The following is a 52,009-nucleotide window of genomic DNA, read 5'->3' as shown; positions in this document are numbered from 1 at the left end:
ATGTATCACCTTGGATTCACCTCCGCACCTCCTACCTTGCAGAAAGTGGTCACTTTTCTATTTGTAGAATTACGGCAATTCTTTTCTTAGATCTCCGGTTGAGTTTGCAGGTGTTCAGAATGATTTGATAGCTATCTTGCTGAATTCCCGGGACCAGACTAAACTAAGGTCTCCTACTCCTCCGCCATCTTGCAAAGCCCTCTAAAAACAAAGAAGTAAGCCTGAACAAGAAATGACATCCTTTGTTCTTGGTTAGAACATCTCAACAGCAACTCAAGATGTCAGCTGTCTGTGATTTTAAAGTGTGATGCAAATCCAATATAAATCTTGATGAACTTTTTATGACACTGATCATAAATCAGAAGTTAGTCCTAAGTTTCATAAGTAAAGATAAGCACACAAGAATAGCTAGGAAAACATCAGGAAGGAAGAGCTCTTAGGGAAACTAGCCCTGACATTAGAATATATAACAAAGCCTCTCTGCAACAGATGAATAAACATGTCAATGGAATAGAACAGAAGTTCCAGAAATAGTCAAAGCACATATAAAAATCTAGCAAGTGATAAAGGTGGTCTCACCTTTAGCAGTGTTAACCTTTTTGGTAAAGGTTGTTGGGACAACTGGATACCCATTTGGAAAAAAGATAAAATTTGATCCGTTCCTCAAATCATAAACAAGAATAAACACTAAATGTATCAAGGATCTAAATGGAAAAAATAAAGCGTTACAAATAAGATGGGTGACCATAACCTAGGTGATGGGGAAAGCTCTTAAAATATGACCAAAATTCCAAATACGATACAATAAAAAATTGGTAAATTTTACTATAAAAAATTGGGGCACCTGGGTGGCTCAATTGGTTAAGCATCAGGTCATGATCTCAGGGTTCTGGGATTAAGCCTCCCTACTCAGCAGGGAGTCTGCTTCTCCCTCTCCCTCTGCACCCTCCCCACTCATGCTCTCTCTCTCTCAAATAAATGAATAAAATCTTAAAAAAAAAATTTACTACAAAAATAAAACCCATTTGCATGGGGGGAAAAGCCACCATAAGCAAACTCAGCAGACAAATGACAAACTGAAAGGAAAGAGCCATAACATATATCACAGACAAAAGATTAATATCCTTAATTTATAAGGATAAAAATTGAGGGGAAAGAGACCAAAAATTCCATGGAAAACAGTGCCCCGCACTCTACTCTCTTCCGGTACAAGTCAGGGTGGTAAGCTCCTCCCCAGGGAGAGGGGGTTCGAGGGCCGTGGGGTCTCCCCACAGCCCAGGGCTGCAGAGTCCCGCCCTGCCCTCCGCACCCCCACCCTTGGCACCCCTCACCATTCTTCTGAGGAAAGGCGCCGGCCAGCGGTGGGGGGCTGCCGGGCTGCGGCCGACCTCACGCTCTAGGCCTCGCGATCTCCTGGGCTCTGTACAGACAGCCGCAGAGCCGCAAGTTCGGGGGCAAGTTCTTCGGGCGCCGGGCATCTGAGCCCAGGGGAGCAGGGTGCAGCCCTTCCCAGGTCGCTTCTCCACTCACGAGGCTGCGGCCCCACCCAGCAGGCTCGTGCCTCTTCTTTCACTTTCTCTCCTCTGAAAATCACTGCTGCCTAGGTTGTGGTCCTGAGGTCTCAAACAGCTGCCTCAAGATACATCACCCATCTGGGACCGATGTTGCTGTCCCACAAATTTGGGGTCCAAATTCTGGGCTCTGCGATTCATCAGGTGTGTAACCCCAGAAATTAAATCTGTGCAGTGGGCATAGCCACCTCATATTATCATGGGGATTAAATGAGGCAAAGTTTGGAAAAGCTTCCAGTTTCTTTCCGTTAGTGAAAACAGGTACTAATGTAGGTCTGTCATAAAAGCAAAAGTGGTAGTAAAGGCAAATATTTGAAAAGGAGTCTGGGCAACCTCTATACTCAAAGTGGGTAATTGAAGAGAGTTTAATGAAGGAATTGCCTTCACAGGTGGAGGCAAAGGGCTAAGGGAAACCAGGGAGAAATGGTGAGGCAGCCCCACCCTCCTCTTCGCCCTCCTGTTACCGGCAGGCTGAACCGGCAAGGGAAGGGTGTGTACTGAACCTGTTATCTGAGGGCAAGGTCGGCTGCCCTTTGCTCCAAAGGCCAATAATCCAGAGAGGAGTTTTGGTTGGAAAGGAAAATGAGCTTTGTTCAGGAGTCCGGCCACCTGGGGAGAATGCTGACTCTCGTCCAAAAACCAACTTAGAGTTTTCTTTTAAAAAAAAATTTAGGGCTGTTAATCAGTAAAAAGGGGAGCACAGTGGTCTGGAGGAGGATTTGGTTCCAAGTCTTTCTAGGAAACAATGCATTATCTATAGACACACAAAGAAAGGTTTAATTAATCACATGGCTTAAAGGTGCTAAAGCTTACACTACTAAATTGGCTGGAGGGGCACAGGTGGAGGCTTCAAGCCTGGTGAGAGCCATTTACCTATAGGAGAGAACCAGCTGTTCCAGGGAAGCCATGGCTGCTTTCTGGAGGCAGCAAGGGAAATAAGTCCCCTGGATAAGTTCCCACTAGCCTATCTCTTGCTGGGACTTTCCATTGCTGAACTCAATCGGCAATCAGGGCACAGAATGGAGCTGGTGCAGTCCCAAGGCAGTGGATTTTAATATCATACCTGCATTAATCAAGATATGTATAAAGTATTAGGAACACGAGGAAAAAAGGGATTCAAAATTTGAAGACAAGATTGAAGGAAAGTTCCAGTAGTAGTGGCATTCGGGTGAGATCTGGAATGAAGAGCAGGACATTTCTAAGTGGTGAATGAGGCAGAAGGGCATTGCAGAAAAGACAGGTAGAGCAAAGGCCAGAAGAAGCGAAGTACAGACTGTGGCTTAGAAAAGCTGGTAGTCTGGTGTGAGTGGAGTTGGTGCAGAGGAAGGGACATGAGGTAAGCAAAATAGAATGAGAAATCCCTGATGGCCATGCTGTGACATTTGAACTTTATGTTCTAGGCCAGTGGTCCTCAAAATGTGGTGGCCAGACCAGCAGCATCAGCATCACCTGGAACTTATCAGAAATGCAAATTCTGGGGCCCAATCTCACATCGACAAGGTTAGACACTCTGGCAGGGGTAGCGGGTGGGGGGTGGGTCTTAGCATTCTGTGTTTTATTGAGCCCTCCAGTGATTCTGACCCAAGATCAAGTTTGCTGTAGGCATCAGGGAGTTACTGAAGGCATGTTTCAGATGAGTGATGAGATCAGAGCTATTGTTTTTTTTTTTTAAATATATTTTTTTAGATTTAGTTATTTATTTTAGAGAGAGAAAGAGAGCACGAGCAGGAGGGACAGAGGGAGAGGGAGAGAGAATCTGAAGCAGCACAGAGCCTAATTCAGGGCTCTATCTCACCACCCTGAGATCACGACCTGGGCTGAAACCAAAGATGGACGCTTAACCGACTGTGCCACCCAGGTGCCTCAGCACTATTGTTTTTCAAAAGGCAGTTTGAAGTGACATAAGGAAAAGGAGGGATGGGGACAGAGAAAGTCTTTAGAGGTGAGATTCTATTGAGAGAACTATGAAGATGCCAAGTGGGCAGTGAGATTTGAAGTGAAGTTGATACAGGGCTGGTGATGATGGATATGCAGGAAGCAGGATAGGGGGAAGTCAAAGGTGCCCCTAGGGCCACATTTTAATGTGCTATAAATGTAATAGGTTTTACATTGTCTGCTGTTTTCCCAGAAATAAAGTTTTCTCCTCTATGAAATAAGACGTGTAAACAAAATGCTTTCTACAGTCTCTTTCAACACATACGCCAAGCGAATGAAGCTGCTGAGTGAGGTGCTAGATCTTTTCAAGGCTTTCCGCGGCCAGGGTAGTCACCTGCATTGGACTGCACTGCTTCTTAGCTTGCGTGGCTTCCCTTTTTGTTCGTCCTTACCTTCCCTGACCTGGGCTTGTATCTCCTCCCCCCCCCCCCGAAATTGTTAACAATTAATCTTTGCCTTAAGGGTCTGTGCTTAGGAGGACTCAGGACCCCAGTCAGTAGTAAAGGAAATAGTGCCCAACTCCCATAGGGAAATCAAAGCAAAAACTGTACTAATCCATAAGATAAGTGTAAGGAAGCCCAGCAAAGGTTTGGTTTTTCTGCTGAGGACTGCTTTAGTCCTCCCTGTATTGTGATTTATAATAAGAAATGTATATTTGGTCTTCGTCCCTGTTTCTGGCACAGAGCTCCTAAAATCCTTGCAATTTCCTAATGGCTGAGAGTGATAAAGATGTCTTTTGTTAGTGAGATGACCTAAGGATGGTTGCCAGAGGAATCAACTACATGCTTGGAGGGCTGAAACTTTCAGTCCCAATGCCTGACCTCTGGGGAGGTGGGGAGGCTGGAGGTTGACTTCAATCACAAATGACCGGAGATTTGATCAATTGTGCCTCTGTTTTGAAGCCTCCATATAAACCCAAAAAGGATGGGGTTTGAAGAGCTTCCAGGTGACTGAACAGGTGGAGATTTGGGCATAGTGGTTTGCTGGGAGGCCATGGAAGCTCCATGCCCTTTACCCATACTTTGCCCTATGTTTCTCTTCCATCTGGAAATTGCTGAGTTATATGCTTTTATAATAAACCAGTGATGTAATGAGTAAACTGGTTTCCCAAGTTCTGTGAGCCACTCTAGCAAATTAAGCAAACCCAAAGAGGGGGTCACAGGGAACCAGAGATTTATAGCCCTTCGGCCAGAAGCACAGGTAACATCCTACGCTTGCTTTTGGCATCTGAATGGAGGAAAAACCCACATATGGGAATTGGGTGCAGAAGAATTCTACCTTTAGAAAAATGTCAAATCTCTTAATACTATTTTCAATTCTCTTTTTCCTTTGGAGAGAAGGCACCCTGATGCGCTGGTACCCAGTGAGCCATCTGGGTAATCCAGCACTGACGCTGGAAAGGTGAAAAAGAAACTCTAGGAGCAAGGATAGGGCAAGTGTAGTTTGTTAGGGTATGACATCCACTTTCTCTAGAAGGAGAGAAGGATGAAGCCTGTAGCCTACTTTTATCTTTGTAATAACCTATGTGTTAAGGAGAAAAAATACTATGGAATGTGATTTTCACAGCTGAAATTGGTGGTAGTGAAGTCGATCCTGTTACATTTTACTGCAATACTACTTAGCAAATAGCTACACACAAAATCAGCTGCAGACATCTGCCCACATGGTATGTTGCTGTATGTTGTTGGTGTTGCAGAGAACTCCCAGGATCTCATCCGAAGGGAAGAGAAAGAAGTAGGGGGAGGAACACAGACAATCTGTTCTTATATGGATATAACTTTCTTTCTTTCTTTAAGATTTTGTTTATTTATTTAAATTTAATTAATTTATTTAGAGAGAGCGAGAGCAAGCAGGGTGTTGGTGGGGAGAGCAGAGGGAGAGGGACAAGCAGACTCCATGCTCAGCTTGGAACCCTACGTGCGGCTCCATCCCATGACCTAGAGATCATGACCTGAGCCCAAATCAAGAGACAGACACTTAACCGACTGAGCCACCCAGGCACCGCCAGATATAACTTTATTTAAAGCAGATACAGATGACAATACCTTTCCCAGGACAAGAGCAGCAACCCAAAGCTCACCAACCACTCTCACTATGAAACTTGCCTTTGCACACACATTGCAATCGAGGATCCGGAACTTAGCAGGACCCGGACTATTGCTTTTTTGAAGTAAGTTCAGCTAAAAGATCAGTAGACACAAAACAACCAAAACAGTAAAGACTTCAATGAATCATCAAAAACTAAATGTATCATCTGATTTTTTAAAAAGACCTATCACTTAACTTTAGCTTCCTTAACTCTCTGGACAAAAGAAAAGATTCTGGGTTTTGAAGTTCTTCAAATCGGACCTCCGTGGAGAAAATCTACTTTGAGCACTGTGCAGGAATCTATTTCTGAGAGAAGCCCAGAATAATGGGGACTCCTCAGCCTGCTCCATGGAGAAGTCCCCTGTAGGAGGCAGGGTAGCTCTGGGTTGTGGAAGCCTTGGGGCCAGACTATCTTCTTCAAATCTCAGCACTTCTACTTATAAACTGTGTGACCTTAGTCAACGTACTTACCCTCTCCCTACATCAGTTTTCTCAGTTATAAGAGAGGATAGTATTAATAGTATTAATCACAGATATAAAGCTCTTATAAAGAGGATAAAATAAATCCATAATAAATACTAGCTATTATCATCTGATTAACAAATGTATATGTGTGTATGTTTATCTTTAGGAAAAGAAAAAGGCTTTTTGTTCATCTTCTTTGGAGAGAGGCTGGGACATGCATAACCAGAGAATTTGCTAGTATAATTTTCTTCAGACTTAGAGAACCATTTAAAAGCACATTTTGACATGCCCTATGTTGCTAATAGTAGGCTCATCTTGCCTTGTCTCTGTCCACAGAGAGTATCACGGAGAGAGATTTTAAGGAAGAAAGCAGGACTTGGTGGGACTTTAGTAAAAGAATGGAAAAACTACTATGGTGGGGGCTATACTACTGAGAAAGTGATGGTCTATGGAAACTAAAGTAAGCTTATTTATTTGTTAAACTGGAAGCAAGGTATACTTAAAAAATGCAGTAATATCCATAGGAAAAAAATGTTCAGAAACGGGTAGCATTAGTGTGACAGGGAAAATGCACCCCATACGGCAGATTTTAAGAATCAAGAGTGAGCAGGGACCAAATTAGAGGCCTGGTCAAAGTTCAGAGTTCAGAGGCTAAGTGTTCTGGAGTAAGAAACTCAGTTTTCCACATCGGTGGTGAGGTCTCCAGAAATGGCTGCCTAACTCTTGCCTCTGTCAAAGATCTAGGGAACATATATCCCTCTGCTGGGCTATTAGCAACCTGAGCCAGGCAGCAAAAAGTTATGAAGCACCAACTGTGTATCAGGCTCTGTATTGTGAAAAATAATTTATTACCATTTATTACCAAAGGGTGCCCAATCTCTGCTTCCGGCCACTTTTCTGGCCATGAGGGAGCGAGGGGAATGTGTGTCCTAGTCTTCCTTAGTCAAAGTCCCCCCTTCACACTAGGATTTTACTTTTAAGGTACTTACAGAGCAAACAAAAAAACCCCAAAAGGCTACCTCAGACGTGGCAATAAAAAGAGGATCAATTGACAGCCACTATTTCAAATGAAGAACACAGATGATGATTTCAGACCCACAGCACTCCACCCCTCCACCCTACCAAAGATGACCCAAGAATGAGGCACAACACCTACAAAATCACACAAATCTTTGGAGCTTTTATCTCCCATAAAAAGTAACACTCCCAAAATGACAGACTAGCAGATTCTTACTCTTATACAGACCACTTCTTGAGTTGAAAAAAAATTTTTTAAGATTTATTTATTGATTTATTGATTTATTTGACACACAGAGAGAGAGAGAGAGAGCACGAGCAGGGACAGTGGGAGAGGGAGAAGCAGGCTCCCCACTGGGCAGAGAGAGCCTGATTCAGGGCTCGATCCCAGGACCCTGGGATCATGACCTGAGCCGAAGGCAGATGCTTAACTGACTGAGCCACCCAGGTGCCCCATTGAGATGAAAAATTTTATTTTATTTTATTTTTAGACGATTTCATTTATTTATTTGACAGAGAGAGAGCGTCAGGCAGAGGGAGAGGGAGAAGCAGACTCCCCGCTGAGCAGGGAGCCGGACAGGGGACTCAATCCCTGGACCCTGAGATCATGACCTGAGCTGAAGGCAGACACTTAACCGACTGAGCCTCCCAAGTGTGCCAAGATGAAAAATTTTAAAAGGTGTTTCTTCAACTGTGTCTTTTGAAAGCTTGGCTCAAGACATTCCTCCAGCAGTCTTCTTACTCAATTCCTTTATTTTTCAGCTCCTCTTTGACACGTTTCAGATAACCAGGATCAGGGTAGCCATACCTGCAGAAGGAAAAAAAAACCTTAGCTTCTTCACAAATGGTCTTCAAGAATCTGTATAGTAGATCCCTGGCACTAACATTCAGCATCCTGAATTGGGGGTTTTGGTGCAAACATTCAAAAACAATCCTGAAAGCAGATGACTTACAATCACTTGTAAGTGTGCAGATGTGAGTCATCTAGCTGGTAAGTGAGCTGAGCTGTCTGCCTAGGATCTGCCTTCCAAGAAGGCTTTTTTAAAATTTTCAGCTCATGGTAAGCAGTGACTCTCCTAAAGTCATACTACACTATATATTATGGAGGGTAATCATATTCTATAGGAAAATTTTCTAATTTGGGAAATTTTCGAAAGTCTCAGGATGCATTCCCTTTTGAACACTAAGAGTCTGAGGCATTCTATTTGAATTTCATAAAAAGCAAGTAAAGAACAATTGGATTACCTGTAATACAACTTCCACCACCATTAGCTGAGACTTTTCCTAGAGTACTATTGGCCAAGTGAATTTAGGATCTCTATGGACCATTGGGAAGGGAGGATAAAAGAAAGGGTGCTTTTGAAAGAAGGCAAAGTAAATAACATTGCTAGGATCTATCTTCCAAATAGATGGGACACCCCAAATTAAATCACCTTAGATACCATTCATCCTAGATTCTGAAGTTCCTTCCCTTTAATGCAAAATTTAGTGACTGTGTGACACTTTGTGGTTTGGAGGGTAGAAGGTGATAGAACCAATATTTCTGCTTTATGATATTATCATTACAGACTGGCATCTCTCAAAATACTTTACTGCAATTAATAAATGAATGCAGTAAAGTAGCATGATAAAAATTAATATACACAAATATGCTGTATTTCTATATACTAATAACAAGGCAGAAAGAGAAATTAAGAAAACAATCCCATTTACAATTGCATCAAAAAGAATAAAATACCTAGAAATAAATTTAATCAAGAAGGTGAAAGACCTGTACTCCAGAAATTGTAAGACACTGATGAAAGAAACTGAAGATGACACAAACAAATGAAAAAATATACCATGCTCATGGATTGGAAGAATTACTAATGTTAAAATTTCCATACTACCCAAAGCAATCTACAGATTCAATGCAATCCTTCTCAAATTACTAATAATATTTTTCATAGAACTTCAACACTTAATCCTAAAATTTGTATGGAACCACAAAAGACCCCAAATAGCCAAAGCAATTTTAAGAAAGAAGAACAAAGCTGGTGGTATCACAATTCCAGATTTCAAGCTATATCACAAAGCTATAGCAATCAAAACAGCATGGTACCAGCACAAAAACAGACACATAGATCAATGGAGCAGAATAGAGAGCTCAGAAATAAACCCACACTTACATGGCCAATCCATCTACCACAAAGGAGGCAAGAATATATATGGGAAAGGCAATCTCTTCAATAAATGTCTTGGGGAAATTGGACAGCTACACAGAAAAGAATAAAACTGGACCACTTTCTTAAACCATACACAAAAATAAATTCAAAATGGATTAAAGACCTAAATGTAAGGCTTAAAACCAGAAAACTCCTCAAAGAAAACATAGGTAGTAATCTCTTGGACATCGGTCTTAGCAACTTTATTCTGGATATGCTCCTCAGGCAAGAGAAACAAAAGTAAAAATGAACTATTGGGACTACATCAAACTAAAAAGCTTTTGCAATAAAACAAAAAGGCAATCTACTGAATGGGAGAAGATACTTGCAAATGATAAATCTGATAAGAGGCTAATATCCAAAATATGTAAAGAACTCATTATAGCTCAACACCAAAAACCCCACAAAAAACCTGATTTAAAAATGAGCAGAGGATCTGAACATTTTCCAAAGAAGACATAACAGACGGCCAACAGACACATGAAAACGTGCCCAATATCACTAATCATCAGGGAAATGCAAATCAAAACCACAATGAGATATCGCTTCACACTTGTCAGAATGGCTAGTATCAAAAAGACAAGAAACGAGTGTTGGCAAGAATGTGCAAAAAAGGGAGCCCTCATGTATTGTTGATGGGAATGTGAATTGGTGCAGGCACTGTAGAAAACAGTATGGTGTTTCCTCCAAAAGTCACGAATAGAAATACTGTTTGATCCGGTAATTCCACTGGGTATTTACTCAAAGAAAACAAAAATACAGTTCGAAAAGATATATGCACCCCTATGTTTATTGCAGCATTATCTGCAATAGTCAAGCTATGGAAGCAACCTGAGTGGCTATCTATAGATAAATGGGTTAAGAAGATTACATATATATATATTATATGTAATATAATATATATATTCCCTTATATATAAAATGGAATAATACTCAGCCATTAGAAAGGATGAAATCTTGCCATTCGCAACAACACTGATAGACCTAGAGGTTATTACGCTGGGTGAAATAAGTTAGAGAAAGACCAACACCGTATGACTCACTTATATGTGGAATCTAAAATAAAACACACACACAGACAGAAACAGTCTCATGAACACAGAGAACAAACTGGTGGTTGCTAGGGGAAGGGGGCTAGAGGTTGGGGGATGGGCAAAAGAGGTGAAGGAGACTAAAAGATACAAACTTCCAGTTGCAAAATAAACGACAGATGGTAGCTACACTTACTGTGGTAAGCATGGGGTAATGTACAGAATTGTCAGATCAACTGTTGCACACCTGAAACTGATGTAACATTGTATGTCAACTTGACTTCATAAAAATACTGTAGCCAAGCCCACTGCTCTAAAGCCTCCTTAGAGCCACCACCTCCAGCTGCCATATTTAAGAAGCTCTAAATCCTGTTTAGCAATCCTTATGTTTCAGAAGATTCTCACGTTTGTGGCCCCCCAGTACGGGAGGTTTTGTGGTGGATGTCATTCCATGTAATGACATCACAGACTCCTAGTGATCGAGACTCCCCCACCGTGAAAATCAGCTTTTGGTCAAAGGCCTTACGAAGCAGTCTCAAAACCTCATTTCCTTCCTCATTATTAGGCAAATATGCTGTTCGTTGTACTCCAGAGTATTTCTTTCCTGGGTTTGGGTGCTCTTTCTGTATGAAGACAAGAAAATATCACATGAAAACACTCCCAAGTCTAAATTTTACTATACAGAGAGATGTGCTCATTTGCAGATAGAGCAAATCAAAAACAAACAAAAAGTTATTGAAGGTTTGCACATATTCTCAATAATTCATATTTCTCTTTCCCTAAATTCATATTGGAAACATTATCCATCTTCTGACTTGCCCCATTCTAACGCACAATCACCACCCACTCTTTCTCTGCCTTAACAGACACAAAAGTTACCTAAGTTATAAGCCAACATTGCTACCTTTATTACTGAGATTATTCTTATTTAAAGCCCTTGCCTATGGAAATACACATGGAAATAATTCCCTGGGATATCCAGTAATCGGCACCATAACAGTCTCTTGCTCTGATAATTCTAGCATACTGGAACGAAACCCACGTCCCTCAGAAACACTTACTGTTTGTGTGCCTCCTTTCATGTTATAATGAATCACAATGGAGCCACAGGATTCATAACCTGGAAGTGAGTCTTCTAGGACAGTGACAGTCATGGTTCCCTCTGGCTGATTGCCTTTCTGGATACCATAGGACGTCTGGCACACAGGACAGACCGGCTTATAGGACAAGGCTTTGTCGATACAAGGGGTGCAGAATGCGTGCTTGCACTTCGATAGCACCTGTTCGTTACTAATGGTGTCGAAACAGATGCTACATATGTCCTCTTCCTTGTCCACTCCTGACACCCCCGAAGTGGCAGAGTGCTGGAATGTTGGTGAAGCTATTTTTGAATCATCACTAGCAATGTCCATGGGTGTTTCGTGGTCCTCATTCCTTTTATCTCCAGCTAATGGGGACATTCCCACTTGTTTAAAGATATACTGCTTTGCCTTTGCAACGTGGTTTGGCAACCCAGTCAAAGTCACTGACTCTTGATTTAGTATAAAGTGTACATGCGGATGGTTTTTTCTAAAGTCATCAGCAAACCTGGTCTCATATAAGCGCTCTCTCGCTTTGTCCAGAGGTTTCAGTGAAAGAACTTCTCTCATCAGCTGACTTGACACATGTTGATAGGCATCAATGACACCTGCACGAGCATGGGCAGACAGATTGACTTTCTTGTCCTTAGGGTTAAATTGAATGTGGATTTTCTTACTGTCTTCCCAAACCTCACACCGAGTACTGTACTTTTTTCCTATCGCTATCATCTCCTGGAGAAATTCAGCTTTTACAAGCGTGTAGTGAGCTCTGTCAACTTCAATTCCATTCATCATGCATTTGGGAGTCGATATTTTCACAGGTTCCGTAACGAGACTTTCAGAGGCTTTTAGGGCAAAAAAATATCTGGCTGCTGAAATGTCATCTTGGGTCCCAAGGAGAGTTAATTCTCCTCCTTTCTGCTTTATAAGGAGCTTTGTAAACCGTTGATTCAATTCCTGTTTGATCTTATTTGCCTGCTTACTGTCTGCGAAAGCAACACATTTCTGCTCCAGGGATCCTATGGTTTTCTGAAATTCACTGACAAAAGACTCTCTAGCGGCTTTGAGGTCACCTGATTGATTGGAGGTGAAGTCTAAATGGACCGTATTCAGAGAACTCTCCTCAATTGTTTTTATTTTTACACCAAATCTTTTCTGTATTGAGTCTATTTTATCAGGATAGGCAACCTGGAAGTATTCAAAGAAAGGCAAGGGAATTTCAAGATGGTTGCTTTTGTCTTCTGCCCTGGTTTTTGGTTTGAAGGGAGAAACACAGCTCTTCTGGTCCTGCTGATAGAGTGGCTTCCTCTCCGTTGTCAAAGGGGAAGATTCATGTTTGCACCCCATTTCCTGGAGTTGCTTATTCAAGAAGTGATGTATTTTTTCAATATCTCCGAAGGTACCAGACACCTTCTCAATTCCATCGTCCCCTTCCATCTTTTTGACGTTGGGGCAGATAGTGGTTATGCGTTCCCTCTGCTCTTTAGAGAACAGGTTACAGTTCAGGTCCGCTGTGACACTAAGAAAGATCTGAAATTTTAAAAGGAACAAATAAAATCTTTCAGACGTCAGCCCTATGTGTCCTGTCAAGAGAAACAGCCAGAGGATGACTTCTTTCAAACCCTTTTTGTAGAGGATGCAGCCCGCTACAGCCTAGAGGTTCTCAGCTGTCTGTACATTAGAATCACCTGGGGGATTAAAACAAAACAGACGAAAAACAGACAAACAAAAAAGCCAAGGCCCAGGTGCGTCTCCAGAGATTCTGCCGTAAAGGTAGAGCGTGAGCACGAGCATATTTAAAAGTGATATGGACAAAAAGTCTGCGTTCTAGAGCCGTCCACTGTCTCCACTATTGGGGAATGAAGGCACATCTGCTTTCTGGGCAACTTGCTGTGGTTCTCTCAAGATTCTATGAGCTTCGAGGGGAGCCACACATCTGAAGAGGATGTTTTTTCCTATTTGCTGTTCTTTCTCGTCTTCAGTCACCCCACCCCTTTTTAAAAAACTAAATACTTAACTGCATGCAGTATTGCTGGGCCCTCTAAGTCCTGGCCTCTAGAAGGTCAAACACAGGACAAAAACACCAGATTAGGCTAAAAAGGACAGATGCAAACTGAATGTAATATAAAAGCAAGATTTCTACGTTTTGTTCTCCTCAAGTTTTTGCACATGCTATTTCCTCCACATGTAACATCCTTCATGCAGATCCTCCTTGAGACGTTTCCCAAGTCCAGCCGCTTGTCACACCTCCATCAGGACCACCCAGAGTCCAAGCCACTCTCTTCTTGCTCCTCGTCTGCCACAACCCCTCCTAACTGGGCTCTCACCTTGTTTCCACTCTGGCCCCTTTCTACACTCAGTCCCCCACACAGCAGCTGAAGTGAGCCTTTAGAAATATAAACCAGATCTCCCCACACCGCTGGCTCAAAACCCTCAGATGAATCCCCTAAGACTGAAGTTAAAATCCAAAGTCCCTCCCTTCATCCCCCAAAGACCTGACTTCTGGCTACCTCTCCAAGTTCCTCTCCTGTCCTTCGCTCCCTTCCACTGCCTTCTAGCCACAGTGGTCTCCCTCCTTGAAGCCCCTGGGGTTCAGGATAGAAGTTCCTGTCTCAGGGCCTTTGCACTTGTGCTCCCCTCTGCCTCGAACATTCTTACCTCACTTAGCTAGCTCCCTTACTTCATTACCTCATTTGAGAGGACTTTCCTGATATCTTATTTATAATAATGGTCTGAAAAAAAAATAATGATCTGTCACTGTTTATCATCTATCCTGTCTTATTCTTCTTCCTAGCACTTATCACTGGCAGACATTTTATTACGTTTTTTTTTTTTTTTAAACTATCATTATCTGTTTCCCTCACTAGAATCTAAGGTCCCTGAGAGCAGGGTCTGTGCTCCTGGCTATATCCCCAGCTCCTGTGACAGTGCCTGGCACACAAGGTAGTTGATACTGATTTGCCAAATGACTCCACGGCTGGCTCCTTCTCATCACTCAAGTCTCAGGCCAAATGTTACCTCCTCAGAGAAGTTGTCTCTGACTTCTGGTCAGAAGCAGCAGCATCTCCTTCCCCCTCCTCACTTTGGCCCTGTTACCCTCTAAGGCAAAACCCTATTCTATTTTCTTCTTGGCATATATCACTGCCTGAAATTGTTTCATTTATTTTGTTTACTTGCTTGTTGTCTTTCTATGTACCTCCCCACCCAGCAGGGACTTTATCTATTGCGGCCACTTCTGTGTCCCAATGCCCAAAAGAGGGCCTGTCTCTTAGTGGTGGTTGGATCAATAATGAAAAGTATGGTGAATGGAGAGGAAGGTGCAAGAACATAGCCCCCCTCCTTCTTTCAAACCTTACTTTTTGGAGACAGGAATCCATAACATCAGGAATATGTTCTTCATTTTGCTGCTTCTCACCAGACCTCACCCCTTCCTGTAAGTGTGGCAACGAAGATGTTCTTGGTCTTGCATTCTCCACTGGATTCTCAGCGTTCTCCAGAAAGACAGTCACAAGTTTGTTGTCAACCACAATCTGATGCTTTTCTTTCTTCAAGACTCCCTCTTTAGCTTCAGTGGAGACATTATAGATGGGAAAGACTTTAAATAAACCTCTTATTCATGCATCTGTACCCTGTCCCAAGAAGGCTGTTCCCTGTATCCTGGAATGGTGGGTTGGTGACAGGGCACTGTGCAGGAACTACTCAAACTCTAACAGGGGCAGCTTATGTTTTTGTTTGTTCGTTTTTAAAGATTTTATTTATTTATTTGAGAGAGAGAGTGCCAGCAGTGGGGAGGGGCAGAGGAAGAAGCAGACTCCCCACTGAGCAGGGAGCCTGAAGTGGGGCTCAATCCCAGGACCCTGGGATCATGACCTGAGCCACAGGTAGACATTTACCTGACTAAGCCAGCCAGGCGCCCCCAGTTTACATTTTACTGTAGACAGGAAAATCTCATGATAATGGAATACACTCTTTAAAAGTCACGTTTCTGAAACTGTCTCCAGTTTCCCATTTCAATGATATGGAATAATACTCATTATATAAAGTTAAGTGAAAAGAGCAGGAATCAAAGATACAGCCTCAGAATTTTGTAAATATATACTGATAGACTGACATTCATAGAAAAGACTGTAAAGAAAAATGCCATATTGTTTATCTCCAGGTGGTGGTCTTTATTCTTTTCCCACTTTGCTATAGTGAGCATATATTACTTCTGTAATTCTCAAAAACAAGTCAGTGGAATAATTAAAAAATAAAAGTGGAATACCTAAATGACACGAGTTTACATACAGGTGTCTGGGGGCAGGGAAAGGTGTCCCTCCCCGAGCTGAGAAATCTGAGTTAGGGTGAGGATACTGGAAAGCATCAACTTTAAAATGTGCTCAGACCAGATCACCGACTGGGCACTTCCCGGCTTCGTCCTCCCCGTCGGGCTGTCTTTAGGCAGCAGCAGCCCCCCGTTCCCGTCCCCAGCAGACGGTGCCTTACTTTCTCCTGCCGTCTCTCCTAGGTCAGCACGAGCTGGGTCGGCCTGGAATCCCGCGGGGCCAGGCTCCTTTGCACCCGCAGCCCCCGCCCGCTGCTCACCTGCCCTTTCCCTGAACTTCACCAGGAAGGTGACCCGGTCCCGGTGGTAGAGGGGCTGGACGGTGCACTCCCCGCCGCCGGACCTCCGGCTCTGGAAGTAGATTTCCAGCTTCCGGGGTGTTTGAGAGCTGGACTCCGACACCCGCACGAGCAGCGGGGACGGCGGGCGAAGGGTCGAGGCCATGGCTCCGGGCGTCGGGCTCCGGGGGCAGCGTGCGCCGAGCCGCGCCCCGCAGTCCCGGGCCGCAAAGTTTCAGTTTCGCTTTCCCCGAAATCCCTCCCGGTGCGAGGCAGAGCCGCTCCCCCTCCTCTCTTGGGCGCCCTTCCTGCCGCGGTCCGCCCGGTGAGTAGGTCCAGGCCCCCGGCCCCCGAGCCGCGTCTCGCGGCGGCGGTGGGCGCAGTAGCCGCCGCTTCTCTCCTGCGGGCTCAGGTGGGGTGGGGGCGGGGGAGAAGCGGCTTCCCAGGGCCAGGTGTCCCCTGGGAGGGTGGGGACGGCTAGGAGGAGGTTTAAGTCAAATTAAGCTTCTCCTGTGTTTGTGATTCCTTTACATTTTTCTTCTCGTTACTATTATTTGCAGCGAAAATGTAATTCACATTCTGAATTCAGGTGAAACGTACTCACATGCCTTTTAAAAACTTGAATTCGTTCAGCTGCATTGTGATAGGTCACCAGTGACCTCCTTCCAACTCTATCCTTTAGAATGGCTCTTGGGACTTTCCTACTCTCATGCCTCGATTTGGCGAACGGAACTGACCTGGGTAATGCCCCCGTGTCCTAGGGAAGAAAGATGAGAGCGGAGGCCCTGCCCTCAGGGGCTGGTAAAGGAAGGTGGACTTGTGAATAAGGAAGCAAAATCTCTTAAGGCCTCCAAGAGTAAGTTTGCAGCAGAATCTTAAAAAGGGTGAGAGGTAGGGAGCGTCTGAGGTGCTAGAATCCCTGTGAAGCAGAGGGAGCCCTTGGCCTTGGAGGAGATGAGAGGGGACAGAGGAAGGGTCTAGATCAGTGCTGACCAATAGAAATAGAATGGGAGGGGTATATGTCATTTCAAGTGTTTTAGTAGCCATTTTTTAGAAGTATATGCCCATTGATCAGTTAACACCTGTGTGAAGTGACCTACGTACAAAGATTTTCTTTACAGCCTTTATTACAATAGCAGAAGATTGGAAACTCCTTAAATGTCTATAAATAGGGGAACCTGGAAGTTTAACAGCTTACAGTGCATCTATACAAAGGAATGCAAAGAGCAGTAAAAAGAATGAAGAAGTTCTTTATGTGCTAACATGGAAAGAGCTCTAGGACACATGACATGAGAAAGGCAAGATACAGAAGAGTATGTGAAAGATGCTACTGAAATTGCTCTGGAAGGAGACAGGAAAAGCTAATGACAGTGATTGCATCTGGGAAGGAAAGGTAGTGAGGGGGGTAGGAGGGAGCCTTTCAAGTTTTTCTTGAACATTATACCCATTCAAACAATAAGATGTAAAATTGAATACATTTCAATCCTTAAGAAGAATGTATTGCCTCAAGGCAAGAGGCTCTGAGGCCCTGAAATAAAATGGTGTCAGTGGGAAAGGAGGGTAGGGGCACATTTGAAAGTCATTTAGGGCCTGCCTGGGTGGCTCAGTCAGTTAAGCTTTCGACTCTTGATCTCAGCTCAGGGAGAGTTGAAAATTGAGCATCAGCAGAAGCATAGCCTAGAGATAGGTATGGGAGTCATATTTGCAGCTGGCAAGTTGGAGCTTTGACCTGGATGGGGCTCTGAGCTGAGCATGGCTGTTACTTAAGAGTCTCTCTCTCCCTCTCCCTATCCCCCCCCACCCCGCCCCATAGGTGCTCTCTCTCTCTCTCTCTATCAAAAAAAAAAAAAAAAAGCAGAAGAGACTGAATGGGCGATATGTTCCTTCTTTTTACTTTTGGGAGGTTAAATGAATGCCATTACTTAAGAGTCTCTCTGTCCCTCTTCCTGTGCCCCCCCATACTTGCTCGCTCTCTCTCAAAAAAAAAAAAAAAAGCAGCAGAAGAGACTGGGGCAATATGCTCCTTCTTTTTATTTTTGGGAGGTTAAATGAATGCCATTACTTAAGAGTCTCTCTCTCTCCCTCTTCCTGTGCCCCCCCCCATACTGCTCTCTCTCCCTCTCGCTCTCTCAAAAAAAAAAAAAAAAGCGGAAGAGACTGAATGGGGCAATGTACTCCTTCTTTTTATTTTTGGGACCGTCAAGTCCCTCCCTAGGTCTTCAAGGAACATCCCCAGGTCTGAAGGAAAAAACAAGTGCAACAGCGTCTAAAACAAAAGCCGACTGGACGCCCACAGCCAAGCAGACACGGAAGTTACCCTTCTTTTGTGAAAGCAGCAGTGCCCTCTGGAGGCAAAAATGTATCTTGTCCTCCCATTTAGGATTCTGCCAGACTTCCTGCTTTTCCTGTCCTGAAAGAGTAATTGTGCTCTGCTGCTGTAGATAGTGGAACAAAAGTTTTCCGCAACAACGGCATTAGAAATCATTTCAGAGGCCTCGAGGCCACTACGTGGGTGACAAGGGTGGGCAGCTATAAATTTAAGCATTTTCATCAGCATTCTCCTAAAAATTCAGTCTTTAATTCCTTCCTGGTAGACGGATAATCTTAAAATATGTTTTTGCAGAGTTTCTGATTTTTCTCCAGATATTCTCCACTCTAATTTGATCAAGGATATTTATCACAAAGTCAGTGACACCGGCCCTCCACTGGCACAAGGACAGCGTCCTCTTTCTTCAACATCCTCCAGGGGCTTCACTCACTCCTAAGGCCAGTTTTTCCTCTTTTTTTTTTTAAGATTTTATTTATTTATTTGAGAGAGAGAGACAGAGATAGCGGCAGAGATAGCGAGGGAGAGCACGAGCAGGGAGGAGAGGGAGAAGCAGACTCCGCTGAGCAGGGAGCTTGGTGCGGGGCTGGATCCCAGGACCCTGAGATCATGACCTGAGCCGAAGGCAGCTGTTAACTGACTGAGCGACCCAGGCGCCGCCCCCCTTTTTTAATGCTGCGCTCAGTACCTCTTGGTATCCTCCTCTTCTAGATATGTAAAAGCTTGCTCTGACCTTCAAGGCCTGGCTCTGCCCTCACCTCCTCCATAAAGCTTTCCCTGCTGTACTCCATATAGCTCTTCTCCTCTGAACCACCCTTATGGCTTGAACCGGAAGCTCTCTGTAAAGGATGGAAGGTAAACAGCAACAACAGCTGCAAAAACAGTGTGTGTATCTTCACCAATGCCACTGAAAACTACTAAAGATCAGAAATCATGTTTACAGCGCGCCTGGGTGGCTCAGTCGGTTAATAAGCGTCTGCCTTCAGATCAGGTCATGATCCTGGGGTCCTGGGATCAAGTCCCATATCGGGCTTCCCGCTCAGTGGGGAGCCTGCTTCTCCCTCTCCCTCTGCTGCTCCCCCTGCTTGCTCGCGCTCTCTCTCTCAAATAAAATCTTAAAAAAAGGAAATCATGATGTTTACTCTTCCCGTGGTGTATTCTTACCAAATTCCCTAAGACACTAGTCCGTGCTTATCGCATCCTTTCTATCCATTCCTAGAAGCAGGCAACCACATTTGGGAATAACAGTTTACATTGGGAAACGCAAAACAGAGTATAAACGTTTAAAGACCCCGGGACCTGGAGGATGGACTTTTCCGAGGTAAAAAACGTAAGTGTGTATAATGATGAACCTTGGTCCGCACACGAAGAGTTCTTCCTATAACAGCTAGAAACCTGGGGTTACTCGGCATTCTTCTTTGGTTTTAATAGCTCATGAAAGTTTTTACCTCACACCATGTGAGACATGGGAAATCAAGAATATGGTGATGTAAGCAACAGAGTCAGCACGAGGATGGGAGATTTTTAAAAAATGTCACCTCAGTATCATTTTGATTCTGTCTAGTTATTCAACAGTTCTGCCTTTGCAGGATGAGGGGAGGAGGCTGGAGGAGGAATGAAAACAAGGAAATGGAGAAAAGGCACCTCACTTGTTTAAACGGAAAATTCCACATTCAGGCTTGTGTCATGAAATAAGCCATTGAAAGTGGGTCCTTACTGGTAGATGGGGAGGTGTAGCCGATGAGTTCGTGTTCCCGTGTCTCCTGTTCTGTCTAGAGAAACCGCACAAGCCATTGGAGATTGGAGGCCTCTCTGGGAGTTTGGGATCATTTTGGTCTGTGACCTTTGAGCCTTTTCAAATGTTAATCTCCCACTCTTCATCTGATTCTGAATTAGAAGTGCATTGGCCTCCGGGGAAGTAGGGCAGGGGCGGTGTTTGCTGGGACACTTAGTATTTCAAGTCTGTGATTAAACAAACACGTGTTCCCCGTCCCCCTCAAACCTAGTGTTTTTTGCTGGGTTGTTGTTGCTTTGTTTTTATTAGGCTGTATTTGTTATCAGTACTCTGTAGTCATTCAGTTGCAATTTTTTTAACCGCTTTTATTTATCGCAGGGTTCCTCTGGAGCAGCAGCTTACAATGAGAAATCAGGTAGGATCACCTCACTCCTGTTTCAGAGGATCTCTGCTCAGATCTTTCCTCCGTGGAGAAAGGGAAATATAGAAGCGAAATGTCTCCCCCTCCCCCAGGCGCTCAGGTGTATGACTACAGGGCATTGTGATGTCACAAAGGAGACTGCTTCAGGGGCAGTGGGACACCCGCACACGTGTTCTCTCAGCACTCCCACTGATCCTTGCCTTTGCCCACACGATGTGAAAATCTTCTGACCACAGCCTACAGCTGATAGTGGCCAGAAGAGGTGACCCACTGCTCTCCCTTTGCATAGCAAGGGTTGTATGATCCAAATGGAACCTACCTAATCATAGGAGTGGCCAACTTGAGATTTTCAGCCAAAGCGCGGGCCAGCTGGATTTGTCTCTCCAGGTGCTGCTGCTTTTGGGTCATTAAGGCCACCAGAGATCTTTCTAGGTGGCTCAGATTAGAAATGGAAGTTGAGGTAAAACGTCATTAATTACCCCATTTTATCTATTTTAGGACTCCCAGTTTTTTCACATCTCTGAAATAGGGCTACTCCCTATCAGTCCATAGGGTGCCATGGTTTAATTGGCATCATTTTTCTTTTAGCAGTGACATGTAATCATGGTGCCCCAAGCTCCATGAAATACAGTGTCACAGGTTGGGTTCTCTAGGAAGCAGAACTGACCTGGAGTTAGGGGTACACAAGGTTTATTGTGAAAGGAAACGAGAAGAAACCAGATTGGGTGGGTGGAGCCGTCAGACTGTAATGAAAACCTGACAAAGCTCTGCCAGCCTGAGAGTGCTCATTTCAGGAGCCCCACATTGAACATAAATGGCCTTGCTCAGCCACTGATGGGTGCCACCCTGGAGAATAGCAAGCGTGACCTTGGCTGGAAAGCTGAAATGGACCCTGAGTGACTAACAACTGGATGCTGTTGCCTAGCCATATTGCCCCTTCATAAATGCATTGAAGGGGGGGGCGGTCTGAGCAGCACATCTTCTTGTCTGCCACATACAATAATAACCTTTAATTCCACCAGAATTGTGCAATGAAATTAGAGAATGATGAAGAATTATTTACTGTCACACCATCAGTGCTCCACACACTCTCTGGCCCATGCCCTCACAGGAGTATCCTTAACCAGTGACTGATGGCAGTTGGATAAATATGCCCCAATTTTTTTACCCCACCGGTGGTGTAGCTATGAGACCCATGGTCTGCACTGCCCCCTAGTGGAGTTAAGTTTCATTTGCTTTGTAACACACCTTTTATTCGTTTCCTTTCTTGTCCTGTCTTACTTTCCCACTCTGCCCTCCTCATCTTCTTCGCCCACCCCTGGTGTTTTCTAGGATCACCTCCCAAATAAACTTACACTCAAATCCTCATCTCAGGGTCTGCTTCTAAAAGAACCCCAAGCGGAGACACCGACAAAAGCAAACAAGTTATGAATAAAGCCTCCATGTATATTTGACTCAGAATTACGTCCTTGCCAGTACATGGGCCTTCAGTGTGGATGTTCCCAGAGTCACCATTTTTACATAGATTTCGAAAATTTGTGAGTCCCCATACACATAGTTTTCTCACCACCATCGCTGTAGCATAGTAGCTACCATTTAGCAAGTACTGTGTGCCAGGCACAAAACGAAGCACTTTACAGGTGACCCACCATGACAAACTCTTGTATATCCTTGGTCTAATTACATGTCTGCTTGAAAAGGAGGATAGGGAGGGGGACGAGAGGAAATTCATCTCACTTTTGCACATGGGGACCTCGGTCTTCTGGTGTAAAGTGGAATTACATTCTTTTCAAAGGAACCCTTGCTCATTTCTTTATTTTTTCTCTTCTCTTCTTTTCCAGAGACTGCCACTCCTGAAGAAGACCACAGTTGGCAAATTCCCATTAATCACAATGACTTCACAGTTTTAAAAAATAATGAGAGTCAGCTGTGTGAAGTCCTTCAGAATAAGTTTGGCTGTATCTGTACCCTGGTGTCTCCATCCCTGGGAGGTAACAATGAGTCTCTGCGAGTCTTCAGAGAAATGCTTACTCCCGGGCTGGAGTTATCTGTTTGGAAGGACGACCTCACCAGACATGCTGTTGATGCTGTGGTGAATGCAGCCAATGAAAGGCTTATTCATGGGGGAGGCCTGGCCCAGGCCCTGGTGAAGGCTGGCGGCTCTGAAATCCAAGAGGAGAGCAGAAGAGTAGTTTCCAGACTTGGTAAAATACCAACTGGTAAAATAGCTATCACAAAAGCAGGGAGACTTCCCTGCAAATTAATTATCCATGCTGTTGGGCCTCAGTGGACAGCAAAAGATTGTCAGACATGCACCTGTAAGCTGCAAGAGGCCATTATAAGTATTCTGGATTATGTTACTTTTATCAATCCAGACATTGAGACAGTAGCAATTCCAGCCCTGAGCTCTGGGGTTTTCCAGTTCCCTCTGGACCTGTGTACACAGATCATTGTGGAAACTATCTGCTTTTATTACCGGGGGAAGCAACTGGCCACTAATTTGAAAGAAATTCACCTGGTAAGCAATGAGCACCCTACTGTTGTTGCCTTTAAAAATGCTTCAGAAGTAATCCTAAGGATGAACAAGATGGGATCCTGGATGAGTCAAGAAGCCACCCCTCCTTTCAAGGCAATTATTGTGAACAATATGACTCTCCAGATTGTCCAGGGCTACATTCAACTGCAGGAGGTAAGTTTTTGTTTCTATTCTCTTGTACTGCCAGAAGAGATCCCTGAACTGTGTATTACCTATCAAGTATTTTTTTTAAGTAAATACTATTTCAGATGCTATTTAGAAAGCATCTTGTTAAGGCTAAGAGTATAGACTTCAGAAACAGACCATCTGGATTTGAATGCTAGCTTTGCCATTTGCTAACTGGGTGATCTGAATTGAGTTATTTTATCTTTTAGACCTTGGTCACCTCATCTGTAAAATGAGAATAATAATAGCACTTATATCAAAGAGCTGGAATCAATACACATAAAATGCTTAGACTAGAGCTTGGCACGTGATAACTATTTATGATTATTATTGCCATTATTTCTTAGGCACCACAAGGAAATAGAACAAGCTTTGATTCCAAGGAACTTCAAATCGATTATACACTTTTTTTATGTAAGAAAAAATTCTCGATTTGAAAAATCCCATTGGGGAAACAAACCATCTGAACATTTCTGAAGCAACTTATCAAGAGTAAACAAGAGAAGTCTTAATACAAAACGAATTCATAATATTTAAGAGTATGTAAATTTGTGACAAGAGTGTAGGGCAGAAGATAGGAGTTTTGAATCTGATCTCAAGTTATGATGGGTATGAACTGGGTGGTTAGAATGACTTGATCAGAGAGACACAGAAGCGGTGAGAGCCTAAAGATCAAGGACTGGACCAGTCAGGAGATCTAAGTGCAGCTGTAAGCTGTATACTTAGTATACTGCTGTCTGTCAGGGGTTGGAGAGAATACAAAGGGTCACTTAGCATTTAGCCAGCGCTTGTGGGGCACCAAGGCCACGGCCCTGGCAAGGAGGGAAGGGAATGGGGGTAACAATGAACTTGGGTATTTCTGGGTTGGTGCAGCTCCCCTGCTAGAGCCCAGTCTGGGCATGCATCTGGGTGTTCAGCAAGTTATTGATTCCAAAGTGAAGGGGGCAGTAGGGAAGAGAAAGAATATAGGGCTATATTATTTTTATTCCTGGATCACGGATGTCACACTTAAGTTTCCTATGGCCACAATCAAATAGACTTAATCATAAGTGAAAAGATATCACTTCTTTTTTTTTTAAGATTTTATTTATTTATTTGAGAGAGTGAGCGAGAGTGAGAACATGAGTAGGGGCAGAGGAAGAGGGAGAAGCAGACTCCCCACTGAGCAGGGAGCCCCATGTGGGGCTCGATCCCAGGACCCTGGGATCATGACCTGAGCCAAAGGCAGACGCTTAACCAACTGAGCCACCCAGGCACCCAAAAACCACTTATTTTCTACCAGACAATTCAAAAAGAAGACTAGGGGACCCCACACAATGAAACATTTATTCAACAAGTCGTTAATATGCCACTTTAAAATTAAAGTGGAAACATCCTAGTTGAATAATTTACCCTTTAACTAGACTTTTATTTTATTTCTTTATTGCCAGCAACATTAAGAACCTTAAAATTTTTCAAGGAAGCCAGTGCTCCCAAATTGGAAATTCTGGTTGCACTTGCAAAGTGAAACATTCATTAACATCCGTTAGAAGTACCTGTGTTGCCCACAAAAAGAACCAAAGCCATCAGGATGATTTAGGGGTGTTTGAAGCACCGGGCGGGAGTGGAAGGATACTGTCCCCTGCAGCCCGGGTCTGAGGGCTGACTAGGAGGTGATATTACTGAAAACACAGCCCATGTGTGTGCAGTCCATTTCCAAAGGGACAGATGAAGAACTGGTAAAAGTGGTTGCCTGCAGGACAAGTGGATGCGTGGGGCATCCAATGAGCCCAGCAAGAGGGAGGCCTATTTCCACTGAAGACTTATTTGTCTCATTTGTATTTTCTTTTTTTTTTTTTTTTTTAAAGATTTTATTTATTTATTCGACAGAGATAGAGACAGTCAGCGAGAGAGGGAACACAAGCAGGGGGAGTGGAAGAGGAAGAAGCAGGCTCATAGCAGAGGAGCCTGATGTGGGGCTCGATCCCAGAACGCCGGGATCACGCCCTGAGCCGAAGGCAGACGCTTAACCGCTGTGCCACCCAGGCGCCCCTCATTTGTATTTTCTTAAACCATGTACTGCTTTCTTTAAAAAGAAAAGCATTAGGAGGTAGAAATTTCCCAAGAAATTTTATTTCTACTCTCTTTAAAACAAAACAGAAAATTCACACAGAAATAGCAGAAAGTGATGGCAGTGCGGTAGGGGATGAATGCTCCGAATCTCGGAATACAGGAAGGTATGAGGCAGCAAGGGGCAGGCAGACGTTTGCAGCCAGCATTGTATCCTCCACTCATTTTACCTAATTTCTGAATAGGACAAATGACTCACAGCAATCAAATGGAATTATGAGTTTCTGTCCACCGTTAAATGGTATCTTGTGCAAGACAAACACACAAACAAGAGAGGTCTTGTGAATTTAGGATCTTCAAAAGTATTTTCAAAGCTCCTCAGCAAACTAACGATTTAAGAAAAAGTAATTTAACAATGAATCCTGTCCATCTTTTATTTTTTTTTTTCCTTTTCAGACGGATGTAATTGTTAATTCTGTAAATCCATTCTATGGTCTTGGATTTGGACCTGTGTCGATATCAATTCTACAACAAGCAGGAAATGAAATAGAATTGGAATTTAATGAAAAAGTTACTGAGATACAAGAGTCTCAGTTGGTACTGGTCACAAAAGGATTTAAATTGTCCTGTCAATACGTATACCATGTGTTGTGGCATTCAGGATGTCGCAAACTGACCAAGGTAAGTTCAAAATAAGTTTATCTTTATGTAGTTCCATAGTCTACATAGTCTTCGTTGAATTTCCATCATGTCATTACGTTTATGAAATGTTGGTAAGTGGGATAGCCCTCATTCTCTACCACTCTCAAATACAGAAAAATTGTTGTTGTCACACAAGTTATCTGAAGAAATTTAATTTTAAATATTACCTAACCTATGTCTAAATTTTAAGCTGGCATACTGCAAACAGACCTGGAAAGAGTGGGCTCCCTCAGTCTGCACACTCTTTCACCTCACCCCTCTGTGACCCTGTTGGCCTTCCCCCAAGTGGGCCTGGAATTCGGCCTCCTGTATTTCCCTCCACCAGTTAAATGCCAGGAGGACCTGGGATTTCCTTTCCAGTATTATTCCAGGTAAATCTATTACCTCTGGTGTCTTCCCACCAATGCCTGTGGTAGAGATTGGCAGATTGCCTTTCTGGGCAACTCTTCACCTAAGACCCATAAAACATGCACATTGAAGAGTGGGAGGACCCACTTAAATGTGGAGAGAGGGAAAGAGTCCCCTTCTCTGTCTTTGTGTATCTTCATTTTGCCACCATTTCTGGTCCTTCTTTGACTAAGAGCCCTCTAATCCCAAACTGGTCCTCTAGTCACTCTCTACCCTCCAGTTTTCCAAGACCCTTCCACAGATAACCTTCCTGTACTTCAATTTGAATGTTGAAATGTTGATGGAAAGTTTAAATCTGCCAAATATATTAGTACTTCTCGAGAAGAAATTACATAGTACATTAGGACATATCTTAAAGATGTTGGGTAAAGCTGCTTATGTATTTTTCCCTCTGTCTCCTTCATTAAACTTATAAGAGCTCTTTGTTTCAACCTGGAAGTGGCAGGTAAATGGGGATAAACTGATGGTTGGCTCTCTGACCTGGGGAGATGGACAAGGCCGTATAAACTGGGAGAAATCATGGCATCCAAACAGACCCCTCAGTGACTTCTGTTTCTCATCATCTAACCTTATGGCTGTAATGGGTTCCCCATGGAGTGCAGCCTTTCCTGCTCTCTAAGGAGGCATGGCCATGACCCAAGGGAGAGTAGGGGTTGGCATTGTAAGATGTGAGCAGGATCAAGGGGTGAGTGAAGTTTTATTTTGACTCGAAGGCTGATCTTTTTTTTCCCACAGATACTGAGACTTGCAGTGAAGAAATGTTTGGAGAAATGCCTTGAACTAAATAAAACTTCTATTTCCTTTCCTGCCCTTGGGACTGGAAACATTGGTATACAGAACAGTACAGCAGCCGAGATTATGTTTGATGAAGTTTTAACTTTTGCCAAATGCCATTTGAAAAAACAATTAACTGTAAAGTTTGTGATCTTTCCAGAAGAACTGGAGACATATATGGTAAGTTAAGATTTTAGAAATGTCCTATAGTTCGTTCGTTCATTCATTCAAGCAGGCATTCAATAACGTCTGTGTAATATCTCCAACGTAAGACATGAGCTAAGCACTGTATAGCACAGTGATGTTCTAACTTGGTGAATTTAATTTTTTTTTAATTGCCCACCTCTGACCTAGTGAAGAATGTCATTAAAGCAGCCATGTTACCCTGCTGCCTAATTTCCCACTTTTCCTTTGTCAGCCTTTATTCTCCCCCTGTTCCTCAGAGGTAGGCAACCTTCTAGTTTCAGTGTGGGGGTCCTCTGCTCCTCTCTCTTCTCTCCTGCTCTGAGAACACAAGTACTCTTACAATTTCTGCAGTCCTGTCTTCAGAGCCACGTCAGCCCCATACACCTAACCCTCTCTCATTTCCACTTGGTTATCCCATTGTCATCTTAAATCCAACATATTTAAAACAAATTCTTTGTCTTCTCCTCTCCAAACGATCAACTTCTATGGGCAAGTTAATATACTTTTCTGTGCTTCAGTTTCCTCATCTTTAAAGTGGGATAATAGGGGCGACTGGCTGGCTCAGTCAGTAGAGCATGGGACTCTTGATCTTAGGGTTGTGAGTTTGAGCCCCGCTTTGGGTGTAGTGCTTATTTGAAAAAAAATAATAAAAGTAAAATAAAGTGAGGATTAATAACTACCATCCTGTGGAGCTGTTGTGAGCATTAACTGAGTTAATCCACGTAAAACACTTAGAATGGTACCTGGCACACAAGGAAGCCCTCCATGGAGGCTGGCTGTTGTATCAGCTGTAATGGACTGTAATTCAGAGTGCCGACCTGAAGATGAAACCAAGTGACCTGTTTATCTTTTCTCCCTATTAGATTATTAATTCTTTCACAGCTCAGGTGTCTGGCTACTTTTGCCATGTCCCCCGTATTGTCCCCAAATTCAGTCTATTGTTTAACTTCTCTGTGGGTGACCCCAGAGGGAAGTCAGTTGTTGTGTGTTACAAAAGGGAGGGATGAGGGGCGCCTGGGTGGCTCAATTGTTAAGCGTCTGCCTTCGGCTCAGGGCGTGATCCTGGAGTCCTGGGATCGAGCCCCACATCAGGCTCCTCCGCTGGGAGCCTGCTTCTTCCTCTCCCACTCCCCCTGCTTGTGTTCCTCTCTCGTTGGCTGTCTCTCTCTCTGTCAAATAAATAAATAAAATCTTTTAAAAAAAAAAAAAGGGGGAGGGACGAGTGTGTTAAGGAGTGTGTCCGCGTGTCTGAGGGCAGAGATCTGTGTGTCCAGCCTTTTTAGTTTTCACTTCATCTCAGCTGTTTGTTTTAGAGCAGGCAGGTTAAGCTGAGTTTCTAACATGTGCAAAGTCCCTGATATACCCAGCATAATTAGCATATAGTGCTGTGCTGTTCTGCCTTTAAAGTACCATCTCTGGGCTTTATTCTTGCTTAGCTGGCACTTCGAGAAGGGGTTGTCATGATGTTAAGGAAGAATAAAAAAAGGAAGTGAAATAAGATACAGCAACTTAAAACGGATTTTCAAGACAGGTTTCTGATTCTGGCAATGGCAACATCCAAGTGCTAGTACAACCTCCCAGGCGGGGTCTGGGTTTGGGGTATAAAGGGCCTTGCTCGGTGCCTGGCAGAGAGAGTGGCTCTGAACACTCGTCCTCTGACTGCTCACTCTTCCGCCTCGCAGCCTGTCTCCGGGGGGCAGTTGCCATTTCATCTCTCTCGATAAAAAAGTGAACTTATACTTGTTCTAGCTTGCTCTTTCCTGGAACAAGTGTGAAAGTTCTATTCCTTTGGCTGCTAGACGAGTTGCAGGGAGGTCTGTAGCGTTTGCTGATACTCACTGCTCACATCTCTGAAGGCGGAGTCGGGAAGAGGTGCCCGCAGTGAGCCCTCATTAGCCAGTGTCAGCCAGCTCCAGGACCCAGTGTGTGTCATCGCAGCTGGCCTGCGAGCCAGTTACCCAGTGAGGTAGCTCCCCTTCCAGACACAGTGAATCAGCCTGTCTTGCGAATGAAGTTCCCCCAAAGCAGAGCTCCGGCGATGGGCCCAGAGAGATGCCCCGAGCTCATCCCCGAATGGCTCAGGAAGTACCATTCCTACAAGGGGAATGAACTGCATCTAGAAAGGCAGGTCCATTCTCGTCAGCACACAGACAAAAATGTACGTGGCTGTTCAAAAAAGTAGAAAGATCAACCACAATCTGAGGGCTCCCCCAGGCGTTAATGATAAAAACAGCTGCCATGTACTGTGTCAACCAGGCACTGTGCTAAGGAGAAACCGTAGAACAATGTTTTTCAAATGGTTCGGTGCCTAATATGTGATAACCAGAGCATTAATATTTGTGGAATGAATAAATGATTACATTTTGCCTTGGGATATGAATATACATTCTTTTATTTTAATACCAGATTTTGGTTTTCTTACAGGTTTTTCTAAACTTGTTTCCCCTAGGGATGCTAATAGATCATGGTACTACACAATTTGGTGCTGTGATTGCTGTTTCCTAGGACTTTCCAAAAGGCTGCTGTAGATTTGTGGCCGTGGGGAAGGGGGTTGACAGAGTCGGTGAGGCCAAATGGTATATTCAGGTAGGAAGAGGATTTTGATGACAATGGCTAAAAGCCCCACTTACAACTCTGCTCTGTTTTGCTTCTTACAGGCTTTCAGCACTGAAATGGCAAAGAGTAAATCCAAGCTACATGGTTTCAATAATTACAGTGGTGAGTAAGAAATTCACGGGCCTATAAGTGGAGTCTACCCACCAGAGAGGCTCGTCCTGGTGTTCATCATCTGAACTAAGGGGCAAGAAGAAGAAATAAGCCAAATGTATTTTCTCCTGTTCGGATACTAACCAAGCAGATACTATCTGAACATGATTGCATTTTTTTGCCCAGTCTAGTTTCATGAGATGATTCGAGAGAGGCTAAGTGGGTAATACACGGTGTGGGTAGTTCCTTCATAGATAGCTCTCTATAATTTTTCTCTAAGAAAAAGATCTGCCCTTTAGAAGCTGCTGCTCTGAATGGGGTCACATCTAAATGGGGTTACTCATGAGCCATTATAGAAAACACATCTCAGTGAGACCAGATAATAATAAATGGATTAAGCTGACGCTACCCAAACCTGAGTCATCACTAGGATCAAAACAGAAACCTTAAACACACAGACAAAAATATGTATAGGCCCCAACTGCACAGATTCTGACTCAGCTCAAGAGCTCTGGATCTGGGCCAAGCACGTATATTTTTCAATAGCTCCTAGTCAGTTTTGCTGCTGAACTAGGTTTGGGGATCACTGGGCTTAACTAACCCTGGTTGATGTTGGAGGACGATTAACCGTGTCGTATAAGTCCTTCCCATTAGTGGAGTTTGAGTTGATGGAGTTGGAATTGCCTCACGATAACTGGGATCTGTACTTCTGAAATAGTCCTTTGATCTACAGTGTTCTATAAATGTTAAAAACACTACATTCAACCAGCAATAGAAACTGTTCAGATATTTCCCATTAGGGTCACAATGATTTGCTTATACCCTTTAACAGAAGAGTTCATTTATGGATGTGCAGTGGTTCAGCAGTGCTGGAAACAAAGGAGGGGACACTTGAAGAGCTGTGGTCTGTGACTGCGCCTCTTATGAACCTGTTTATCTGTAAAATGATGATAATGACGGGCTTTTGTGAGGATAATTGCAGATTATGTACGTAAAAATGTTTCGTAAATTGCAAAGCATTAAACGAAGGCCAAAGAATAATGAATGAGAGGGTGGACAAACTGCCCCGGGAACCCAGAGGAGGGGAGATTGCTTCTGACCTGAACTGACTTCCTGGATGAGTGGTTCTAAGTTGGGCTTTCAGGATGGCAGACTTTCAATGGCTAGAGCTGGTGAGGTGGGAAACCCAAGGTGAAGAAAATGCATAGGAGCAAACAGATACAGCGCATATGTGGGGAACCACACTGAATCTAGGGAAGGTAGATAGGAGTTTTGGGTGAGGATAATATGGAAAAGGGACACACAATGTCTCTATGTTATTAGTCTGAATGATAGGGCCAGGCGTTACCATTTACTTCATTTTTAAGGACATCTGTTAAGAAATTATAATTACAGCACAGGACAGTAATTGACATTAATAATGGTTAATGGTGATGATCTCAGTTTATCAAGGAAAAGTTAAACTATTTAGGAAGGCAGGGAAATGTGTTTTCATTAGAAATATTTAACTAATAAATATTTAATGAACTAAGAAATTTAACTAATAAATACTTATGTATTTCGTGCTAAAAGTATATTTTTTAGTGATCTGAACAATTAGTTACCCAGAAGAACAATTTCTTTTTCCTGGTAATGATGGATTAATGAAGTATCATTATGTTTTGCTTCTATTTTCTCCTAAAAATTAGTGTGAACTCCCAGGCAGAACAAGGATTAAAAAACAAATAAAACCCCTATGCTTCCAGTTTAAGAACCCTTGTCACTTCTAGTGTCCAAAACATTGGCTTTTTTTTTTTTTTTTTCAACTCAGAACCTCTCTTACTTCTGAGTCTTTCTTGGTACTGTTTCATAGTTCCTGGTACCACCCAACTAACCTTAGGGGGAGAGATGCTAATTACCACTACTAACCTCAGATCACTTACGCGGAGGCAGAATTATATGAGTACTAGAGTCAGACTGTCCACACCTCCTGGTCCTATAACCATGGGCAAGTTATTTGATAAATCTGAATAAGTTTCCTCATTTGTAAGATGGGGGTGTTGATAGTACTTATAAGGTTGTGAGGAATGAACAGAATAATTTATGTGAAGCACTTAGAACAATGCCATAGTAAGTGCTCAGTTTACTTCCCCCCTTCAAAATATGTTTCTGAGATTCATCCAAATAGCTAAAGTTCACTCCTTTTCATTGCTGTAATAATATTCCATTGCTCAAGGACGTTTGGGTCATTTCCAGGTTTTTGCTGTTACAAAGGAGAAGGTGAATTTTCTTGTACATATCTCCTGATACACACATGCAAAAATTTCTTTACAAAATATAATTATGGGAGTAGTTGTTCAGGTTTTACATCCATCATAACTATATACAGGAGTTCCAGTTGCTCTATATCCTTCCCAACACTTAATATTGTCAGACTTATTTTTTGCCAATCTGGTGGATAATTTTTCATATCCCTGATTACCGGTGAAGATGAGCATCTTTTCACACATATGTCGGCCGTTCGTGTTTCCTTTGCTGTGAAATCTTTTGCCCAGCTGAGTACTAGGTTCTTCCTTTTTCTTGATAATTTGAGAGAACTCTTCATATATTCTAGATACTGCCTCACCCATGAATTTCCTCTCTGCTAGTCCATTGCCCCCCAACTTTTTTTTTTTTTTTTGCAGTTTGGGTTGAGAGTTACCCTAATGCATCAGAAACTCTGCTTCTTTATATATGTCTTTGCTCCTTATGGAGGGGGGTTGTAGAGAGGAGTACACGTGGGTGGGCTGGAATCAAGTTCCATGAACTTTTCTGCTGGGGTATACGTGTCAAGCAGAAGCTGCTAAGCTCCAAACGCTGCAGATGGAAATCCTGTTACGTACAGATAAGGTATCAAAAGGAATCCCTGGTGTAGAGTTAGGAGTATTTCTTCCTTTCATTAAACTTGGATAATTTTCTTATTTTTCAAAAATAAGCGTGTTATTTTTTATAATCAGAAATACATATTTTTCGGGGCGCCTGGGTGGCACAGCGGTTAGGCGTCTGCCTTCGGCTCAGGGCATGATCCTGGCGTTATGGGATCGAGCCCCACATCAGGCTCTTCCGCTGTGAGCCTGCTCCTCCTCTCCCACTCCCCCTGCTGTGTTCCCTCTCTCGCTGGCTGTCTCTATCTCTGTCGAATAAATAAATAAAATCTTAAAAAAAAATACATATTTTTCAAAAGGAATTTTCTCTCTTTAAAGTCTATGGCTTTCAGAGATGTTTGATTTCAAACTCGGTAGTAGCAAAAGGTTAAGGAAGATCTCAGTCAGCGGGACATCAAGGCATACCTCGTTTTATCGTACTTTGTTTTATCATGCTTCACAGATACTGCTTTTTTTTTTTTTTACAAATTGAAGGTTTATGACTACCCTGCGTCAAGCAAGTCAATTGGTGCCGTTTTTCCAACAGCATTTGCTCACTTCATGTCTCTGTATACGTTTTGGTGATTCTCACAATATTTCAAACTTTTTCATTATTAGTGTATTTGTTATGGTGATCTGTGATCAGTGATTATGACTCGTGGAAAGCTCAGATTATAGCATTTTTTAGCAACAAATATTTTTAAATTAAGGTATGTACATTTTTTTGTAGGCAATGTTATTGCACACTTAATAGGCTGCAGTATAATGTAGACGTAACTTTTATATGCACTTGGAAACCAAAAAATTCATTTGACTTGCTTTATTGCAATATTCACTTTATTGTGGTGAGGTGGAACCCAACCTGCTTCTCTGAGGTATAATAGTTGGTTAACACCCAGGGTCATATCACAAGGTGAACTCATCTGTGCACTGACAAATGTAAGATAGCAGGGGCAAGGCCATGATAAGACCAACCCCTTACAGGCTAAACTCTTGTTCGCAAGGAGACTGTAAACCGTACAGTTAGATTTCCTTCTTATCTAGCATAGCAATCAGAGATAGGCACTTAATTGAAGTTGCTGTTGCTGGCAACGGTCCTAATATCCTTGGGGCAAATACTGGCCTTGGTGTTTTGTTCTGCTCTGGTTTAAAACCCACCTGCTTTCTGTGGATGTTTATGACAGTCTTTTCAGTCCCCCAGTTGACCAGAGAGGAAAAAAGAGAAAACGGGCTCAAAGCTAAATCTCCTGCCATCAGTCTGATGGGATCTGACCTGGAAAAGATGAAGGAGGCCCAAGTGTGGATCCAAAGAATACTGACCCCCCAGGACCACCATATCATTGAGAATAATCATATCCTCTACCTTGGGAGAAAGGAACATGACATTTTGACTCAGTTTCAGAATACCTTAAGAGTCTCTATCTCAGAGGTTATCACTCCAGAAAAGGCAACGTTAGAGATTAAAGGAGCCCAAGCCGGCGTCATTGAGGTCATTATGAACATTGAACATATGCTGTGTGAAGTTCAAAAGGAAATGACAAGAAAAAAGGAGTTAGTCCTCTGGAGCATGTCAGGTGAGTAACTTTAAGTTGGAAAGTCAGCTCTTGCAACTGTTCCTTATGGGTGTGAGTGCGTCTGTGTGTATGTGGGTCAGAGATAGTATGGAAGAGAGAGAGAGCAAACCATGCTGGTTCTGTGTTAAGCTATGACCTTTTATAACCGTTTTTGGGCTGTCTTTCTACGAGCAAGTTTAATTAGTAAATAAACACACACACACACACACACACACACGTGACTGGATTTACTTATGATGACGTGGATTATAAGAGGCAATTAAATGGAAAGCCTCCAGCAACACAAGCCCAGGTTCTGGGGGGGAAAGTACATCCCTAATTCTACAAATGGAGCATTCAAATATAGACACATTCTACTTAATTAATTCATTTCTTTGAGTTTTATTGCATTTACGTATTTGTTGCTGGCAGCATTAGGAATCTTAAAATTACTCTGAGCTCTCTCACCTAAGTAAATTATTCATTCATACTGTGAAGTACACTCAAGTATCTCCCATTCGGTGGGGCAAAAATCCTCACAATGACTGGGAATTTGGGTCTGGAGAGGTCCTTTCAACATGGCCCTAGAGCTAACTAGGAAAATTTCACTGTTGTAAATGCCACCTTGGGAAACAGAAGCTTATTTCATTTCTTTACTCAACTAATGTATATTGTATCCATGATATGTGCCAAGCAAGTGATGGGTGCTGGGGATACAGTGATAAGATGGACATTGTTTCCATTCAAAATCGAATTGAGGATACTGAGAAGCAAACAGGTTAGTTATGAAAGAGGAGGGTGAAAATACTCTGTGGGAGCACCTCAGAAGGGCACTATGATGTTGCGATTTAGAATATATATTTGGTCATTCAGACGATCAAAACACATTTGTGATACATATTTGGTCTTAATCCACATTCCTGGCTTACAGCTCTCAAAGCCCTTGGATTTCCTAAGTGTTGAGAGTGATAAAGGTGTCTTTTGTTACATTAGGGGGTGACTTTGAAAGCATTTAAGGATGGGGACTGGTCACTAGGAAACCTGACCTGTGTTTGGAGGATTGAAACTTCTGGTATCCCCCAGCCCAACCTCTGGGGAGGGGGCTGGAGGTTGAATCAGTTGCCAATGGTCAATGATTTAACCAGCTGTGACTAGGTAATGGACCTCCAGAAGGACAGGTTCAGAGAGCTTCCAGGTTGGTGAGCACGTGGAGAGCTAGGGAGTGTGGCTTGCTGGGAGAGAGCATGGAGCTCCACACCCTTTCCCCATTCCTTCCTTGCCTTATGCATCTTTTCAGTCTGGCTGTTCCTGAGTAATACACCTGTATAACAAACCAGTAATCTAGTAAGTAAAATGGTCCTCTGAGTTCTGTGAGCTGCTCTAGCAAATTAATTGAACCCGAGGAGGAGATCATGGGAACTTCTGATTTACAGTCAGCCAGTTAAAAGTACAGGTAACAACCTGAACTTGCAACTAGTGTCTGAAATCCAAGGAGAAGGTCATTGGAACCTTCAGTTTGTAGCTAGTCAGCCAGAAGCACAGGTAAAAACCTGGCTTTCAACTGGTGTATGAAGTGTGTGTATGTGTGCGTGTGTGTGTGTGTGTGTGTGTGTGTGTGTGTTGGGGAGCAGTCTTGTAGGACTAAACTCTTAGCCTGTGGACTCTGATGCTGTCTCTGGGTAGATAGTAGCAGAATTGCTTGGTTGTATATATGGGAAACCCTCCTACACACACAGACATTGGAATTGGGTCTCAGAATACCAATTTAGACACCTAACCCAGACTTGGGAGGTCAAGGGGAGCTTTCTCAGAGGAGGTGTCATAAATGGAGAATAAAGAATAGGTAGAAATTAGTAAGGTGAAGAAACTTTCAAGCAATCAGACCGTGGCAGGGACTAGATTATGAAAGACTTTATAAATCACATGAGAGTTCAGAGTTTTTCTTGAAACAAGGGAGAGACTTGAAGGATTTTAGCAAAGATAGGTCAGTTTCATTGTAATGTTGATGAGTTTGGTACAAAAATTCAGATGCAAATTTTCAAAGGACACCTCATTTTCACCTCGTGTTTGTAAAAATAATCCAGGCAGACATGGTCAAAGTGAGTGAGAGTTTACAGTAAGTGTTGTATCCACATTCCCTAGAAAACCCAGTGTCAAAAAACATGGACAAAAATAATACACAAGAGTGGCGCCTGGGTGGGTCAGTTGGTTAAGCGTCTGCCTTTGGTTCAGGTCATGATCCCAGGGTCTTGGGATCCAGTCCCACATCAGACACCCTGTTCAGCAGGGAGCCTGCTTCTCCTTCTGCCCCTTCCTCCTCCCCCCCCCCCCGCTCATGTTCTCTCTTTATCTCTCTCTCTCTCACATTCTCTCTCTCAAATAAGTAAATAAAAAATCTTTAAAAACTCTGAGCATAAAGAAATAACATTCAAAATTAATACACAAGAATGAGACCGAAGATTATGATTTCTACTTAGCTTTTGAAAGGTGATGACTGTGGATATTTAAACTAACACCAGTACACTTCCCAAGAGAACAAGAGACAAAGAAACACTGGTCTATAAAGCCTGTGGCATTACTTTAACTGCATTCATCAGGTTGACCCATTCTCCCAGCTATTGGCAATTAGTCCCCTGTAAGTCCCCTGTTCTGCTGCAAGGTGGCACTTTTGATAGTGGGTGACTAAGCATACTATTCCACAGCAGTCTTTCAGAGGCCCCTACACGCTTACCCTCTCTCAATCAGATTAAGACCTTAGTTAACACAGTGGACAAATTTTCAATGAATTATTACTACAAGGAATATCAACTATCCACCAGAGTGATAAAATTTAAATAAGGGAAGCTAGGTATTTCCTCTTTGGTGGTGCCATTGTCATCCTCCCTGGGGAGAACTTCTGACAGCAGGAGTTCCTGGATGTTTGAGTCTCCGGTGCCCAGCCCAGCGCCAGGCAGGTAATAGGAGCTCAGTAAATGTTTGCTGAACTCTAGTGAACTGAACTCTATTACTGTACTTTATAAATGTCAGCTGTTGCTCTCGAGATTTAAGTTCTAGTCTCTTCCTTTGAAATTTCCTGGCTTTGGAGTTTCTCTGCTATGGAATTTTGTCCCGCCTGCTTTCCAGATTTACAACTTGGCCCCTCTAGTGAATTTCTTTGGATTTATCATCTGCTTTTTGTGGTTAAATTGAGCACATTCAGTTAAATAATGTGCTGGGAATTATGTCATTTTTGTTTACTTGGGTTTAAGTCAAACTGAAAATAAACTGAGGGGTGCCTGTGTGGCTCAGTTGGTTATCGAGTCCTGCCATCAGGCTCCCTGCTTAGCAGGGAGTCTGCTTCTCTCTCTCTCTCTCTCTCTCTCTCTCTCTCCCTTTGCCCCTCCCCCTGCTCTTGCTTGCACTGCTCTCTCTGTCTCTCTCAAATAAATGAATAAAATCTTTAGAAAAGAAAATAAGTCCTTGGGGGGGGGGTCCTGTTTGTCCACCTGTATGTATATTTATTCCAACAAGGAGTTGCTAGGCAATTACAGGTTGTCCCTTGAATTTAAAACGGAAAGTAAGAAAGTTAAGGGAGAAGAAACAAAGGAAGGAAAAAAGGAAGGAAGGGAGGAAAGACAGGACACCATAAACTCTTAATCTCCAAAGTTTGCTCCTTGTGGTTGGGTGGCATACAAGTGACACATGTGGAGAGTACTCTGCCACTCGCAGAAAGTACTGGTGAAAGCCAGGTTTAAATTGGCTGTGTGATACCAGGCAAGTCACTTAACTTCTCCGAGTTTCAATATCCTCATTTGCAAAAGTGGGTTAGTTATTTCAGTGGTGGTGAGGTAATTCTCAAGTGAAACTGTTTTGAAAATCTTGAAGCTTTACGTAAACGTCATACTATTTTTCATCATTATTTAATGTTTTGTGATGCCTTTGTCTTTTGTTGGTGAGCATCCTGGCCAGAAATACAAACACTTCCTGTTAGCAACACAATTATTTATCATCGTTACAACATCGATGGGGAACATATATCTTAATGCTTTTTTTTCTCTCACCCCCGTCAGCCTCGTAATCCAAATCATGTGAGGACAAGTTTATTAACCCCCTCTTCTATCCTATGCCTTCTCATTATATTGTACTCTCCTTGCCTGTCCTAAATACATAAGGCGTACAATTTAAACTGGCTAATCCATTCCTTTAAATTTTTGTAATTTGTTTTATTAAATTTCTTTACAACCCTTTTTCTTCTCACAGAGCATTGAGACAAAGTTTTGTGTTACTCATTTTTAGGACAACAGACTGATTGGCAGCTCCCAAACCAGGATGAAATAAAAAGGAATACATTTCGGAAATGCCTAAAGCTTTCAACGGAGGAAATTCAGGATCGGAAGAAACAGTTTGAAAACTGTGGTCTGCAGGTTATAAAGGTATACTGAATTAAGGGAAGGTTTCGACTCGTCTTGCTATCACCTAGTTCTGTAACCAAAAGAAAAACTCACCTGCTGATGACTCTAAGCCAGCTGCTCATTGGCCCAGACCCCTAGGAGTAAGACTGAAAGCAGGGCAGGGGTGGGCAGGCACAAAGGGTATAGCTGGAATCAGGAGGTAGGAATGATGTCAGGAGGTACAGAAGCACCAATCAAGCGTCAGGGCAAACTTACCTGCCTATATCTTAAAGCAACACAAAAGAAACGGAATTGCATTTATCACACTGGATTGTAATCGCTTACCTATTTTTACTCTCACTAAACCCGGAGCTTTGAAGAAGCCAAAGACTGTCTACACTGTTGACCGTTTCATTACCAGGGCCTGGCACATAGGGATTGCTCAGTGAATTTTTATTACCTGGATTTATCAAAGAAGGGACAGGGAATTTTGAAGGGACAGAAGTCAAAATAGGAGAGGGGTAGGGCCAGGAGAGGTTCTTAAAACACTTTATACGAAAAGCAAGTTGCATGCCAGGTAACATGCACCTAAGAGCCTTTCTCTTTGAACCAGAGTATCAGGCAATGTAAATAGAGGTTCTCACTTTTTTTTTTCAGTTTTTTTCAGTTTCTCATATCCTTGGGTCATAGGTGGAGAAAATAGACAATGCAGTTCTCATGGCTGTCTTCCAAAACAAGAAGACAATGATGGAAGGGAGAACACATGGGAAGCCTGTGAGCCACAGGCTGTATCAGCAAATTCCCTACCAGTTCTGTGAAGCAGTGTGCAGAGTTGGCTTCCAAAGAATGTACTCGGTGGCCTGCGGTAGGTGTCAGCCCCTCATCTTCAGGGCCTCTGTACATGGGGATTGGTGAGCAGACCTTAGCAGATGACTCATCGCTCATGGTATTTGTTGCTGTGGTGAGGGGAACCTTGCCACTGGGATATAGTGATCAAGTCATTTGGAAAGGGTCATATTTTTTGTTTGCCTTCATATGTTTTGTTGCTGATGGATTTATGAAAGCTTTAGTGGTAAGTTCTACAGTTCACTGTTTTTCTCTTTTCTGTGGTTATGTGTTTTATCTGCAGAGAACACCCTGAAGCTTTTTTTTTTTTTTTTGGCTTAGCTCCACAAAATTATTATCAACAGTACCAAACCTCATCCTTAATTAAAAGGGCATTTTTCTGAACTTAATGAAGTTGCTCTTTTCTCTTCCATCTTCTTCATTTCCTGTAGCCTGCTAGGGAATGAATTAGATAGCATCTGACAGGTGAAGTAAACAACATCTTAAGATCCTTTTCAGCCATGGGAGTTCTACCATGTGTAGCTTCCATGTCTCTTTTCAGTTGTACAACAATATTGCATACTTAATTGCTGTTTTGTCCCCTTTAAATCTCTCCAAAGGAGGCGAAGAAGTTTAATAATAATCATGGAGGATACCTAGCCATGAGGCTTGATTTTGCCTGATCCATTGACTATGTTCTTGATCTTTACCTTTCAAAATATATAGCATGATCCTTGCTGTGAAGCCAACTCCAAGTCTTGATTTCTAGAAAGCAAAGGGTCTGGAAGCCATCATCTCTTTGCCCCAGAGAGAACATAAGCAATACCTGGAGTAAAAATTGAACATGGAAAATTCCTGGGGGTAAAAATTGATTAATGAATCCCCACCAAGAAGTCTTTGAGTGTAGCCAGAATAGTGATATTGGTAAAGTCTTAAAAATTCACAACTTCCGTTTGCTCCTAAACCCGTCGTAACTGGCTTCTCTGCACTCCCCCCTCCCACCCCTACTTAAACTACTCTCACTAAGACCATCACTATCCTCCTCTTTTTCAAATCCAGTACTGCCTTCTTTTCAGTCCTATGGCAGATGCTGCGAATTGCGTGACATCTGTACATGTCTTTCTTCCTGAAAGACACACACACCACCTCCCAAGGAAGACAGCCCCAAAGTCTCATCCTGTCTTATCATCAAACTCAAGTCCAGAAAATCCTCTCGTAAAGCTTAAAAGCAAGGTAATTGCTCTAACCCACTCATTATATAATAATAGGAGAAGGAGCAGAAAAACTGCAATAAAAACTCCCATTTCTAGGGGCGCCTGGGTGGCTCAGATGGTTAAGCATCTGCTTTTGGCTCAGGTCATGATCCCAGGGTCCTGGGATCGAGCCCCACATGCTTCTCCTTCCCCCTCTGCCTGCCACTCCCCCTGCTTGTGCTCTCTGTCAAAAAATAAATAAGATCTTTAAAAATAACAAAACAAAAAAACCTCCCATTTCTAAAGGGGAGAAGGAAAGTCACTGGTCCCTACCACTAATCACATGCCCCTGGACAGGGATAGTGAGGACTGTCTTCAGAGTGGACCGACACCCTGGTTTTGCACTCTGGGAAGAATCTTCCTTATGTGTTGCCGCCCGTGGTCATTTCTAGGCCCCCTGGGGTCCATGGCCTATCAGGGGTCCATGGGTTGCATCAGGGACTAGAATGCTCTCAGGCAACTGACAGCCAGGCTTACAGTTTCTTCAGCAGTACAGTTCCTTTAAAACATCAGCAGGCATGAAGCCTGTTTGCTTCTGGTCAAGATTGTGTCTTTAAAACCCAGCCGAAGGTCTTGTCTCCACCTAGTCTTTAAGCCTCAAGATTATGGTCTTTTACCTACTGGCCTCCATGCTCTGTCCATGACCCTAGCTCTTAGTTTAAAGCCGCTGCCTGAGGCGATTCGAATGATAGACTCACTGGGGAGATACTGTCCATAATGTGACTTGCGCCAACATGTCTGGAGAGCGTGCTTGAGAAACCCAGGAGACATTTTATCACCACTGAAATTGTTTTGCAACTCTTCTTTTTTAACCTAGTTTTCATTTGGAGTACAAAGGTTCTTAGCTTTTTTTTTTTTTACCCCTGAAAGTTTCCAAATTATGGGACTCTCAGTCAATTTAGATGGCCAGCTATAGGCAAAAGGGGCTTCTATTAATGAAGCTTTATATATATTTTTTCTCTCTTGGCTTGCATTCAAGCCAGTTTTGATTTCATCTCTTGCTTGTAGGACTTGGCTGAATGTCGCAAGAAGGAGCCTCCATGCTTGCAGTTTTTTTATTGGGTTCATTCATTCATTCCACAAGTTTCTTGAGCACATTCTATAAGGCAGGCCCTGTGCTAGGTGGGATGAATACAACAGTAAACAAAACACACAGAGTTCCCACCTTTATGATGTATAATGTAGTGAGTCCATCTGTTGGTTTTCTGGAGTTCTAAAGGAAGTCTTTTTTATTTTTTTAACTCTATGATGTCACCTGGATGATTGCACCTATACCTATGGCTTCAACTCCTACCTCTATGATGACTTACAGATTTGTAACTCCAACCCCCTTCCTCTCTCCTGACCTGCAGGTCCATATTTCCGACCTTCTTTTGAATATTTCTGCCTAGATGTTCCATAGCCTCCTCAGACTGAACTTTTTCCTTGACCATATTTTCCCCTAAGAAATAGGTGCTTCCCTCCCCACCCCCCTGATAGTCCCTAACCTGGCTAATACCATCACCATCTACCTACCATGTCTCCTAGCTGGAAACTGTATCATCTTCCCTATCCAACCTATCCTTTCTCTGCTACCAGAATCATGCTAAAAACATACGTGCCTGTTTAATATCTGCCTTCCTAGTTGCCTACAAGGTAAAACTCCAACCCCGTTGGCAGAGCATGTAAGGACCTAACCCCCCCTCCTCTGCCTCCCCCCACCCTTACTTCCCCAGCCTCATCACTCACTGTGTCATCCACACTTTAGCCAGGAACTGCTTAGAGTTTCCTAAATGTGCTGGTTATTTCATGCCTCTATGCCTTTGTGTGCAGAATGCCTTCCCTCCTCACCCTTTTTTTTAGCCCTCCAAAGTCCTATTCCTTCTTCCAGACATAGCTCAAATGGCATCTCCTGGTTGACACCTTCCCTCACTCCTGCAGGCCCAGGGAGTCCCTTCCTGCTCTGTGCTCCCGCACGTCCTATATTCCTCTGTTACCGCATCTGTAACTCCAACAGGTACAAAAATCTACCGTTCCACAAAACTCAGGTGTGGGGCTTGTCTTCTTTACAGCCCTAAAATGGAACTTTATCTACCTTTCATGCTCCCATGTCCACAGATGTGGAAAACTCCCATCTTGACAGCTGGAGATCAACTCAGTCATTTTCAGTTTTCTTAGTCCCTTTGGGGTTTAAACTCAGTTCCTGCAAGGTTTTTCTCCTTCTTCACTTCTGAAAGTGCTTTCAATGATGGACAGGCATTGTGGGGAGAGTGGTCTGGTTCTTCATCTGTCTGTTCTCTGTCTCCAGATGTCCTCTGCTGGAAAAACCACCCTGGGCTTTCGTCATTAGCACCCTCCTGTGCTTAAATTTATGGTGCCCTTTGTTCCTAGTGTCTACACAGGGCACTCTGTTTTTCGTGCCGAGGGAATTCCCTTCCATTGTTTGTGCCCCTCCTGCAGCGCAGGAAATTTTTGAGTGTGCACATCGTCCAAGCTGAAATGCAAGGTCTTGTGTGGCATTCCTCACCTGTTCTGGACATCTTCCCCAGCCATCACTGCTTTCCACTTAGCAGCCAGGCTGGAGGAGGGGGCTGCACCCAGTAGAGTCAGGCACTGGTTCCTTCTACTCTCGAAGTCCCCTACTCCCTGTTTTTCTGAGATTCTTGTTGTTCTTCCCTATCTCGACGCCCAGGGCTCTCTTGAGGGAGTGGGGCAGTGAAGTGAGTCCCTTCTGAGTCCCCAAAAGTTCTAGTCATGTCCTCTCTGATTCTTCTCTTTCCACCAGGTGCAAGGAAGAACTTTTATTTATTTTGAAGTGAGAGAACTATTCTAAGAATTACCTTTTATCCTCCTCTCCTCTGTTACATATGGCATAAACTCCATGCTCTGAATCCTTTAGGTTTTTAGACTTCCGGTTCAAAAAACCCTTTTCTTCTCTCAGGAAACCTTTCAAGACCATAATCTATGCTTTGATTGAAAATAATTATATATGATATATGGGGTACCTGGATGGCTCAGTCACTTGAGCCTCTGACTCTTGGTTTTGGCTCATGTCACAAGCTCAGGATCCTGGGATCAAGCCCCTGCATCATCTCGGCTCAGCAGGGACTCTCCTTCTTTGCCTCTCTCTCCCTCTTCCTCTGCTCCTCCCCCTGCTTGCACTCTCTAAAATAATTTTTTTAAAATTATATAATATATGTAAATATATATTATATAATTTATATATACATATTATATAATTAAAAAATGTTACATATATTCAATTGACTTTGTTCTGAGCTTTATCTTTTTTGCCCCTGATGTAATAAGTAGCAAGAACTCAATGGGTGGAAAAACGAAGAGCAAGAAGAAACTTCCAGAAAAGAAATCTTTGATTTTTATCTCAAAATATTTTTCTCTCCACATAAAATTGTGCTGTACTTTACCTGATTACATGTGGGTAGTTCCCTTTGTGAATTTTTGAGAACAGGGATCATGTCTTAGTCATTCTTTGAAGCCCTAGAGCTGTATCGTCCAGCTGGTAGCCACTAGCCACATGTGGCTATTGAGCACTTAAAATGTGGTTAATCTGAATTGAGATGTGCTGTAAGTGTAAAATATACACTGATTTTAAAGATCACTACCCAAGGAAAGAGTGTAAAATATCTCCTTAATAATTTTTTATATTGATTACAAGTTGAAATGATAATATATTGGATATCATAGATTAAATAAAAATTATTAAATTAATTTTACCTGTTCCTTTTTGCCTTTTTATGTGGCTGCTAGGAAATTTTAAATTACATATACAGCTTACATTGAACTTCTTTTGTTCAGTGCTGCTCATGAGCCTGCAACAATATCTGGTTAAATCCTAAGTAAATGTAAAGAAAAAAAATAGGGAGGGAGGAAGGGAAATAAAAAGGAAGGTAGGTATATAAATGTAAGCTATTATTATGCTGATGATATCAATGATAATTTGTCTCAAGAGAACAACTTTAGGTGTCTTTGCTACAGACAGGGACTTGGGACCAGGAGGTGGTGATTATTCAGAGGGCTAGAGAGAGAGTACAGAGTAGTACCCACATAGGCAATATGATTCATCAGATCCTAATAATCTTTTAATTTTTTTTCTTTTATCAGACCCAAAATATGGAGCTGGTATATACTTCACCAAGAACCTGAAAAACTTAGCATATCAGGTCAAGAAAACATCGGCCACGGACGGACTGATATATGTGTTTGAAGCTGAAGTACTCACAGGCTCCTTCTGTCGGGGTCATCCGTTATATATCGTTCCCCCACCATTGAATCCTGGAGACACAGATCGCCATGACAGTGTAGTTGACAATGTCTCCAGCCCCGAAACCTTTGTTATTTTTAGTAACACTCAGGCTATGCCCCAGTATTTGTGGACTTGCACCCAGGATCGTGTACAGCCATGGGATTACTCATCAGAACCAAGGGTGCTATATTCACAGCAGCCTAAAGCAAGATTCTCAAGGGGTAGTTCTGTTTAACCTCCACATCATTTTAACAACCGGCATGTGCCTGCTTTGGAGGAACTTTCCAAATAATGACCATCAGTGAGTCAAAGAGTGGTCTGAATATGTCAGATGTGTTGTCCATATGGCCCAATTGTGTTATCGAAGGGAGCCACCACAAACTAGCATCTTAGTTCTTTCACCTTTGTCTTCACCTCTTGGGATTGGGGTGCGTAAATCCCAGCCCAAACACTCTCAGGACCGTTCCCTCTCCTTCAAGTTGTCCTTTCGTCTCTTTTACTATGGGTAACAGTAAAAATGTTTTACATGTGATGAAGGGGGGTTTCTAGTATATAATCCAAGCCTTTTTATTTTCTAAAATGATAGTGTAACAGCAGGATGATTTTAGATTTTCCAGAGAAATCTTATGTAGTATTTTAGATGTCAAAATAAACCATCTTTGTCTGAGTAACTGACTGAAAAATTGTATGTAAAATGACATTATTCAAAGTGGAAGGACATCCAAAGGCTGATATTCTACTGATATCCTGTTTGGATTCAACCATACCAAGCAATGCCACTCAAGCACCACGAGGCCTAATTGTTTATTTTTTTAAAGATATATTTATTGTTGAGAGGGAGAAAGAGGGAGTGCGCATGAGTGGTGGAGGGAGAGGGCAGAGGGAAAGAATTTCAATCAGACTCCTCGCTGAGTGTGGAGCCTGACGTGGGGCTCAGTCCCAGAACCTGGAGATCAAGACCTGAGCTGAAATCAAGTCACGCTCAACCGACTGAACCACCCAGGTGCCCCAAGGCCAAATTATTAATTCGCCAAGTATTTCTTGATCACCAGATGTGTTTCCGTCATTTTCTGGGTGCTGAGGATATGATGCAGGACAAGACAAATGTCTTCAGAAAGCTTTCAGCCTGAACAATCAGAAAGGCAGCTATACGATTGAGTATAACAAAAGAGGAATTACAGATTCTTTGGAAAAATTTAAGAGGGAGGGGGATAAATTAATCAGGGGTTGGGAGGAAGGCCTTCTAGAGAAAGTGAAACTCAAGCTGAGACCAAAAGTATTTATAAGAGTTAGGTGAATGAAGGATACAGCAAATCAGGAGCAGAGTTGGAAGAGTATTTTATGCAGAGAGAATAGCTCTTATAAAGGCTGAATCTGTTGTGACTTTGCCCAAATTTTACTTCAGAATTCCACGATACAGAGGCCAGCTAATCTCACCATATATCTCTTGCCTATTCTGAAATCCGTATTTCTCTATACTCCCCAAATTTCCTGACCCTTATATCCTTGCTCAGAACACTTCTTCTGCCTCATCTTACTGTAACCAGCATTTTTCCTCTTTTTTTAAAAATCCCCTTCGTCTCTTTCATCACCCTCACCCAACTCCCCTCTGTAACCATGTTTATTCTTTATAGTTAAGAGTCTGTTTCTTGGTTTCTTTCTGTGTTTTCTTTGTTTTGTTTCTTAAATTCCACATATGAGTGAAATCATATGGTATTTGTCTTTTCTCTGATTTCTTTTGCTTAGCATAATACTCTTTCACTCCATTCATGTTGTTGCAAATGGCAAGATTTCATTATTTTGGGGAGGCTGAATAATATGCAAATAGTTAAAGTTTTACTTCTTCCTTACCAATTTGGATGCCTTTTATTTCTTTTTCTTGTCTGATTGCTGTGGCAGCATTCTTCCTCTTGAAAGAAGCATGCTTCCTGTCTCATATGAACATAGGGGTGCATATATCTTTTCAAATTAGTGTTTTTGCATTCTTTGGCAATAGTGGAATTACTGGATCATTTGGCAATTCTGTTTTTAATTTTTGGAGGCACCTCCATACTGTTATCTTTTTTTTTTCCTCCATACTGTTTTCCACAGTGACTGTACCAATTTGCATTGCATGAAGGTAACTTTTCTCCACATCCTTGCCAACACTTGTTGTTTCTTGTGTTTAAAAAAATTTTTTTAAGTTGTTATTTAAATTCCAGTTAGTTAACATACAATATAAAATTACTTTCAGGTGTACAACTTGTTTCCTGTGTTTTTGATTTTAGCCACTCTGACAGGTGTGAGTGCTATCTCACAACTTTATATATTTTGGATACCAAGCCTTTATCAGATATGTCATTTGCAAATATCTTCTCCCATTCTGTAGGTTGCCTTTTAGTTTTGTCAATTGTTACCTTTGCTGGGCAGAAGCTTTTCATTTTGTTTCTCTCCCAAACCGTGTCTCTGTACTTCCTAACTTTCCTTGATGTGGCCTCTTCTATCCCTCTAGTCGTGCAGTTCTATCAGTCCTTAGGTCGATTTTATGAGTATTCTGAATTATTTGATAGTTATCTGGTTGTGCTCTAGGAACAAGAGGAGCATAGGGTTCTTCTATTATGCCACCATCTTAGCTCCTCAGAAGTTTCTTATTTTGACATAGTCCCAATAGGTTATTTTTGCCTTTGTTTCCCTTGCCTGAGGAAACATATCTAGAAAAATGTCAGAGAAATTACTGCCTGTGCTCTCTTGTGGGATTTTTATGGTTTCAGATCTCACATTTAGGGCCTTAATCCATTTTGAGTTTATTTTTGTGTGTGCTATAAGAAAGTGGTCCAGTTTTATTCTTTTGCATGTTGCTGTCCATTATTTTCCATCACCATTAGTTGAAGAGACTTTTTCCCATTGTATATTCTTGCCTCCTTTGTTGAAGATTAATTGACCACATAACTGTGGGTTTATTTCTCGGCTCTCTACTCTGTTCCACTGATCTATGTATCTGTTCTTGTGCCAGTACCATACTGTTTTGATTACTGCAGCTTGTAGTATATCTTAAAATCTGGGATTGTGATACCTCCAGTTTTGTTCTTTTTTTTCAAGATTGCTTTGACTATGCAGGGTCTTTTGTTGTTCCATACAAATTTTAGGAGTATTTTTTCCAGTTCTGTGAAAAATGCTGTTGGTACTTTGATAGGGATTGCATTAAATATGTAGGTTGCTTTGGATGGTATGAACATTTAACAATATTTGTTCTTCTAATCCATGAGCATGGAATATCTTTCCATTTGTTTGTGTCATCTTCAATTTCTTTCATCAGTGTTTTATAGTTTTCAGGGTACAGGTCTTTCACCTCCTAAATTAAGGTTATTCCTAGGTATTTTACTCTTTTTGATGCAAGTGTAAATGGGATTGTTTTCTTGATTTCTCTTTCTGCTACTTCATTTTTAATGTATAGAAATGCAGTGAATTTCTGTATATTGAGTTTGTATCCTGCAACCTTACTGAATTCATTTATAAGTTCTAATAGTTATTTAGTGGAGTCTTTAGGGTTTTCTATATATAGTATCATATCATCTGCAAATAGTTAAAGTTTTACTTCTTCCTTACCAATTTGGATGCCTTTTATTTCTTTTTCTTGTCTGATTGCTGTGGCAGCAGTCTTCCTCTTGAAAGAAGCATGCCTCCTGTCTCGTATGGTACTGTCTTTGGATATGGGCAAGAGAGGCCCTGACCTGAACTTCTAGTTTGAGAGGGCACCACTCTGGCCTTCCTGTAGGTTTTCTCATCTTTACACGGTGAGTAGTCTATCGGGTCAAGAGAATGTATCCATTTGAAGCCTGCATACTTCACTTCTAAACCACCCACTAGGTACCTGGAACCCCCAATTTCTGGCCTAAACAGCTCCAAGTCTATTTCCAGGGCCTAAATTGAACCGCTTTCTTGGGTCTGTCCTCCTGAGAGTAGATTATGCTACAGTCTGCATCAAGAATGGCCAAAGGGTGACTATTGCAGGGATGGGGTTTGGACATGAAGGCTGAGTTGGTCACATGCCTGTGTGTAAGCTTGTGTCATAAAGCTAAAATAATGCTTAAATTATTTATAACCTTAAAGCTTATATTAAGAAAAAATAAAGGCAGAAAGTATCAGCTAAGCATCCAACTTAAGAAAATCAGAGTAAACTTGAAAGGATAAAAACAGAAAATAATGAAATAGACACAAAAACATACAACAGAGAGAAATAATAAAGTCAATAGCCATATCTTTGTAAAGATTTTAAAAATAGACCAATCTTTGGCAAGATTGATCAAGAAAAAACAAAAGGTACAAATAAAGAATTTGAGGACTAAAAAGAGGATGTAACTAAAATACATTAGAGATCTAAAGGTAATAATACTAGGAACAATTTTGTGCTAATAAGTTGAACATTTAGAAAAAATATAGATTTTGTTATGAAAACATAACCTACCACGATTGACTGAAGAACTAGAAATCCTGAATTTTCCAATATCTATTAAATAGGTTGAATCAGCAATTAAAGTTTTACCCACCAAGTAAACAAATACAACAGGCTAAGATGATTTTACTAGTGAGTTCTACCAAATCTTCAAAGAACAGATAATTTCAATTTTATGTAAAATCTTCTAGAGAACTTCTTAGATAAATAAGAGGGAACATTCCACAACAAATTTTTCAAGGCTAGTTTAACTTTGATACCAGGAATAGACAACCAGTATAGATGGGAAAAATACAGACTGATTCATTTATGTAAATAGATGCACAAAGTACAAATCTTAATAAAACAATTAATATAATTCAGCTCTGTATAAATAGATAAATCATGGTCAAGTTAGGTTTATTTGAGAAATGTGATGATAATTTAAGAACATCTATTACTGTAACTCACCAATAAGTATGTTAACCTAGAGCAAGCATCATATTTCATGGTAAAACATTGGAACGATTCCCTATAAAATCAGGAATGAGACAATAGATGCTATCTGCCACCACTTACCCTCCACAATGAGTTAGAACTCCCATCCAACACAGTAAAGAAGAATAAATGAAAAACATGACTAGTGGTGGTGAAATAAAAATGCATTAATCACAGGAAACATGATTGTCTATAGAAAATCCAAGGAAATCTGAAGACAAATTATTAGAATGAATAAAAGCATTCTGCAAGGTTGTAAATAGAAGTTATATATAAATCAATTTCATTCTTATGCATGAGAATAAATATATTGACTTTTTTACCATTACAATAGCATCACCAAAAAAATAAAGTGACTAGAAATAAGTTTAACAAAAGATGTATAGAAATTTAATGAAAAAAATAATAAAATGTTATTCAAAGGCATTAAAGAAAATCTAAATAAATGGAGAGATATACTATATTGTCATCAAATGTATAAAACTCAATATAATAAAGATCTCTATTCTCCAAAAATAAATCTTATCAATACAATTTTAATCAAAACCATAAGATTTTCTTCATAGAAATTGATGGAGTACTTTTAAAATTTATATTAAATAAAATGGCCCAAGAAGAGCCAAGGTAATTTTAAAAAAGAAAAACAAAGAAGAGGTGACTTAACTAAAACATATCATGACTTATTATACAACTATAGTAATTATGATGTGTTATTGGTGCAGAAATAGGCAAAGAGACCAACTGAACAGAATAGAAAGCTCCAAAACAGACCTATGCCAATGTAGAACTTGAGAATATATGTATCTTGAATATATATATACTCATACATATATATCTCAAATATATATCTCTATGTAGGCGTTTAACATGTATAAAATACATATACATTTATAAATATGTATATTTGAGAAATATATCTCAAGTTTACATATTATAAAAATTATATACTATAAATATATATGATTATATATTATATATTAAGTTTATTATTATAAAAATTATATACTATTTATATAGGTGATTATATACTATAAAAATTATATATTCTGCAATATTTATGTTGTAACTTTTCACATTGCAGGTTTAATGGTGTCAATATTTTTATGGTACATGTATAAAATTTTCCAGCAGATATTTGCCATTAGAAGCTAAGTACTATTTAAAAGTCAGGACTCTGGAACACCTGGGTGACTCAGTCGGTTAAGCATCTGCCTTTGGCTCAGGTCACTATCCCAGGGTTCCGGGATTGAGTCCCTCATCAGGCTCCCTGCTCAGCCAGGAGCCTGCTTCTCCCTCTGCCTGCCACTCCCCCTGCTGTGCATGCTGTCTCTCTCCGACAAATAAATAAAATCTTTAAAAGTCAGAATTCACATGATACAGAATACAGTTGATTTCTTTTTTTTTTTTTAAGATTTTATTTATTTATTTGACAGAGAGAGACAGCCAGCGAGAGAGGGAACACAAGCAGGGGGAGTGGGAGAGGAAGAAGCAGGCTCTCAGCAAAGGAGCCTGATGTGGGGCTCGATCCTAGAAAGCCAGGATCACGCCCTGAGCCAAAGGCAGACTCCTAACAACTGAGCCACTCAGGTGCCCCAGAATACAGTTGATTTCTTATTCAAGTTTCTGTATCAAGTCAAAACTGGCTATTTGATGCTGGCATTTTTGCACACCAGTTCTTCTTACTTTCTGAGTATCATGTGACTATCTATATACATACCTTTCTCAGTAAAGCGCTCTGAGTGTGTGTATATATGTGAATGACAGAGGTAAAACTGTGGATCACTGGAAAAACAATGGACCAATCTCAATAAATGGTCTTAGACAACGGTTAAGGAAATGGAAAACAATAAATTTGGATCTTGTTCTAGGTCTAGACAGGGCCTAAGATGGTGATTCTTGTTCAAATGACCTTTTGGGGGACTGCTTTCGGGAATATGGGAATGAAGGCAGCATAGGGCAGGGGGAAAGCTAGTA

The 52,009-nt window shown here is 42.0% G+C and overlaps 2 protein-coding genes across 5 annotated transcripts; one reads left to right on the top strand and one right to left on the bottom strand.

Moving 5' to 3' along the window:
• Window positions 1-7,633: 7,633 nt before the first annotated feature.
• Window positions 7,634-16,204, bottom strand: DTX3L (deltex E3 ubiquitin ligase 3L). The gene is made up of 5 exons (XM_008708251.2): window positions 15,975-16,204; window positions 14,747-14,955; window positions 11,373-12,920; window positions 10,717-10,934; window positions 7,634-7,884 (listed from the first exon to the last, which is right to left on the bottom strand). Exons 1-5 carry the CDS (start codon window positions 16,156-16,158, stop codon window positions 7,815-7,817), a joined length of 2,229 nt encoding a protein of 742 aa, XP_008706473.2. The 5' UTR covers window positions 16,159-16,204; the 3' UTR covers window positions 7,634-7,814.
• Window positions 16,205-16,210: 6 nt separating this feature from the next.
• Window positions 16,211-45,797, top strand: PARP9 (poly(ADP-ribose) polymerase family member 9). Of its 4 annotated transcripts, none has more exons than XM_040621324.1 (12): window positions 16,211-16,317; window positions 18,636-18,758; window positions 19,538-19,648; window positions 20,432-20,468; window positions 22,316-23,163; window positions 25,681-25,905; window positions 27,070-27,288; window positions 29,952-30,012; window positions 34,076-34,456; window positions 38,711-38,847; window positions 39,496-39,670; window positions 44,985-45,797. In XM_040621324.1, exons 3-12 carry the CDS (start codon window positions 19,625-19,627, stop codon window positions 45,359-45,361), a joined length of 2,484 nt encoding a protein of 827 aa, XP_040477258.1. In that variant the 5' UTR covers window positions 16,211-16,317; window positions 18,636-18,758; window positions 19,538-19,624; the 3' UTR covers window positions 45,362-45,797. The 4 variants fall into 4 exon arrangements, with proteins under 4 accessions (XP_040477258.1, XP_008706384.2, XP_008706383.2 ...); XM_008708162.2 differs by lacking the exon at window positions 16,211-16,317 and adding an exon at window positions 18,197-18,513; XM_008708161.2 differs by lacking the exon at window positions 16,211-16,317 and adding an exon at window positions 18,197-18,513 and having other exon boundaries at window positions 18,616-18,758.
• Window positions 45,798-52,009: the final 6,212 nt, after the last annotated feature.

The sequence above is a fragment of the Ursus maritimus genome, unplaced genomic scaffold (genome assembly GCF_017311325.1).
Source record: "Ursus maritimus isolate PB19 unplaced genomic scaffold, ASM1731132v1 scaffold_4, whole genome shotgun sequence".
Taxonomy (NCBI): Eukaryota; Metazoa; Chordata; class Mammalia; order Carnivora; family Ursidae; genus Ursus; species Ursus maritimus.
Note: the sequence above shows the minus strand (reverse complement) of the source record. Positions and strands in the feature narration are given on the sequence as shown.

Coding starts and splice junctions, on each gene's coding strand:
- DTX3L (XM_008708251.2), bottom strand. CDS start 16,158: ATGGCCTCGACCCTTCGCCCGCCGTCCCCGCTGCTCGTGCGGGTGTCG. Junction 12,921..14,746: donor TGGATTCCTGTCTCCAAAAA/GTAAGGTTTGAA, acceptor TTAAAATTTCAG/ATCTTTCTTAGTGTCACAGC. Junction 10,935..11,372: donor TGAAAGGAGGCACACAAACA/GTAAGTGTTTCT, acceptor GTCTTCATACAG/AAAGAGCACCCAAACCCAGG.
- PARP9 (XM_040621324.1), top strand. CDS start 19,625: ATGGACTTTTCCGAGGTAAAAAAC. Junction 23,164..25,680: donor GCTACATTCAACTGCAGGAG/GTAAGTTTTTGT, acceptor TTTCCTTTTCAG/ACGGATGTAATTGTTAATTC. Junction 25,906..27,069: donor GATGTCGCAAACTGACCAAG/GTAAGTTCAAAA, acceptor TTTTTCCCACAG/ATACTGAGACTTGCAGTGAA.